The 67,979-nt window shown below is 54.8% G+C and overlaps 4 protein-coding genes and 1 pseudogene across 5 annotated transcripts; 1 reads left to right on the top strand and 4 right to left on the bottom strand.

The window, feature by feature from the left end:
- Nucleotides 1–3,192: 3,192 nt before the first annotated feature.
- On the top strand, nucleotides 3,193–7,814 carry Cib3 (calcium and integrin binding family member 3). The gene is made up of 5 exons (XM_023562633.2): nucleotides 3,193–3,243; nucleotides 3,336–3,370; nucleotides 4,901–5,012; nucleotides 6,197–6,344; nucleotides 7,370–7,814. The coding sequence occupies exons 1-5, from the start codon at nucleotides 3,193–3,195 to the stop codon at nucleotides 7,567–7,569; spliced, it is 546 nt and encodes a 181-aa protein (XP_023418401.1). The 3' UTR covers nucleotides 7,570–7,814.
- Nucleotides 7,815–9,699: 1,885 nt separating this feature from the next.
- On the bottom strand, nucleotides 9,700–16,521 carry Hsh2d (hematopoietic SH2 domain containing). 2 transcript variants are annotated; one of them, XM_003464203.4, is made up of 6 exons: nucleotides 15,912–16,518; nucleotides 14,077–14,222; nucleotides 12,998–13,087; nucleotides 12,577–12,742; nucleotides 11,457–11,576; nucleotides 9,700–10,623 (listed from the first exon to the last, which is right to left on the bottom strand). In XM_003464203.4, exons 2-6 carry the CDS (start codon nucleotides 14,199–14,201, stop codon nucleotides 10,081–10,083), a joined length of 1,044 nt encoding a protein of 347 aa, XP_003464251.1. In that variant the 5' UTR covers nucleotides 14,202–14,222; nucleotides 15,912–16,518; the 3' UTR covers nucleotides 9,700–10,080. The 2 variants fall into 2 exon arrangements, with proteins under 2 accessions (XP_003464251.1, XP_063084125.1); XM_063228055.1 differs by lacking the exon at nucleotides 11,457–11,576 and having other exon boundaries at nucleotides 15,912–16,521.
- A 3,653-nt stretch (nucleotides 16,522–20,174) lies between these two features.
- Nucleotides 20,175–31,363, bottom strand: Rab8a (RAB8A, member RAS oncogene family). Its single transcript, XM_003464257.5, has 8 exons — nucleotides 31,178–31,363; nucleotides 28,084–28,144; nucleotides 26,794–26,854; nucleotides 24,650–24,727; nucleotides 23,965–24,054; nucleotides 23,467–23,532; nucleotides 22,941–22,991; nucleotides 20,175–21,163 (listed from the first exon to the last, which is right to left on the bottom strand). The coding sequence occupies exons 1-8, from the start codon at nucleotides 31,299–31,301 to the stop codon at nucleotides 21,071–21,073; spliced, it is 624 nt and encodes a 207-aa protein (XP_003464305.1). The 5' UTR covers nucleotides 31,302–31,363; the 3' UTR covers nucleotides 20,175–21,070.
- Nucleotides 31,364–34,127: 2,764 nt separating this feature from the next.
- On the bottom strand, nucleotides 34,128–50,958 carry Tpm4 (tropomyosin 4). Its single transcript, XM_003464259.5, has 8 exons — nucleotides 50,761–50,958; nucleotides 47,090–47,223; nucleotides 44,018–44,135; nucleotides 43,433–43,503; nucleotides 42,424–42,499; nucleotides 40,167–40,229; nucleotides 40,010–40,079; nucleotides 34,128–35,497 (listed from the first exon to the last, which is right to left on the bottom strand). Exons 1-8 carry the CDS (start codon nucleotides 50,890–50,892, stop codon nucleotides 35,415–35,417), a joined length of 747 nt encoding a protein of 248 aa, XP_003464307.1. The 5' UTR covers nucleotides 50,893–50,958; the 3' UTR covers nucleotides 34,128–35,414.
- Nucleotides 50,959–60,363: 9,405 nt separating this feature from the next.
- LOC100716335 (olfactory receptor 1F1-like) lies at nucleotides 60,364–61,263 on the bottom strand (annotated as a pseudogene).
- Nucleotides 61,264–67,979: the final 6,716 nt, after the last annotated feature.

Genomic DNA, 67,979 nt, shown 5'->3' with positions numbered 1-67,979 from the left:
AATCACAGGATGCCAAAATTCAGCCAATCACAGAATGCAGGACTTCAACCAATCACACAGCAATTCTGCTGAGTTCAATTTCTCTGAACTCTTTAACACACCTAATACTGCAGTCAAAATGCAGAACTGTTCCATTACCCGCCCCCATTCCCGATTCATTTGTTCCCCCACTCACAAGAAAACAGAAAGCAGGTTCTGGGCATTTCATACAGATATCCCGAACGCTGGGTGGCAGTGTTCTCCAGTCATTCCTGTGCCCGAGGTGCAGTACTGTGCCCCAGAAGTTAAATGCTGCTGCGGGTGGTTGGGGCAGGAGGGCTGAGCTGTGGAAACCGTAGGAATACCTCAGGGTTTTTACCTAAGTAAAAATCGAGTGATGCTGCCTCTTGGTTTATTCATATTGTTGAGTCGTAGGACTTTTTCCCCTGTTATGCCTATTAGTCTTATTGGAATCACGATTTACAAATATCTTTTTCATCCCATAGGCACGAACACTTTTTTTGTGAACACAATTGCATAATCCACGTGTCCTAGTGATCTGTAAGGATGCAAAAACATCTGTCCACAGGCCAGAGACCCAGAGAATCCAGCCCAGGCCCTGGATCCCACCCCAATGTCTTAGAACACACAACAATGTCTAACTCGAGTCCCCATCAAGGATTGCTCTGGGTGGGCTCAAAGGCCAGTGGTCGAACCTGAAAGGTCTGCACCCAGGGCTGGGGCAGGGCTCACAGGTACAGGTCTGGCACCAAAAAAAAAAAAAAAAAAGTACAGCAGCAGGGTGAAGGATCTGTCCCAGGATCCAGGAAGCGATGTGCAAGGTAAGAACTAGAGCTTCCCAAATATAACGGCACTCAACCTCTGCGACAAGGAGGACCCTAGCTCCGCCTCCGATGATAACAGCCCAGGCTGCTCAGGAAAGTCAGCCATGGGCGCAGGCGCTGCTGCAGGAGAAAGCGCACGTCTCCTCCTCTGGTTCTTTTTTTGCCATCAGTCCTCAGTGGTGCCTTCCACACCGGGCACCACGTGGCTCAGGTCAGCTGGGCCTCCCCACCCCTACTTAAACTGGTCATTAGTTAATCCACAGCATCAACTTAAAAATATTCTATCCCAGCCCTCGGGTGGCTGAGGCAAGAGGATCATTGCGAGTTCCAGGCCAGGCTGGGCTACAAAGTGAGCTCAAGGCCAGCCTGAACCGCATAAAGAGACCCTGTCTCAAAAAGACAAAAAAAAAAAATTGTTACAATTTCGTAAAGAAGTAGCTAAATTTATAGCAAAATGGAACTAAAGAGACACACATTTCCTGTGTCCGTGCTGCTCCCACCACCCCAGCAGCTCCACTGTGCAAGAAACTTCTACTAGTGATAGCTGCTGAGCCTATGCTTATGTATAATTACCAAACCCAGGCTAGGGGCCACACAAGGACTCACTCTTGGTTGAATATAGGTATGGTCAGTGCAGGAAACTGAACCCAGGACTTTCACACTGAACTATGTCCCCACTCCTTTCTAAAAATTTGAGACAGGGTCTCATTAAGTTGCCTGCTCAAGTCAGTCTCCAACTTCAGATCCTCCTGCCTCAACCTTCCAAAACGCTGAGATCTCAGATTTGAGCTACCACACCCGGTTTGGACAGAGGTTGCTCCACTCATCAGGTGATTGCCCAGAAATGTGTCTGCTGGGTCAAGTGGAAAGTGTAGGTTTGGCTCTGTTAACTGTAGTCCTCCCGGCCCATCCTATGGGGGGGCTGTAACCCAAGAGTTCTAGCTGGTCTGTGTTGTTGCCTCACCCAGGCTTGGCGTCATCAGCTTTCTGGGTTTTTGGAGACAGGGTCTCACTGTGTAGTTCAAACTGGCCCTGAAACTCATGGTGATCCTCCTGCCTCAGCCTCCCATGATCCCTGAGTGCTGGGATTACAGATGTGCACCATCACACTTAGTGGCTGCTCTTCCTCCTCCTCCCCCTCCACTTCCGACTCCTCCTTCTAGGAATTGTGGGCTTTTAACATTTATCCTTAGGAGGTCTCCAGCTCCCCATCTTCGTGACTGCACAAGACAGCTGCAGACTTGGGCTACCCGGCCTGAAGCTGGCAAAGCTGAGAAGGACCACCTGCTGGGGGGTTGGCAAGGTCTGGACCAGGGCATCGGGACGAGGAAGGAGCAGAAGCAAGGGGGGCCAGGGTTCAGGGCCTTGGGGTGCCCAGGAAGCCCAGGAAACTAAGCTGGAGAGTGAAAGAGTTTTCGGCGCGGTTAGGAGACAGAATATAAAGTGGCTTTTATTTTAAGAATGCAGAGAGAGAATCCCCCCCACCACCACCACTACCACCACGGAGGTCTGGCTTTCTCTCTGCCGGACACGTGGTATGGGGGCATACGTATAGCTTAGGTTTGGGGTGGTGCCTAAGGGGCATTACTGATGCACAGGTAGCCCATTGGAATTCATTTTGTGCCACAGGTAAATTGCCTAGGGGTGGGGACAGTGACCTTCTGTCTCCCAGCCTCCCACTGCTGCAGCATCCCATTTAGGGCAAAATCCTTTCAGACAGGAGAGTAGGGAGATGGGTGGGACACACATCGAGGGGGTCATGAACCCGAGGCCACTCACCAGTACCGATCCCCAGCAGAGCATTCTGGGCCTTAATAGACTTGGAGGATGCTTGGGTGCCCACAAGGACAGCAAAGGCCTGACGAGTCCCACACCAATGACTCCAGCTGGCATTCCTGAACCCAGGGTTCCTCCAATTTTGGCCTTGGCCCATTTTCTCAGGTCAGGATGCAGCAAGACTGTCTCAGGCCAGAGCCTGGGGCCCACTCCTGTGCTGTGCATGACCCCTGACCACCTTAGATTCTTGAGTGACTCTCCAGGGCAGGGGTGCAGGGGATGACACCCCAGCAGCACAGTCCAGAGAGGCTGGGCTATGAGCTATGGTGATGTCAGCTGTCCACATCCTGACAGGGCCACTGACTCCGCCTCGCTGTGGTCCCGCACAGGCGGCCTCCATGTGACCTGTCCTGGCCCCTGTCCTTGCCCCCTGATGCCCTCACTTGGCCACCCAGAGAGCCTGGCTGTAACCTGAGTCTGCCAGGCTGGGGGTGAGGGCTGGGTGGGCGGGTGACAGGCAGGCGGGACATCTGCCCACACACTGGCTAGCAGCTGCCTGGCCCCAGTGCCCCAGCCGACCATTGTCCTCACAATGGGCAACAAGCAGACGGTGTTCACACCCGAGCAACTTGAGGCATACCAGGTGGGCATGGGCCCTGCCAGGCCGCCCGTGTGGGTTGGGGCACAGAAGACATGGGGGCCGGGCTGGGGCTAAGGCCACCCCTCTGTCCCCAGGACTGCACATTCTTCACCCAGAAGGAGATCATGAGGTGAGTCTGGGGGCAGGGGCCCCGAGTGTGGCTGGGGACCTCAGCATAGAGGACTCCCTGTGTCAGAGTATTGTGGCTTGAGAGAGCTGATGGTAAAGGATGCTGAGCAGCCACATGCTAGGTGGTCATCGCAGCACTCAGGAGGCTGAGGCAGGAGGGTCACTGCCAGCCCCAGGCCAGCCTGGGCCATGCAGTGAGTTCGAGACCTGTTTGAACCACACAGCGAGACCCTGTCTCAGAAAAATGACAAAGAGCCACATGCTGTCCTGTTGTTCCTGCGGAGTTGGGGCTCCCTCCCTGGAGTTGCCAGAAGCCTTGGAGGACTGCAGGCAGGGGGCGGCACCTCAGTACCTCTGCAGAGCTCACAGCCAGTGCTAGGCTGCAGGTGACATTGGGGCATCTGCTGGATGTAAGCCCAGTGAGCTGGCCCAGATGAAGGTCCCGTCATCACCCTAGCCCTGGAGCTTTGTCCAGAGGTCCCGACCCATGGCCCAGTGGCCGTGAAACCCAAGCTGGTTGGGCTTCGGTGGCTGAGAGGGCCGGGATCAGGCCCGAGTGTGGGCACGGGGCATCCATTATTGATGGGTGCCCTTCTCACCAGGGAGCCCATTGTCTGAGCTGGTATGGCTGTGGGGTCACCTTGGCCATCTCGATCAGGTTACTGTCTGAGAAACTGAGGCTGGGACAGAGCCAGGTGGACCTTGTGCCCCTGGCAGACATGCAGAGCAGTGAGGAGACCGTGGGTTGGCATGCCGCCTATCCTCATCTTCCTGATCACCGCACTAAGACTCAGAGAGGGTGGAGGACTTGCCAAAGGCCACACGGAGGTCCACATTCCAGGCACCATTCCTTGAGGGGACCCTGATAGGAATGCAGTGGTTGGGACCACCTAGCAGCTTGGAGACCTCAGATTCTGCTCAGACTGTCCCCGCATGGCAGCTGCCCAGCCTGCGCCACTCAAGGTACAGTGTCAGCAGGCAGAGGCATTGAGAGGAAAGCTGGCTCTCTTGTCTAACAGGCATGTGGCATTCCATGCTTTGTCCTTTAAAAACTTGCACGCTGGCAGGTCACCTCTGCCCTGGCTCTTGGGAGAATCTAGTCCTGTTGCAGAGAAGGAAGGTAGGTCTAAGAATGGCAGAGGCAGCGTCTTGGTGACAGTGTGACGATGTCTAGAGCTGCAGAGGATGCCCAGGAGTCCCTGAGTGCTGGCTGTGAAATGATCAGGCCACAAACACATTCCTTTCTCCCAATTCTCTCTCGCCAGTGAGCTCCTACTTGCACTGCTAAGCTGGCATCAACACCCCCTTCCAGAAAGTCCTTCCTTCTCTCCTTGCTTCCCTTCTGCAGGCTTCCCCTCCTTGGAGTGTTCTCCCCACACTGGTCCCATCTGCTGGTGGCTGAGGGTCAGACCCAGGGCCAACAGCTCCTGGAGACCCAGCCCTGTGCAGTGTGGCAGAGCAGCTTCCAGGTGAGGCAGGACAAGCCTCTTCCTTGTCCAGCTCCAACCTCTTCAGCCTCTCTCCCCACCAGACTCTTCTACCGCTACCAGGACCTGGCGCCCCAGCTCGTGCCCCTGGACTACACCAGCTGCCCAGCAGTGAAGGTGCCGTATGAGCTCATCGGCAGCATGCCAGAGCTGAAGGTGTGGTTGGGAAGTGGGGGACAGGGCGGGGGGGGGGGTCCCTAGCTGCATCCTGCACTGGGGCACAGCCCACTAAGACCCTGCTTACAAAAGATGAGAAAGCGGGGGTCAGACGTTGGTGCCCTTGTTCACCTCACAGGGCTACAACTCAGCAGGCAGGATCAAAGTCCAGGGTGCTGGGCGGGGGCAATGTAGTCAGTAAGTGCCGAGGGAAAGGTAGTACTTTTTGATTTGGTCATCTAAAAAAAAAAAAAACTATTCCATGCCAGGGGTTAGCAAGCACAAGGTAGTGTGAGTTCAATCCCTGGTACAAAAACAAACAAACAAACAAACAAACAAAAAAAAACTATTCCAAACTGCACGTGGTGTCACATGATTGTAATTCCAGCACTCTGGAAGGCTACAGCAGGGGGACTGCACCATCAGGGCCTGCCTGGGCAATTCAGTAACTTAGCCAGACCCCATCTAAAAGACAGGGTTTGGTCTTCCGTGGTGCGAGAAAGAAAAGAGAGAGCTAGCGTGAGAGAGTGAGCAGAAAAGGCCTGTTTTGAAGGCACGGGATGGCTGCCAAAGAGAGGCAGGCACCCTCTGGAAGCTTCAGGAGAAAACTGAGGGCGTTATTCGGAATCTGACAGCGGGCAGAGCTACCGGGGCGGGCGGAAGGAGGTATTGCAGCTGATTGAAGGAGCCTTTGTGCATCTGCAAAACGCAAGGTTTGACGTGCCTGCGGGGTTGGAGAGAACTTCAAGGAAGCGCTGTCCAGTACAAAGGGAGCCTGCACATGGGGGAAAAACCTGTCAGGCTGACTTCAATCCCTAGACTTGAAAAAGAAAATAATCTAGGCACAGGGTTAGGGCCAGGTTATGGCCAGGAGTCAGGACATCAGACCACGTGCTCAGAAAACTCCCGCTGGACTCCTCCCACCAGTCTCAGGCAGCGTCTGATTGGCCACATAGAGTCACGTGCATATCTCCGATCCAATCATGCCTGGCATACGTAGGAACGCTGCTTGGCTTCCCTGGGGCGTATGATGTTCTGGAGCGGAAGTGATGTCAGGCCACCAAGCACACCCTATTGAGGCTGGGGTCTCCTAAGTCATGTGGCAGAGGGTCCTGAGCTCCCAGGCGGGCTGGCAGGAGAGATCGCAAGTGGACCCTGGAGACCCTCGCTGTCTCTTGTCCCAGGACAACCCTTTCCGCGAGCGCATCGTCCAGGTCTTCTCGGAGGACGGCGATGGCCACATGACGCTGGACAACTTCCTGGACATGTTCTCGGTGATGAGCGGGATGGCTCCGCGCGACCTCAAGGCCTATTACGCTTTCAGAATTTACGGTGCGTGCAGGGTGGGGGGACAGGGGGCTCTCAGGCCACAGGCCTCCCGCTTCAGCCCTCCCGGCCATGCCCACTCCGCGCCCCGTCTGCTCCCGGAAGTCAAGGGGTGATGGCGCCACTACTTCCTGCCGGGGTCCCCTGCTCTGCAGGCACCGGGCGAGCCACACAATCAGTCCCTTCCTCTCACTTCTGTTGTTTGCGTCTTTAGTTGTGGTGATTGCTTCGTTCTGCGGTGCTGAGGACCGAGCCCAGGCGCAGGCCAGGCGAGCAAGCCCTGACCCCCAACCACGCCCCAACACTCATCTGTGCCCGCCTCACTTTCTCCCCGAGGAGATGAGGGATGGTGGCAGCATCTGTTCTGCTCACATCTGTGTCCCATGAGTGACATACAGCAAACAGTTGCTGACTGAATACAAAACCGAAGAAGAGTAGTTTTGGGTGCTCGCAGTAAATTCTCATGAGTGAAGGATGACAAACATGTATGTGTGACGCATAGGCGGTCACCAGGCACTGATTAGGGCATGAGTGAAAAGGTACCTCAATGCCAGGCATACAGTAAGCCCTTAAGAAAACTCGATCTAGGCGTGGTGGTGCACGTCTGTAATGCCGGCACCCTGGGAGCCTGAGGCAGTATGATCCCAAGCTTGAGCCAGGCCTGGGCAACTTAGTGACTTAGAAAGTGACTTAGAAAGACCCACCCTGTTTCAAAATAAAAAAAAAATTTAAAAGCACTGACAATATAGCTCAGTATAAAGGCCTTAGGTTCAATTCCCAGCACAGGGGTGAAGATAAATGTATACCTTGTCAGTGAATAAGTGAACATTACTGTGACACCAGGCACATGGTAAATTCTCTGTAAATAACTTGGACAGATGAATGAATTCCCAGCTGGCTCCTGCCAAGCCCAAAGGCAGACCCAGAATCTACCCAGTGGTCTTGGGTGCCCCAGTACCTCAGTTTCCTCCTCTGTCACAAGATGTACCTGGCCCAGCAGCCACCTCCTGTCCCCACCGTGTGCCCCACAGATTTTAACGATGACAACTACATCTGCGCCTGGGACCTGGAGCAAACGGTGACCAGGCTGACTCGGGGGGAGCTGAGTGCCGAGGAGATCAGCCTGGTGTGTGAGAAGGTTCTAGATGAGGCTGACAGCGACCACGATGGGAGGCTGTCCCTGGAGGACTTCCAAAGCATGATCCTGCGGGCCCCCGACTTCCTCAGGTGACACTTCCACCTGTCCTGATGAGGATTGTCATGGAAAGTCCTCTGCTGATTCCCGTGTGAGCTTTCCTGGTCACCATCCCTGAGTCTGACTAGTGGGGATGATTAGGATCTCTATGGGTGCCTCTTGTGGGTGAAAGCATTTCTGTGGATCTCAGTCTCATTGCTTGGTCTTGAGTCTCATTGGCTGGACAGTTTCATGTGAATAGCCTGTGCAACTGTACTGGCAGCCTGGGGGCTGAATGAGAGTTGGCACTACAGGCCTGAGATGGAGTTAGGAGACTTAACACAGGGCTGGCCAGAGATGAGCCACGGACCTCAGACTTCCCAGGAGGCAAGATTGGTTTTACCTTTTCACATGAGTGAGAGTAATAGCCCAGTCAGACGTAGTTGCACCCATCTGGCATCCCAGCACTCTGGGAGGCTGTGGCAGGAGGGTCGCAAATTTGAGCCCAGCCTGACAACTAATGAGAGGCTGTCTCAAAGCAAAATGAAACAAGATGAAACAAAATGAAACAGGTGGGGATGGAGTGCAGTGCAAAGGCCCTGGGTTCAATCCCAATACAAAAAAGAAAAAAAACAGCAGCAGCTTCCATGACTTGAGGATGGTGTGAGATCACACTTCCGTGCCCATAAATGGCGTCACTGGGGTAGACCTGGGCTTTGAGGCCAGGAGGTGTGGCCCAGCTGTTGGCCCTGATTTCTCTTCTCTTTCCAGCACCTTCCACATCCGCATCTGAAGATAGTGCTCCCAGCAGGGGCCTGTGGCAGGGTCACCATTGCCCCTCAGGCCTGGGAATAAAGAGTCACTGAGTCCCACCTGCTGTCCCCCACTTCGAGTTTCCATCTTGGATCTGGAGGCTTGGTGTCCTTGGTACCTTGCTGTGTGGCCTTGGGTATGGCTGGGCCCTCCCTGGGCCACATTCTCTGATTCCTGTGACTGCATCGGCTTCTGGATCATGGTCCCGCTCCGTGCGTCTGTGGGGCAGCAGCTAGGTGGACGGTCAGCAGCACCCCACAGCTGGGGCCCAGTCACTGATGGCTTCTCAGGATTCTTCTCCATCCTCAGTCTCTCAAGGGGCCCGGAACTCGCACACTTTGCTGACTCATGGGTGCTGTCCTGGGTCGGTTCTGAGGGGGAGGTGACGGGGATGCCATTTTTAGGGGGACCACATTTCACAGTTACGTGCACTGCCCCTCTGCTGCAGTGGGTCTGTGCAGGTTGACCCAGTAGGATCGGATGAGGGGCGGTCGTGACGTCCTCTGGAGGAAGCCAGGTCACACCTTGAGTCACTGGTGGGGCTGGCTCAGCCGGGAACCCCCACTGCAGACCCCAGCCAAGCAGGGTTGCCAGCATGGGGGCCCCATGGACACCCAGGCACACATCTGTGGCCTCAGAATGGCCCTGCCACCTACACTGATTAAGCACCCACTGCGTGCCAGAGGAGGCAGAGGAGAAGGTCGGCTGCCCTTTCATCATCCAGGTGGGGAGCAGGCCCAGAGAGGTCTGGATTTACCCAGGACCACACAGCACTGCACCCTGGGCTTCTCCCCCGGAGGCCACCTCCAGCCACCACCCTGGGTTCCTGCTGTTTTGATTTTTTTTTAATACTTGGCATTGAACCCAGAGTTTCACCTTGAGCTCTAGCCCCAGCCCCACCCCGCTTTTGAAACAGGGTCTCCCTGTGTAGTTCAGGCTGACCTGGAACACTCGGTAATCCTCCTGCCTCAGCCTCCCAAGTGCTGGGATGTGCTAGCCTGCTCCTTAAAGGAAAGTGGCTCCTATGTGTCCCCCCAAAATGATGCTGACGATGCCATCTTTGTGTTTAGGCCACAACCACCTGGGGAGGTGGCCCTGCTGGCCCAGGCTCTGCAGTGTGATTTGCACAGAGCGTGGACCTTGTGTGTGAGGGCTGTGGTCCCCTGACCCTTGTTCAGTGGCCGTGCCAGCTCCCCTGAGCCTCAGCGGGACCCTCAGTGCTGGGGCAGCCATGTCCCACTGGATTCCTGCAGGCTCCTCAGGCCTACCCCCTGCAGCCTTTCCACCCCTCTGGACTGCTCCAACACTGGCATGATGTCCCCAGTGCTCCCCAGTCCTGTCTAGGAAACCCTGCTGAGGGAACAAGTCTGCACATATCCATACACACACAATTTTTAGTTTGAGTTTTTGGTTTTTGAGACAGTCTGGCCATATAGCTCAGGCTGGCCTGAAACTCTGGGAGATTCTCCAGCCTCGGCCTCCAGAGTGCTGGGATGGCAGGCATACACCACCATGCCCAGCCTGCATACAGCTGTTAAAATCATTTTCCACATATGGTAGGCAAACTCCAGACTGGGAACCATAGGGAGTGAGGGCAAATTGTAGGCAACAAGGGGGACCGGGACTGGCTGGACACAGAGCAAGCCTCACTCACTTCTTTAACGCTGGTCACCAGCGCCTTCTCCCACCCGGGTATCCTGGAGGACATGCGTGGAACATGGCTGCCCAGCACTGAGGTCACGGTTGGGTGGGCCCCTAGCAGTACCCTGGGGCAAAAGGTGGTGGCTGCAGGTACTCCTCAGGGAGCCAGTCCCCCGGCTTCTGCTGGGACGGCTGGGCAGACAGTGCCCTTGTTATCTTCTGGCGCCAACTTCTGCCACTTGGGATCATCCCACTCCAGGAGGCAGGCCTACTGGCCTTCCTGGAGGGTGTGCCCCTGTCCCTCAGGGCCTGGCACTGAGGAGTGTTTTCTGGGGATGTGGGGACCCTGTTTCTCCAGGCAGCACTGCTCCAGTGCCCCCGACTGTCCGTCCTGACCCTGGAGCCAGAAGTCTCCTCTGCCAGCCAGGTGTCCCAGCACGGCGACAGGCTCACAGTGAGGTGGTCTTTCAGCCACTGCTGGACCCTCCTGCTGGTATCAGGCAGCACCCTGAGGTTCTTCCAGAGCTTCTGACCAGCGTCCCCCAGAGGCACCACTGGGGGCTGGGGGGAGGTGACCTGTTCCACGGGCTCCATCCAAGCCTCTGGGGATGCCTCCTTGTTCTTCGGCAGGAAAAGCCGGGTGCGCTCTCGAGGATCCTGAAACGGAGGCAGGGACCACCTGGTTGGTTGCCCTCCGAGCCCTGAGCCTGCCCCTTTCTCAGGTGGTGTCCCATGGGGTAGCTTGCAGCTGGGGACACCTGGCAAGCAGCCTCCTACACCTACACCACCGCCCTGTGTGTTGGTGCCGCCTCCCCGGGTCAGATGGGGTCCCCCCCCCCGCCAAAAAAAAATAGAGAAATGCAAACGACCCAAGCACACGGGGAAGTAGTTAGCTCAGGCAGCCCTGTCTCGGTTATCACAGCCAGGCGGATCATCATTCCGCGTATGTTTGAATCCTAATTAATGTAGCCCTGAGATGGAAGCCAGGCCCTTCTCAGGGAGCTGCACTTCAGTCCCCTTTTTATTGTTTGTTTTAGGGTCTGGCTAATTTGCTCAGTTGCCTAATTGCTGAGGCTGGGGTAGAACTCCCTTGGAACGGGAAAGCCTACAGGAAATAGAGACCATGGGAAAGCGAGAGTCTTCCAGCTGCCAGGGGCTGTCTGCGAGGAGACACAGGGCAGGCGTGGGACTGTTTTAGGTCCAGACACTGCAGAGGGGAAGGTCAACTAGAAACAGAAGTTGGGTGTGGGAACTGGGGGCAGAGACACAATGTGTGCAAGGTCCTGAGGTCGCTGCTGACCTGAACCACAGCAGGGCAAGCAGAGGCATGGGAGTGGCCCTGAGTGTGGCTTTACAGAGATGTGGGGTTGGATGGAGGTCACTGGAAGGCTTTAAGGCCCCGATGGGTTCTAACTCTCCTCTAGGAGCTCCTCTAGCAGCAGTTTCAGCCTTCACCCCCTCGCCCCATGGAAGTGCCAGCCTCCCCATACCTCCTGGCCGGAGCAGGGCCCCTGATGCTCCTCGGGGCCAGGCTCAGGGCCAGCAACATCCTGGGCTAGGGTGGTAGCACAGAGCAGGAGGTCCTCATAGTCCACAGTGGCTGGGTTCGTCTGTGAGGAGACACAGCTCAGGTCCTGGGGCAGGGCTAACGCCACAGCACCCACCCGCGGAATTTTGGGGACCCAAGCTCCGTAGCCGAATAAGGAAGCCCACCATTCACAGCTAGCCCCAGACCCCAGACTCCAGACTCCACCCATCGACCGTATAAGGAAGTAAACCTGCTGCAGATCACAAAGCCATGCCCACTGACTACATAAAGCAGTCAGCCCCCAGGCCATATAAGGAAGTACTTGACCCCAGACTCCTCCAGGCCACACCCACCAGGAGTCAATCCCGGCCACGCTCACCAGCCATAGTAGGAAGCCAGCTCTAGCTAGACCACCCAGGCCATGTCCACGGATGTTATGTGAATGCCAGCCCTCCCCAGAACCACCCCCAGGCCATATCCCCATGACTATAGAAGAGCCAGTGCCATGAGCTATTTCCCGCTAGCCCCAGACCTCGAGGCCATGCCCACCAGCTGAATAAGGAAGCCAGCCTTCCCCAGATGTCTCCAGCTACACCCATGACATAAGGAAGTCAGCCAATTTTAGATCCCTCAGGCCCTCCCACTGACCTTATTAGGAAGCCAGACCCAGACCATGCCCCACCACATCTACCAGCTAAATAAGGAAGTCAGACCGCCTAGGCTATGCCCATTATCTGAATAAGGAAGCCAGCCCACAGAAGTCAGCGGGCCCTAGGCCCCCAGGCCATGCCCACTTATTAGGAAGCCAGCCCCCCAACCCCCTCCCACTAGCCAGCCAAATAAGGAAGACAGTCCATTGCAGGCCACGCCCACAGGCTGGATAAGGAAGCCAGACCACCTTAGACCCCCTAGACCACGCCCATCCGTTGCATGAAGGAACCCGCTTTCCAGACCCCCCAGGCCACACCCACCGGCCGTGTAAGGACAACCCCATCCCTGCAGCTCAGCGGTGGAGACGCCCACTGAGTCCTATGCCCAGCTGGGAGACTCCCAGGATAGGGTGGGCGGTGGACCCAGCTCACCTGCCCACAGCCCTGCGTGAGCAGCTGCCCGTGAGGCCGCAGCGGCCTGCTCTGGTGGAAAGCCACCAGGGCGCACAGCGAGGCATGGGCTGTGTCCTCCCCGTGCAGCAGCAGGCGGCCGTCGTCCCGCAGCAGCACCATGGCGTGGCAGCAGCCGTCCTGAACCCTGCAGCACATGGAAGGAGGAACCCATAGCTTCCTGCCTCAGCGTGCCTGCTACAGCTGGACTCGGAGATCTGGGGAGGGCGCCAGTGCTCAGCCCTGTTCCCGGCTTGGGGATGAGCCAGGAGAGAACGCTGAGGGAGGCTTTCCGGGCGGGGCACGCCTGGGCTGTGTGCCGAGCTCAGTGTGGGCGGGACCTGCAGCTCCGCAGGGGACCCACACCAGGCAACCTTGCCCCGCACCCCTGCCTAGGCCTCACCTGTAGGACAGCGTGTAGCCCACGTGGCTGTGGCTGACCCGGATGAGGAAGGACCCCGGGGGCTGTGGCTCCAGCAAGTTCTCGGCGTCTCTGGAAAGGCAGGAGGGTGAGCACAGGAGGCCCATGGTCACCGCCCCGCTGCCCCGCTCTGGACTCTGGGACAGAGGCTGGGAGACCACACTTTCTAATTCTAAACAGACGCCATCCACAGTCGATTTTTCTTGGTTGTGGGACCTTGGCATATTCAGAGACAGCCATGTCCGTTAGATGTAGCCTTTGGACACCTTGGGTCCCAAACCACAGCTCCTCTGCTGTGTGGCTGCAGGAAGGTATCTGTCCCTGTCCTGTCCTCGGCCTCCTCCAGGGGAAGTCACAGTCTTCCTGGGGGACGTGCTGCTCATGTGTGTGTGCTGGGATGGAACCTAGGGCCTTCACTCTGAGCTGCATCTCAGCCATGTTTTATGTTCTGTTCTGAGACAAGGTGTCACCAAGTTGTTACATGGCTCAGGCTTGCAACCCTCCTGCCTCAGCCTCCAGTGGGGCTGGTCACAGGCTGGCACCCCATGTCTGGGCTTTGTACTTCCTTAGCGTAGCTCCTGGAATGTTTAAAATTGTCGTAGGTGGCTCACGTCCTATTTCTCTTCCACAACGCAGCCCCAGAGCTGTGAAACAGTGCCTGTGCCCCTCTTTCTGGCCTTGGCAGCATTCTTTGAACATGGTAAAAAAAAAAAAAAAAAAAAAAATGATCCTTCTTGCATGGCATGGTGATGCACGCCTGTAATCCCAGTTCTGGAGGCTGAGGCAGGAGGACTTGCAAATTCAGTGCCACCTAAGCATCTTAATAAGACCCTGTCCTGAGACAAAACAACTTCTATGGGTTGGGATGTAGTTTGGTGGTAAATGCCCACGCAGTATGCATGAGGCCTTGGGTTCTGGCCCCAGGCTGCCAGGAAAATAAAAGAAAAAACAGAGGAAGTACGGGCCACACAGCGGCAGGCAGAGGAAAGGGTGGGGTCAATGTGCATCCGCAGTGCTGCCCTGCCCTACGGAGACCTGGAGAGAGCTGGGGGCGCCCTCACCCTCGCGATATGGCGCCGTGGAACCACTCGGGGACGCCGTCCTGGGCCAGCGGGCCCATCTGGGTGTGCACGAACCAGTCCAGGCGAGGGGGCAATGGCGGGGGCAGCCTCTCAGACTGTGCCATGGCTTCCGGGTTCGAAGGCACCTGCGGAGGAAGAGGGGAGCCTGGCCTGTTGAGAGCCGCTTCTTCCTCTTCTGCGCAGTATGGGGCCTGGGGCTGGGTGCACCACAACCCTTTTCTTGTTTATGCTGAGACTGAGTCTCACTGAGTCACTAAACCGCCCGGGCTGGATTGGAGCTGGCATCCTCCTGTCTCAGCCTCTCAGAGTGCTGAGAGGACAGGCGTGGCCACCGCACATCGGGCTCCGTGCCAGCCCTGCCCCTCCGCATTCCTCCAGAGCCTTCTTTCCAGGTGCCCCCGAGCGGGGGACACAGTGACAAACAGCAGTTAGGATGGACTCTGGGGGCGAGGAGCAAGCCCTAGGCCAGGGCTTCGAGGATTCTAGCCTAGCCCGGTAAGCAGACACTGGACCTGTTCCATAAAATGCCAGGCACTGACCCTGCCATGCCCAGGCTGGGGCCCCTGGGGACTGGGCCCTGGGTGCAGATAGGGAACCCAGCCGGAGCCCTGCACCACTGCCCCGTGACCTGGTCCGGTCCCCTGCCTGGACCCCAGCTGCAGGTCCGGGACAGTGAGTGACATCACCATAGGGGTCTGCTTTGGTTCTGGGGGATGGGTGCTGGGGATGAGCCAGGGCCTCCAGGTGGAGTCCAGTGCTCACCGAAGACTTGCACCCTGTGCCCCAGGACTGGACCTATACCCCAGTGCCATTGGGTTTCCATCCCTGTACAGCTGCCACACAGGGGTCTGGCAGCAATGCCCTAGCAGGTTGGCCTGTGTTCACAGGCTGGTCTGCCTCAGTGTGTGCAGTGCCCACTGTCATACTGGCATGGTGAGGATCACCCACTGACATTTCTCAGCGTATCCCTGTCGCTCAGCAACTTGCCTTTCTATTTCCTCCTTGGCCTATGGTTCACAGGAAGCCTACTCGTGGCTGCCCCGGGAACATGTTCGCAAGCTTATTCTTTCTCCCCACACCTTGGAAAACTCCTATGGATCCTTCAAGGCCCAGTACAAATGTCCCTTCCACCAGGCAGCTTCCCTGCCTCTCCCCAGACAAAGCCCTGGCACTTTCTTCTATCCCTGACCGTCCCTTCTGTTGCTCCCTCTAGCCCAGACATGATGCCATCGAGTGCAGTGTCCTGTCTGTTGTCCACTATGGAAGGGGGCATGGTGGGACCCTGGCCAGGGCTGGACTCCCAACCCTGATCCCAGGATCCTTGGGCTGGCTGGGCACAGTTTAGGATGGGTGGGTGCACGACCAGTAACAAGTAGTTAATAACGGGTAACTAGTTGGCTAACTCATGGGGATAACCAGCAATGGATGACTGGCAGTGATAACTAGTGATGGTAACTAGTAGTTCATAGCTAACAATGGTAACCAGCAGTGGGTAATTGATAGCTAGGGGTGAGCAACCAGAGGTGGTAACTAACAATGGGTGACTCGTGAGGGTAACCAGTAGCTGATGACTAGTAGTGGGCAGTCACCACAGGGTCACTAGTGATGGGCATCATGGTGACTCGATGGGTAGCGGGTGAGCATGTGTTGGTCAGATCCGGTCACCTGTCCCCTCCCCCATCGCTGTTTTCTTTCTAAACTTTCTGAGTCGGGGTCTCCGCCTCACCCCCAGCCCCAGCCCCATCCCCACGCCTCGTTCCCCCAGCCCTGTCCCGCCTGCTTCTGGGGGCCAGGGTGGGCTGGGGGACCTGTACCTGGGAAGAGCCGTCTGGGTCCGGTGATGGCTGCACTGCAGGAGCTGGGTTTCAGTTCAGGGTCTGTGCGTCACTGTCAAAGTCACTGTCACCGTCGCCCGCCTGGGGTGGCGCTGCTCCACTGTTCCTGCTTCCTCGAAGGCAAGAGGTACCGGCCCACGCCATGCGGCTAGGAGGGACATAGGGACAGCGGGACACACACCTGCAGTGAGAGGCCCAGGCCCATCCCATCCAGCGACAGGGGACGGAGCAGTCTCGGAAGCTGCCTCCGCCACCTGGGTGGCTCCAGGAGGAGTGGCAGCCGTGGGACACCCATAAATGACAGAGGCCACCTAGGGCCCGAGGGGACCCACAGTCAGGGGATGGCGCAGGCCTGGAGGAGGCACAGGCGGGTGAGGACCCAGGACAGCTGCTTGGTCTGGGTCCTGATTTCTTCCAGTTTTGAAGCAGACGGAGCCATGTGCGGTGACACATGCCTGCCATTGGAGCACTCCGGAGGCTGAGGCAGGAGGGTCACTGAGAATTCGAAGCCAGCCTGGGCTACAAAGTGAGCTCAAGGCCAGCCTGAACTGCACAGCGAGACCCTGTCTCAAAAAGACAAAAAAAAAAAAAAAAAAAAAGGAAAGAAAGAAAACAGCCGGAAGCCTGAGGCGGGGCCTCTCAGGGACTCAGCAGCACCCCCTCTCCCAGGCAGGTGCAGGAGGCTTCCTGTGCAGCTGTGCCACAGAGGGGTGTCTTGCCCTGGGGGAGGGGCAAAGCATGGGACTCCAGCAAGGGACATGCAGACACAGCTTGGTGGCCTTGCTGGATGGAGTGCTCATTGTCTCCGAGCCTCAATTTCCCCACTCCCGGCTCCAGCAGAATAGGCATCATCCTTTGTCACCTGAGCTGATAAGAAGTGGGCACCCCAGGGACCACACTTGTGATCCTGGCACTCTGGGAGGCTGAGGCAGGAGGATCCCAAGTTTCAATTTAGGGATCCAGGGAAGCCGCCTTGAATGATAAACAAGAAGGGAAGGGTGCAGCCCCGAGCGGAGGCTCTGGTGCTGCCGAAGAGGACGAGGCCAGGAGAGGGCCCGCTGCCACCTGACGGGGCTCTCTTGGGCACCATGCAGTAGGCAGGGGCTGAGACAGCTCGACCCTTGTCTCCCTGACAGCTGCCGCAGCAGGGCCCTTCCTGCCAGGGGGCTCAGCATCCTGGGAACGTGGGGGACCCCGCTCCTGGGGAGGGCAGCCTTGGTGGCTCAGTCCCTGCCTTGGGAGGGTGTGACAGTCACGCAGCCTCTCGCCTGGGCAAGCCAACCACGGCCACTGAGGGAGGATGTTGCTTGGTGTGTGCATGGGTTGGCAGCAGAAGGAAGTGGGGTGCGGGGGACATGGCCCTGCTCTGCCAGATGGGGCAGCCGGCTTCCTCTGGAGGATGCCAAGGCCCCATGTGGGCTTTCCTGGGGAGGGGGAGGCGCTGGCCCAAGTGACCCTCGGGCCAGCACCCTAAAGCCGAGAAACCTTGTCTGTGACCTGTGCCCAAGAGCAGCGCTGACCCGTGTGCGACCACCAGGCCGCCTTGCACCAGTGCACAGGAACCAAGCTTTTGCTCAGGAGCCTTTGCAGATAGATACAGCTGCACCTTCCCCAGCTTGGGCACCCTACAGTGGTGTCTGGCTGTGTGGTCCAGACTGGCCTTGAACTTGGGGTGATCCTCCTGCCTCAGCCTCACCTGAGTGACCGGCGTGTACCACCATGCCCACTGCACAGTGGAATATTATTCAGCCACGAAAAGAAGAGGAACGAGGCAGTGACCTGGGCCACAGTGTGGAGGGACCTTGCTACTGCGACACCAAGTGACAGCAACGACACGGAGGCCATGCGCTGTGTGACCACTGCTGTGAAAGCAGGGTGCCCGAGGGTGGGGGCAGGGAGGACAGGCGCTGGGGACCAGCGATAACGCCAGCCCTTAAGTGACTGTTCTGAATCTATGTGCGCATGCGCAGCACGGTGTGGTTCAGCGTTCCCGCAGGGGCCACTGCCATCGCTAGAGCAGATGCCAGGGCATCCATGAGGCTTCAGGACCTGGCCGGGGGTATCTGGGGACGCAGTGGTGGCGAGAACTGGGAGGCCCTCAGCCCAGGAGCATGCCGATTCATGACTGCGCATGCGTGGCCCTTACAGTGTGCCTCTCAGTGTCCAAAACCTCGGTGCATCGCAGGCTCCTTCAGAGTCTGCGCCCAGCCTTGGGCACTGATGCTTAGGGAGAAGTCTGGCAACGCTACTGTGGTTATTTGCACACAGCACAGTGGAATACTACAGTGCCACGAACAAGGATGAACTTAAGTCCTGTGTAGGAAAATAGATGCACCTTTTAGTCCGTGATGTTAAGTGAAATAATATCACACCCATGAATTTAAACATTGCATGGCTTCTCTTATAGAAGGAATCCAAAGTATAAATAAAGAGCGAAATAAAAGGTGACAGGAAGTAGGGAGATGAATCTTGCAAATGGGAAAAAGACCAAGACATGGAGGAAAGGCAGGGAAGGGAGGGGGAAAAATTAAAACGTGTTATGCACCTGTCCCACCCCCCACAAGGAAGGCGGCCATTACTACTGCAAATGTGCTAATAAAAATAAAAACACAAGCAGGGCGTGGTGGTGCATGCTTGTTATTCCAGCACATGGGAGGCTGAGGCAGGAGGATCGCCAGTTCGGCTATGCTAAATTGTGTTTGGTGGTTTAGGTGATTTGTTGAGTGTATTTGTGTTCTGAGACAGGACCTTGCTGTGTTTCCAGGCTGGTCTTGAACTTTTGGAGATCCTCCTGTCTCAGCTGCTCAAGTGCTGACATCACAGCCTTCAGTGTTTTTGATAGGATAGTTTGGATTTATGATGCTTTTCGTGCTACGGGGGAGGTCTCATGGTAGCTTGGATCTGGAAGCCCCCTGGACAGCTCGAGTAGTCGACCAGATGTGTGAGGATGCGTCCTGCTGGCCCTCAAAAGGTGAGCAGTAGGGAGGTGACAAGTGGTGGCGCCTGAGCCCAGGGCAGCTCCCAGGCTGTGGCTACCTCCTGCGCCCTGTAGCTGCCTGGTCCTCAGCCTTCAGCCTGGCACTGCAGGCTGGAGAAAACTACTTTCTTCCTTCCTCCTCTGCTTTTCCTTCTCTTCCCTTTTCCTCCTTTATCCTTTACTATTTTCTGATACTAGGTCTTTCTGTGTAGCCTATAGTGGGCTCAACACAGTGCTCCTCCTGCCTCAGCCTACTGAGTGCTGGGATCCGGGCATTGCAGCACCTTTCCTGATTGGAACCTTTCTTCCTCCTAACTGTCCTGCTGGGGGAGGGAGTGGGAGCCACCCTGGCAGTGAGAATAAGGCCCATGCAGGGTAGCCACATGTTGCTGTGGGACCGGGAAGCCCACTGTCCTGGGCACCCAAGTGGTGACAGCCATGCAATACCCCAGGTGCAGCCAGGGGACTGAGTGTGTGGCTTGGCTGTGCAGGTGGCAGGGACTGAGCAGAGGCCCCTAGGCATGCAGGGATGGGCAGTGCTGAGCTACACGGGGTGGAGGGGGAAAGGGGGTGGCTGGCTCCCCACGAAGGTGTGACAAAAGCAACCTCTCCACTTCCTCCTTTACCAGCGCCAGGGCTGAAGCCACTCTGTGACCCATTCCTGCCTTTATTTTTTGAGACAGTGGCTTGATTGCTCAGGCTGGCCTTGAGATCTTCCTGCCTCAGCTTCCAAGGGTGCTGGGATTATTGGCACATACCACTAGAATATTATTTTTGAGCCAGGGAAGAGCCTCACTGTATTGCCAGGCCAGCCCTGAACAGCTGGCACCTGCAGCCCTCTGGCTCAGCCCCTGCACAATGGATTCCAGGGCTTTTATCATGCCTACCTCTCCTTGATTTCTACTTGGCACAGGGAAGGAACCTGGGGTGCACTAGCCTCACTTCCATGCCCAGACCCTACCTGAAATGTTGCTATAGTCTCACTATGCTGCTCAGTCATTCAGGCTGTGTTCAAACTCATGACTCTCCTGCCTCAGCCTCCAGAACAGCTGGAACTCAACAGATGTATGCACTGCATCTGGCAGGAAAGGCAGGAAGGGTGTCTCTCTGGGTTATTTTTATTTGGAAGGGGACAGGTTTTCCCTAGGTAGCCCAGGCTGGTTTTGACCTTATGGGACCTTCCTGCCTCAGCCTCCCAAGTACTGAGATGCCCACTGCCTCGCACTCAGCTCTGGCCTTGGAGCGGGACATGGACATCAGACCTGTGAGCTTTAAAATGAGCTTTAATCTTTTGCTCTCCGTAGGTGCAGGTCTGGGCGCAGACAGGGCAAGTTAGAGACACAGGATAGCCAGTGGCCAGGTGAGTTTCAGCTGGGAAGCGGGAGTGGGGGCTGTGACACAAGGACTGGCTGATAGTGCCTAGGGCAGGGGCCAAGGTGAGAGCAGGCACCGGGTGACAGCCTGTTCTGAACTGCAGCCTCTCTAGCCAGGCTGGGCCATCACTCCTGGCCCAGGAGAGCCAGCGACAGCTGCACAGACCATGGGTGGCCACTGGTACCCATGTCAGGTGGGGATACGCAGCCCGGCTGGCTGGCTCTGCCTCCAGGTGGGCAGCAGGAGTGGTGTTGCTTGCTGGCAATCGACTCTGGAAAAATAAAATCTCAGCTAGAAAGAAGGTCCCATGCGGTGTCGGGGACAGGGCACCTGTTGCCGGTGTCCCCTCACTGAGGGGCCAGCGGAGCCGCCTAGGGCCTGTCCTGACCGCAGTGAGCGGATGTCTTTACTGTGCTTCCCTTTGGTTTAACAGTTAGGGGGAGGAATGTAATTGTCATTTGTCCAAAACCGAGAGTTGGTGGCGGCCGACACCAGGCTTGCGGTGGCACTTCTGGCCAGGGCTGGGCATCCCATGGACTCTGCCACCTGCCTCGGCCGGTGTTCTCTGCCACGAGATGTCGCCTGTGGGCCCGAGGTCGGAGGTTACAGGAAAATAGCAGATTCTTAATTCTTTCCATCTCCGAGTTGAAAGGATCAGACGGTTACTAAAATAGACAGTTTCTCGTGGAGGTCTGGTGGCATGGGCCTCTGGTGTGGCTCGAAGGTCTGCTGGATGCAGGCCCGGGTCAGGCACAGTCAGCTCAGTGAGCCAGGCTCGTGGGCGCCCTCACAGGAGGATGCAGCGGAAGAAGGAACTCCGCTTCTGTGGGTCTGGCGTGATCTTCACCCCCTGGCTGCTGCCCTGTGGGCTGTTGCCTTCCTGGGGTCACAGGGATTTTCTCAAGTTACCAGGGAGCCAGATGCGCAAGTGACTACCTGGCTGCCCACCCCACCCAGCTGCCCACCCAGTCCCCTGTTCACCCCCAGCCCACATCATCCATCAGCGTACCCCTCACTCACCCACCCAGCAGCTGTCTACCCACCTCCAGCTGCCCCTTCCCACCAGTCATCCGCCCCAGCATCTGCTCCGGGCCTGGGCCCCCTCCTCCCCCCTCCCCCATCCACCCTCTCAGTGCGGCCCTAGAGCCAGCCGAGGAGCAGAATTCCTGGCCAATTCTCCCCCGTCTCTGCATCCTGGCCCTGGCTTGACCTCGCCACTCCCATGTGTGCCCTGCCAAGGTCTGGGCCTCTGTGCCAGCAGTCGGCACCCCTGAGGGGACAGATGCGCCCCAGACACACAGGCCACAGCCCTGGGGGGAAACTGCCAAGGGGAGGCGGCCCTGCACGGCTCTGTACAAAGCAGGTTGTGCACTAGGAGGTCTGGACCCCTGACCGGTGCCGAGAAGATGCCATGCAGCCGAGGGCAGAATAGTGGCCCCAGGGTGCTTCTTCCCTGGTAGAGCTGCCCCCCAGCCCGACCCCACAGCCCTCAGCACCCCCAGCCACAGTCCCTGTGTCTTAGAGTGAGGAAAACATATGCGTTTGGTAGCACCCGGCACTATCTGTGCCTTCTCTGAGTCCAAGGTTAAAATAACCCAGCACCCGGGGCCCGAGAGCATTTGTGTCCCAAGCAGGTGGAGGACAGCCAGGGCCACAGGCAGAGGTGCACAGGACCTTGGGTGTGGTGACGTCCCGAGGGACAGGCCCATGCCTGGCTCTGTCAAGGCTGTAGCACCCTCACCTGGAGCCCAGGATCTGAGACTCGCCAATTTGGTCACGAGAGCTCCCAGAAACCTGGGGCTCGGCCACCACAGACGGAGTTGTGGGCTTCCTGACAGCTGTGCTTATGAGGACAGCAAGGCTGGATGCAGGGGTACACGCTGTCATTGCGGCACTCACGGAGACTGAGGTAGGAGGAGCCCAAGTTTAAGCCCAGCCTGGGCAGCTTAGCAACTGCATTGAGACCATTTCAGAATGAAAGCTGTTTACAAAGAGCTGAGGACGGAGCTCTGGCCAAGGTGCTGGGTTCAGTGCCCACATTAGAGAAAAGAAAATCTGACGACACAGATGGGGCTGGCAGCTGCTGTGAGTCCTGAGGGCGGTGAGGCCACAGGGACGAAGCCATCCTCCCCCACACTTGCATCCTGGGCCCACAGAACTCGTGTGCTGGAAACGCCCTCCCTAAAGCCGTGTGTTAATCCCAAGTGGGTTTGAGTCATTGTCTTACTGTAGCCCAGGCCACCCTGGAACTCAAGGCAATCTCCTGCTTTAGCCCCCGAGTGCTGCCCTATCGATGGTTCTTTGGAGCTGGGCTTTGGGAGGTGACCAGGACAGATGAGGTCAGCACTGCCCCAAGTAGTGGGTTCTCTAAGAGTCCCCACACTATGTCACCATGCGGCAAGAAGCCCCCGAATCCAATGCTGACATAGAGCTGAGCTGATCTATTTCATGCCACTCACGGTCACAGCAGCAGAGTGGCCTCGGGGCCTTGCCCCAAGCATGGAGGCCATGCCTGACTTGCACAGCTGGGTACAGACCTAGACTGCATCCCAAACCCTGCTCCTCCTGGCCAGGTCCCCAGGGCCTGGAAGTGGCCTCTGCCACACCACAGATGCTGGCCCAGTAGTGCTGTGCACAGCAGGGAGGCTCATACTCACCAATTTTTTGTCCATTTTTGCTTTGATATCTCTGGCGAGAGTGAAAAATGCCTGTGGGAAGAGCGTGGTGTCACAGCCCCTGCAGGAGGTGGTGTGGCCCTCAGTGTCAGCGGGTGTGTGTGTGTATGTGGATAGCACCCTGCATGGGCTCCCACTTGGCCCCACCCTTTATGCCTCTGCCTACCTGGTGACCCTGGGAGCTGTGCAGTGGCCACTTGCATGCCAGCGCCCTGGCAGGGGCAGCCCCAGTACCTTGTGCGAAGGCACCATGGCCAATGGGGGCACTGCCCAGCTTGGTCCCCAGAGGAACCTTCACTGGGTGGCACTGAACCACTGACCCTTGGCCCTGCATCCCGGTGGGACACAGAGAGCCGAGCAGGTGTGGGCCTGGCCCGGAGGAGCAGAGTTCAGGGTCCTGGGAGCCAGGGAGCCAGGAGAGGGCATGTTGAAGGCTGCAGCCCAGGGCTGGTACAGCCTCAGGGAGGACAGGGACCCTGGGCACCTAGAATTGGCCAGGCTGACTCACATTCTCCACGTTGATGTTGGCCTTGGCGCTGGTCTCCATGAACTTGATTCCATAGTCAAGGGCCAGCTGTAAGGGACAGGGAAGCACACTGAGCTACTGCGCCCAGGATGTGAGTGCCCTGGGTGCCAGCAGTGGCAGGTGGGGCCAGCTTAGTGCCAGCAACTGGTCAGGGCCCCCTGGGCTGTGGGCCCACTGCTCCCTGGGTTCTTATGGGGAAGGGGACACGGGCAGGGCCTGTGGATGAAGCAGCCGCTGAGGGGGCAGCACAGAGGGGACTGCAGCCAGGCACTGGCTGGGCAGTGTGGCTCAGATCATCAGCCCAGCTCCCTGGGAGGCTGAGGCAGGAAGATCTCCTGGCTAAGCTCAGCCTGAGCAATCAAGTGAGACCCCAAAGGGACAGGGACTTGGCTCAGTGCGGGGCCCAGGGCTTCAACCCCAGTACTGGAAAAATAAAGATCAAGGAGGACCCCAACCTCGGCCTGCACAGCTCGTGCCCACCTTCTCGCCCCGCTCCTTGGACACTTGTCTCTTGTCATTCACGTCGCACTTGTTCCCCAAGACCATCTTCTCCACGTCAGCAGAGGCATGCTACACCGGGAGGGGGAGGGGCTGGGTCACCGCATGGCTGGGCCCAGGCTGAGATCAGAAGCCTGCAGCCTCGCCACCCTAGGAATGAGGTAGTTCTGCAGCTGCCAGGCAGCTGGGGCCCCTCTGCTGTTCCTAGGATGCCCCCACCCCAAGCTCAGTTCTCAGCTTCAATATGGCTCTCTGCCTGCCTGCACCTGGGTCACCAGAACCCTCTCTCAGCCAAGGTGACTCCCAAGTGATCTGGCTAAAGCCCGGGGGTCAGGGAGGTGTGGCTGTCAGTGCTCGGGTTAAAGTCCTGGGGCCCTGCCTGTCTGGCACCAAAGCCCAGTTGCTGCTGCCCAGGAAGCTGAAGCGAGGCCAGCCTTTTGGGGCACAGGACCAAGCTGTGCTGAGGAGGTGGGGCCGGCTGCTCTGTGCCCTCCACAGCCACTCCCAGTCCCCCAACCGGGCTGTAGCTCACAGTTCAGGTCACCCCCTCCCCTCCAGATGGACCGCATTGCTTCCAAAACCTTCTCATCAGAGCTTCTCCTGTCCCCGGGCTCTGGGCCCTGGCATGGCGTCTGAGGACAGGGAGGGGGGCGCAGGGCTGCCTCACCTCCTCGATGTTCCGGATCCAGTTCCGGATGTTGTCGAAGGACTTCTCGTTGGTGATGTCATAGACCAGCATGATACCCTGTGTGAAATAGTGGACTCCGTTCGTGATAGGTCATCTTTCCCAGGTACGGAGGACAATAGCAGCACCTCACCATGGGGACACCTTCCAGCCACCCACCCTTTCCCTCCCTTCCATGTAGGACCAGCAGCAAGCTGGTCATGTCCTGCCTGCCACCCCTGCCCTGCACACCGTGTCCCTGGGCCCTGCTACCATAGGCCCTTCTGTCCCATCCCCAACTCGTCCACCAGCTCCTGCAGCAGCAAGTCACTGCCCTGCACCCCTGGGAGGCTGATGCTATCAGAAGCCCCGGGTGTGAAGCCACCCCAGGGGTGACAGGAGGCTCAGTGCTGATTCCCCCAGCCCAGGACTCCCAGAGCTTTGGGTCCGTGGCTCTGACCTGTGAGGACGAGGGATCCCCTGGGGACCACCAGAAAGACGCTGGTCGCCCTGTCCTGGGTCCTCCTGGGAACACCCCGGGGATCGGGTTTAGCTGGGGACACAAAGCTGGGCTTTCTGCACCCAGGGGCCTGGGCCATGCCATGGTGGCAGTGACCCCGGTGAGGATGGTTGCAGCCTCACTGTCCCACCTGCCTGCTGCCACTGACCACATCAGCTGCAGGGCACCCGACTGTGCCAGCCTGAGGGCTGGCTGGGTTTTCAATTTTTTTTGAGGTACTGGGGTTGGACTCAGGGAGCCCTAAGGTATACCCCAGTTTTTTTTCCTGTCTTTTTGAGACAGGGTTTTGCTATGCAGTTCAGGCTGGCCTTGGGCTCACTTTGTAGCCCAGGAAGGTCTGGAACTTGCAATGATCTTCCTGCCTCAAGTCTCCCAGTGCTGGGATGATAGGCATGTGCTACTATGCCTAGTTCAAACATTTCTTTTTCTCTTTTTGGTACCAGGAATCAAACTTGGGACCTTGCCCTTGCCTGGCAGATGCTACCCCACTGCTACATTCCCCCTCTTTTCATGTTTTGAGATGGGTTTTCAATATATTGCCCTGGTTGGGCTTGAAATTTTGATTTGCCTGCCTCAGCTTCCTGCATAGCTGGGATGACAGTGTGTGTTACCAGACCCAGCTAGAATTTTCATTGATATAAACTGGGAAGGTCTCACGGTAGTGACTGCTGCCCGACCAGCAGTGCCCCACTTTGGCACTGGCTGAGGATGTGGGCATTGGGCCGGAGCCTCAGCTCCCAGCCACAGAGGGACAATGAGGGCATCAAGGTGGATAACACAGCCAGGTTTGAGGAGACAGTGTGGGCTAAGGTTGAGAGGACGGGATGGTATCTACAGAGTACAAGCAGTCTCCCCTGGCATGTCAGGGTATGGGAGCTCAGGATGCAGTCTGTACGGTCGGGCTCCTGAATACTTAATAGTTTCATTTGGCTTCGCCCAGTCGCTGCCATAGGCACCCAGACACCCAGGTCTGGGACTGGGCTTGCAGCTGAGCTGGGCAGGTGAGCTCCAGAGACCGGGTAGTGGAGGTGCTTGGAATGAATGGGTAGAAGTGCCACTCCCAAGGGGGCTGTAGTGGTGCAGCCTGGGATCCCAGGACTCTGGAAGGCTGAGGCAGGAGGACTGCAAGTTTGAACCCAGGTTGGGCAACTCAGTCAGACCCTGCCTCAAAACAGAAAACAAAAAAGGGCTGCAGATGGAGCCAGCTCAGCTCGAGGCCCTAGGTCCCATCACGGGACAGAGCTGGGAGGGCACCAGAGTCCCTGGCTGGTGAGAAGAGGTGTCAGGGGTGCCTGTGCTCTCCCTGGCTGCTTCCTGCACCCTGCTTGGCCCAGCCCAGAACTGCTGGGAAAACAGCCTTGGGGCAATGCATGGTCTCCCAGTGATGTCACTGCCTCAGGCCCCAGTGACAAAGGCTCCCGAGGACTGAGCTCTAGGAGTGGAATCCACAGGCCTTATGTGGCTGGACTGGGTGACCCCCCCCAACCCCACTAGCTCCTGGCCAATTGGACCCACTTTCTATATCCCCAAGCGTCCCGGCAGCCTGGGTGTGGGCAGCCCTGTCCACTGCCTCTAGGACCCTCTGCAGCGATGCCAACACAGCAAGGATGAGGTCAGACGTGCATACCATGGCGCCCCGGTAGTAGGCCGTTGTGATCGTCCGAAACCGCTCCTGCCCGGCTGTGTCCCTGAACATGATCAGGAGGGCGGGGTTAGCGATGCTGGCGGCGAACAGTCACCCCAGGGCTCCCAGGACACACAGAGAAACATGCCCCTGGCAGCAGGGTAACACTGTCTGTGGGGTGCAGCTGCAGGGGTCCACGTGGAAATGGGGGCCCGTGGGTGGTGGATAAGCTGGACATGCCCAGAGCAGTGTGGGGGTGGGGGGTTTTCTGGCTCAGTGTCTGAGTTTGGGACAGGAAGAACCTTCCTTGCCTATCTGATAGGGTTGTGTGAGGGAGACAAATCACACCCAGCCCAGTGCCTAGCAGGGAAGACTCATGATCCACCTGCCTCAGCCTCCCAAGCAGCAGTGAAGAGAGGGAAGTGCCACCATGAAGCCACGTCTATGCCTCAGACTGCCACTGCCCAGTCCAGTCCGGTGCTGACTGGCTTGCTGACCCCTACGACAGGTGACATGTGGGGTCACACAGCCATTTCACTCTCAGCCATGGTCCCAGTCTAAGGACTGTAGACAGCAGAGGAGGGAAGGACGGTGCCACCTTGGGTCACCTGACAAGCACTCAGGCGCACAGACAGGCTGTATCGGGGCCACCATGCTGGAGGTAAACTTACCAGGTGACTCACCTGGTGGGCTTTGGAAGCTGGCTGACTGCCAAATGTTGCAGGACTCGGAAACAATAGCTCTGCAGCACTGGGAGGGGCATGTGCTAGGCAAAGCTTTCCTATTTTATTTTCTGTCTTGAAGCTGGGTCTCCCAACACTGCCCAGGCTGGCTTTGAACCAGTGATTGTCCTACCTCAGCCTCCCAAGTACCTGGGATGACGGGGAGTGCCACTGTGCCCAGCACAGCACTAGAGACTAACTGCCTGGGTATTAGGATGGATGTTGGTTCCAGGGCTGAGGTCAGACTCGGGGATGGGCAGTGGCCTGCACACACTATGGGCGTAAGGGTGCACAGGTCTCACAACACAGGAAGTGTGGCTTCCCAGGGACAAAAGAAGAAGTGACATCAGACAGGCCCGCTAAGAAAGCAACTCCACTCAAGGCATCTTGGGGTCCCCATGGCCTTCAGGGCCACCAGGCAGAGCACTGCCTGAGTCCATACCCGGGGCTGCTCTGCATCCGGATACATGTGGCCAATGCTGGCCCATGGCTGGGCACCCAGACACAGGAGCTGCTGTCCCAGGAAGGGGCGGCTGGGCCGACACACTGGCCAGTAGAGGGCAAAACTCACCAAATCTGCAGTTTGATCCTCTTGCCATCGAGCTCGATGGTCCTAATTTTAAAGTCAATTCCTTAAAGAAAAAGCAAAACATATAGTGTCCACCGATGTCCTACACTGCATGTGCACAGGTCCAGCCACCTCGATGTCCAGCACACCTGGCCCGGCTGAAGCACCTGGAGGACCCTGTGTCGGGGCAAGGCAGCCCGCCAGAGCCCCAGTGGTGCCCTGGCTTCGCTCTGCACCCAGTCACCACCAGGGGGCCTCACTGCCCAGGGCAGGCTGGTAGCCCACCCCAAAAGGCCTGTGCAGGACAGGCCTGCACTTCCCACCACCATGAGCACAGCTGCACATGGGTCACATCCTCTCCTGTCCCTTTTTGCACCCCGTCATGGGACCCTGACCCACAATACACTAGGCACACAGGCCATACTCCCCCCACCCCCAGTACAGGGCCGTGACCCACAATGCACTGTGCACACATGCCACCCTCTCCTGCTACACCCCAGCACACCCATCCTTCACTGCAGTTGGCCTCCGCCCTACTTGCCCTTGAACTGCTGGCTCAAAGGTCACCTCCTAAAAGGCCTTCCTGACTCATCAGCATCTCTCCTATCTCTAACCCTCCTCTCCCAGGTGACCTTGAAGCTCTCCCCCATCCCACGGCTCCCCCACATCCCCCTCCAAGTACCTATAAATACAACTAAACTGTGTGGCCAGCTAACAGACCCAGGCCGTACTGTAAACACCCAGCTTGGGAGGCCCACAGGCAGGAGGAACCTGGGGCAGAGAGGGCCCCGTGGTTCTCATCCACACATGTGAAATGTTCCCTGCTGGGGGTGGATGCTGAGTGAATCTGTGACTCTACTGAAAGTTGCTGGACAGTATATTTAAGTGGTGACTTGCAAGTTATCTGACTTGCAAGTGCACCTATGTCCAGGCAGTTAAAGCCCACGCTCTCCCTGCAGCGGCCTCCCCAGGACATTGGTGGGAGCTGCCTGTGTGCCCCTGGTCCTGCACAAACACTGGGGCTGTACACAGTGGTCTACATGGAAAAGGGATGGTTCTGGGGCCTCCCAAGGACTCCCAAGTGTAGATGTGAAGTTCCTTCCAGAAAGTGGTAAGGTGGGGGACTTTGGGTACCTCACGGCAGCTCTGAACACTCAAAGAAACAAACATGCCCTGTTGGTATCATCACAGGGACTTAGGAGGGAACAACAGTTAAGTCTGTGCTTGGCATTAAAGAAACTGTTTAAAACAGTAATGGCTGAGCTTATAGATGCAGCCCCGCAAACAGCCTCGGAGACAGAGGGGACACAGAAGCCACTACTGTTCTGTGGACCTGGGGTAACAGGCACCTCAGGGGAGACAGTCACACCCAGTCCCCACCCTGAGCCCGGCCCAAGCCCTCTGGACCCAGGCTGGTGGCGATAATTTGATCTGTGGCCACCGGCAGGCTGTGAACCGACTGGTCTCCAGGACAGCTCTGCAGAGCTGAACTGTGACTTCAAGGTCAAGGTGAATTAAACTTTCCAAGGACTGAGATATAGCTCAGCCACACAGTGCCTGCCTGGCAAATGAGAGGTCCTGAGTTCGATTCCAGGTACTACAAAAACAACAAAACAACTTTCCTAGAAAACAGAGGGCTGCAGGAGTAAGAGAAGAATGCTGGGTTGGAGAAAGGATGCCTGGGTTCAACTGTTGCCTCCACCTGCCCAGCAGGCCTCGGCCAAGTTACAGGAGGGGGACTGGCCTGCCTGGTGCCTGGAAATGCTGGGGTGGGTTTCTGGCCAAGAATCGCAAACCAAACCAAGGTCAACCCCTGAACTGATCCCACTGGTATCTGGTGGAGAGATGCATCAAAGGATGAGGAACTCAGGTCTGGGTTGACAGCAAGTCACAGCCTGCCAGGAGCTGACACCACTTCCTGGTTGGTGAGGACTCCAGGACCATCCCAAAGTGTGACCTTTGGGATGCTGTGTCCAGCCCAGGCAGATAGCGCTGCTCCTGCCTCTGAAGACACAGGACTCAGAGAGGGGCAGCCTAGGTGCAAGGGTGAACAGCAATGCTCACCCTTCCCTCTCTCCGGAACCAGTCACAACGACTTCCATCCTGACCCCCCTACTGTACGCAGGACATGAGATTGTTTCACTAAGTACAGGTCCCAAAAGGGGACAAGGAGGAATTGACACATGGGCCTCCACTGAGAGTGACGGATGACATGGACATCACACAGGGGCAGTGAAGCCCCCTTCCCTGGGTTTTCTTGAGGCCCCCTGCCTCACTTCTAGACCGTTCTTCTCCAACCTTTTTCTTGCAGGCAGCGACTGTTTCTGTGGCCAGAGAAGTTGGCTGAGCTTCTGTGGACATAAGATGGGAGACTAAATACACCACTCTGTCCAACTGCAACGCAGACAGCTCCTGGGCTGGTTCTGCGGGAAGAAGCTGTCTGCAAAGGGAGGGAGGATGTCCTGGGCCCTGAGATAGGGAAGTCGAGGCTGCCTGTGGCAGGAGCTGATTTAGTTTCTCCCCGAGGCTTTTATCTCGCTTCTGCTCGGAATGACATGTCCTGGGGCGGGTAACTGTCACTCATCCTTGCTGTCACTATTCTTCTAGAGGAAAAGCTACTCGTGGGGGAAGGCGACAGGGCCAGGGAAGGAGAGGGGCTCAGTCCCCAGCACTCCAGAGTTAGGCGCAGCAGAGGCGGGGCCGGGTACAAGGCAGGGTTTCTCTGGGATGGCCGAGCTCCCAAGTTTTGGGGTCAGACACACCTGAGTTCCCCTGTTATCCTTGCCACTGCAGGCTGTGACCTTGGGGAGGTCCCCCCATCCCTGGGTCTCAGATCCCACCCTGGGAACTGGGCTCCTACCCCGCCCCAGCACGAAACCTCAGAAGGCACACAGGAGGTGCTCGCTGAGGTTCCCCCACTCCCTGGCCTCGGTTTCCGCTCCTGAACACCAGGGACTCCGGAAGCAAGGTTTCGCGGGCGGCTGGACCCCGGCGGGGCCACGCGCTCCCCGGCACCCGGGTCTGGCCTCGGTGTCCCCACGGCGAGGCCGCCCCGCTTCCTACAGCCCCTCCGCCCTCTCCAACCCCAGCCCGCTACCTATGGTGGAGATAAAAGTGGAGTTGAAGGCGTCCTCGGAGAAGCGGAACAGGACACAGGTCTTCCCCACCCCCGAGTCCCCGATGAGCAGCAGCTTGAACAGGTAATCGTAGGTCTTCGCCATATTACACTCTCTCCCAGACGGGAAGTGCGGCCGCTGCCTCGCCACTGGCCGCCCACCCCGTCCATCAGCGCCGAACCCGCCCCCCATTGGCCCGCGGCCCGTGACGCGTCACTGAGATGACGCCCGTTCCTGGGTCCCGCCCGCCGCTCAGAGGTTTGGGGAAAGGGCGATCTGGGCGCCAAGCCGGAAGCAGCCAGAGCACACTACCTATTGGCCGGCGCTCGGGATGGGGCGGGCTGCGATTGGCCAGTGTTGAAGAGTCGGGGGCTTAAAATGGGGACGAAGGGGGGCGTGGTACCGTCCTCCCCGCCTTCTTTTCCCCAACTCTGGGGCGACCCCGCCCCACCTCCAGAGGGGAGCGTGAGGGCGGGGATTGCCGCCAACTGCCCCGCCCACCGGCTTTCTGAGGGGCTGGCTTGTCGGCGCATGCGCGCTGGCAAAATGGTTGGTTTCGGCAGAGGGCGCACACGCGTAGAGGGCGGGTCTCTGGGCGCGGCCCCGCTGTCGGAGCAGTCGCAGACGGTGTTGAAGCGAGAGCGGGAAGGGCGAGCGCGGGAAGGACGGCCGCGCCCTTGTGTGTGGGCTTCCGCGTCGGGCCGCGGAGGACTAGGGAGAAGGGGCAGTCGTTTGCGCCAAAAGCAGCCCGCAGGGTCCCGGTGCTTGCACCTGGCCTCGTCAGGGGAGTGAGCTCGCCGCCGGCGCCGACCGCGTCCTGAGGGGCTGCCCGGCCGTCCGCGCCCCTTGAGCGGTGTCGGTGCCTCCTCGACCCCGGAGGTGCTAGGTTCTTAATGTTCGGGGCGCCCCCTCGGTGTCCGAAGGTGCCCCCCCCCGACTCCCTCACAAAACAGAGTGCTTACACTCCTCTGAGGAGGTTCTCAAGTTCAAGCTTAGCCTGAGCGACTTTGCAAGTGCCTGCCTCAAAAAATAACCGAAGGGCCGGGGACGTGGCTCAGCGCGACGCCCCCGCCCGCGCACACAGGCACTAGGCCCTCCACGGCCAGCCAGGTAGGTTACTTTCTTGTTTGGTGGAGAGAAGACCGAGTCTGTAGGTTAAGTGACTCAGGTCCTGGAGTGGGAAGTTGGTTTTTTTTTTCAACTCAGATCGCCAGGCTTCACCGGCCAAGGGGTGATGGCCTCAGTTCCGGCCTCACAGACGTGCCCGTTCAGGCTCCTCAGGTGCTTTGGGCTGCCAGCAAAGGTGGGCTGAAAGCCGGCCAGCCTCTTCCCCTCCTGCCTTCAGCCAGAGCTTTCGACGACTTCCTGCCTCAGCCTTTGTAGGGTGTGGTACTCTTGGCTGCCTTCTCTGGAAATTTACTTTTCCATAGTATTCCGCCCGTTTTAGACGCCTGTTTCTTCTCCCACCTCATTTTACCCTGGCAGAGTGGCTTGTTAGAACCCTCTGCCACCTTTTGGGGATTTCTGTTCCTTCTGTAAATGTGCCCCTCCTCATGGTTCCCCTTCTCTGTTCTCACTTCCCGGGTGGCCTCACGCCTGTGGCTTCCAGCATCTCTGTGCCCAGATGCTGTTTGCTATGCATTTTTCCATGTTTCCCTGCTTTGTGGACATTTGCCTTTGGATTTGGCAAAGATAGTTCAAGCTCATCATGTCTACCGCTCAGCTCATCTGTCCAGGCTTACTAACTCCTTTCATGGTGAAGCCTGAGGTAGTAATGTTGGACACCTCTCCGTGATCTCTCTGATCCTTTTTCTTACAGAGCTCCTAAGTAGCTTTTGATTCTTGCTTTTCCATCTTCACATTTCTCCACTGGTCTCCCTGACCACTTACTTCCTCTAACCTAAATGCTGCCCTGCATGGTGCTCACTGTAGTTTATTTGTCACCTCTCAGCAGGATAAAAAAATCTTTAGTGTACAATGCCCCTCACACTTTCTTATAGTAAGTGTTGAGGCACAGGGATGACTAACACTTTATCCTGAGATTAGATATAACCCAAGGAGAGAAGGCAGGAGAAAAGAGGTACATAAAGGAGGAACTTCATTCTAGAAGTGGTAGGGGAGTTAGAGGAGAGGAGTTATACTTTGATTTGATATTCCCTGCACCTGCTATCTGAATAAACTCCACACTGTTGGCTCCACACTGAATTAACAGGAAGTCTAACAATAGTTGATTACAGGAAATTGTTTGCACACTGCATTAACATTTTAAAGGGTTTCATTTCTCTTTCTGGTTCTTTACTTCCTCTTCGCAAGGTAAGATCTTGAAGCCAAGTATCAGCAATTCCAGTAGTGAAACTGCAACTCCCAATCACCCAGCCAGCTCATATTTAAGATCATTTCTTTTAGAGCAGTGCTTCCCTCGTGTTCATTACTGAAACATTTTCAGCTTACCTTCCTGCGGTTGTCTAGCCCTACCCTCCACATTTTCCACTTCTGCTTATTTTTTAGGTCAGGATTCAACCCAGGGCTTCATACATGTGAGGCAAGCACTTTACCCCTGAGCCTCATTCACCACTCTGTTTTGTATGTACAGCACACACCCTTATCCAGGCAGGCCTGGCATTTCCCAAACTCAGGCAGTAAAGACCATCTTCCTTGTTCTTACCATCAAAATATCCTATTTATTCTTCACAGCTTGGCTCGGGCAGGACTGGGGAAGACAAGGGACAGGGGCTTTTGAGTTATTGAGGCCAAGTGCTCTTGTCTGCAATATGGAGATCATAATCTTTTCATCATGAAGTCATGGGACAAAGCAAACACGTAACGTTTAGCAAGTTCTTGGCACAATTATTTTCTCATTGCATCCCATAAACATTTGTTGAAACAAAATGCATTGGATATCCCTACATATTTTAAAATTCACACAAGTGGTAGTTTCTGTAAAAATTTATTTGACCAAAATGTAGAAAAAGTGATACTATTACATATGATACAGTCGCAAGAATCTAAAGAGTGGATTTTATTCAGTTGCACAATTCGCTAGTGTATCTCCTGGTAGTGTGATGCTTAATAAATAGGAGTGAAGGGCAGGGGACTCATAAGCTAGAAGCAGGGTGATTTAGTCAGATTTGTAAACTGGAGTTGGCCCCCACACTGCCAGACAATATGGAATGTTTCAGCTCTGAGATGTTAACTGAGAAAGTGAAACTACAGCAAAACCAAGATGTGCAGCCCCTGCCTACAAAATTCTCCATATCCAGTTTAATCAGGAGTCTCTTAACTTTTATTAACTTGGTCCCAAAGAAGGTATTCAAGTCCTAGATAAGAAAATCTTCCATTTGCCAGTCCCTGAAGTTCGGAGATGAAGCTACACCAATTACTTTTTGATCTCTACTTTGTTGCCCAGATTTTTAATAGAAAGCAGTTCTTTTGCTCAGTTTATTGATGGCCAGCAGTCCTGAATATGGCTGGGCTGGACACAACTCAATACCTTTCCTGCAGAATGTGTGGACTTACATCCGAAAAGACAAGCATGGGCCACCGTTAAAGAGGACCACTCACCAGAGAACCACACGAGGATAAAGTATGTGGAAGAGCATAGCATTGAGGATGTGTTCAGAAAAGACTTGAGTACTATGACCACTTCCCGGGCATTCTTGTGCTGATGGCTGAGAGGATATTTGTTCTGCAGTTGAGTATGGAAAATGGCCAGGATACTAGGTTAATCTAGCTGTGGTTTATGACTTCCCACAATAGCCCTTTTTATTTTTTTTGCTCTGGATGGAAAATCATCATTTTAATGTGATGGTCCCTAACCTGTTGCTCGGCCAGTGGCGACTCACAGGGTTTACATTCTGTAGCATTTTAAACCCATTACAAGAGATCAGAGTCTGTGTCTTAAAAGTGTGGGTTTGACTATTCTAGTAAGCAGACCTCAGTCTCAAGAGAATACGCTCAATATGAAATACCCTGCCTACCTTAGGAATAAAATGCAACTTAAGGGTAAAAATAGAGCTGAAAAAGCCATTCAGAAAAAGGGGGGGGGGGGAGATTAGATTTAACTGGTGCCCAAAGCATGTCTGATATAAAATATTTGGTCATGTATTCATAATCGGCTTGACATTTCCAGCAAAGCAATAACAAAAGAAACTTCTTACAAGGCAAAAAGAGACACGGAGCGCTGGAGTTTCTGTTCAAACAGGACTCCTCCTTTTCTGGTTATATACAGTTAAGTTCATTTAGTGTCTGATCCAGTGTCTGATGTAAGCCCACGTTCTCTTCTTTGGCCTGGGCAAGTTTTTCTGGTAGGGATTAAGAGAGACAGGAAAAGTGAATAAGCATCTTTGCCAAACAGAAGAAAAAAGAAGTCTGTAAGATAAACTTCCATACTGACATAGTGAAAGTCATAACAGAAAGTATTTCAATTTCAGCAGAATAAGACAGGATAATAGGGGCCAAGAACCAAAACATAAAGTCAGCACTGTGAGATAAAACAAGAGTACCTTGCTAAACTGAATTTCAGATAAACCACAAATAATATTGCCACCCTAGAGTTTAAACCCTAGTTGTGCCACTTAATTGTGCCATTTAACTTTTCTAGGTCGTGATTTTTCCTATTCCATCAGTGTATAACATGGATGCTATCAAGAACAAGTGAAATATTTTAGGAGATGCAAAGTGCTACACACTGTACAAATTTAAGAATGTAGTAGCAGTATGGGTGACCATAAAATTTCTCCCTAATGTCAGTTATTAGTCCCTGACTTTTTGATAGGAAAATGTGATCCCATAACCCATCTTTTCCAGGCGTAATTGTGTCATCATGTTTGTGTATCAACAGCAGTCAGGTCAGTGTCTGGTAAAAGTAACATGGCTGAAATTCAGCCTGACTATATTTTCAGGCATGTATTTCAGTGATTGAGCTGATAAACTAAAAACAAACACAAACACACAAAAACCCCATGACGAGGCATGAGAGAGGACTGGTTTGCAGTAAGGGATGGCAGATAAGGGACTAGGCCAAGAGTCATCAAAATACTGAAGCAAAGCAAAATGCCTCATAAAATGTTACAGTCAGCCTGGAAGTTTTCAGAAAGATGCAAAAACAGGAGAAGTTGGCTGCCTTTCCGCTATAATTGTGGAACCTTTCATTAAGAAGGCATTTATGTAAAGTCACTGTGCATATAATCCCAGCATTTGAGAGGCTGAGTCAGGGGGATCAGCACAAATTCGAGGCCAGCTTGGGCTACATAGTGAGTTCAAAGCATGAAGTGCACAGTAAGACCCTGTCTCAAAAAGCAAACAAAACCAAGTGACCTGTAGCTATGGAGTCTGAAGAGCTGTTCAGGAATGCTGTGAGCTGTATCACCTCATCATCACATCCTCAATTTTGAGGCTCACACTTTTATTTCTGCGAAAAGCTAAGTGACTTGTTTAGGGTTGCTAGGATTCCAGTACAGGTGTCTCACTGTAAATCCTAGACTCACTTTTGCTTGTCATCTGGATTCTCTGGCACAGATTTTGTTACTATACCTGAGACGAAGTTACTCCAGCTCAGAGTGTTAACTGACCTTAAGAATTGTGTCAGGCTCATAGACTATCAACTCCACAGTACTAATCTCTCTAAATCAAGTTCCATCTGGGTGCCTAGGTAGAATGACTGGAAAGGCAGGCTGGATAGTTATTTGAAAGGGTGGAGGCTACAGATTTCTGGAAAAAGACCCAGGAACAACCAGAACAGAAACCAACTCCTAGATAGGCAGCAGTCATTCCAAGGGCAACTGTGAAGCAGTGTGGGCAGTGCTTTATGCAACAGCTTACAGCAAATATGGTCGTCAGGGATAGAGAGGCTGGGCATGGAAAGGTATGGGTTGATTAGGGGAAATGTATTTTGGGGGGATGAATAAAAAATTGGGACAGAGTTTCCCATCTGAATTAAAAAACAATCACCACAGGATGATGAAAAACAAGGTGCTGGGTGTGGTGGCACACACTTATTCCCAGCACTCGGGAGGCTGAGGCATGATTTTGAGGTTAGCATTGACTACATAGTGAGTTTAAGGTCACTCTAAACTATGTTGCAAGATCCTGTCTCAATAAAACAAAATAAAGTAAGAAAATAAAATACATAGTGACCAAAAAAAATTTTTTTTTGGTCTTTTTTTTGAAATGAGGTCTCGCTATGCAGTTCAGGCTGGCCTTGAGCTCACTTTGTAGCCCAAGCTGGTCTCGAACTTGCAATGATCTTCCCACCATGCATTAATGCTGTGCCTGGTTTTAATACACTATGACACACAGGAAAAGTGTGTCTCCATGGGTTCAGGGATCAAGGAAGTCTAAGATATTCTGGTAATAACCTCCATTGTGTGGGAGTGGGGCCAACAGACACTATTGTCCTTGGCTTCCAACATAGGACTGACTCATCTCGGACCATGGTCTGACCAGTCTGCATGAGAACTGCATGTCTACTGCTAGGGGAGCTGTGTTCCAGGGCCAGGTCAGAACATTTCAGAACTTTAGTACCTTGTGGGATACAGAGGAGGGATGGAAATGGGACAAATGTCCATCACAGGGCTTAGGAAGTGATCAGCAAGGCACAGGCATACCGAGTGCTGGGATTACAGGCATGAGCCACCATGCCCGGCTCACATAGTGACCAAAATTTGATCTAATTGGAGATTTCATACCATTTCCAAGTTTGGTGGGTAGTCTGGGAGATGAGACTTGTACATCAAAATGTCAGTGTTCTGGGGATAAATGTGAAGTGGTGCTGGGTGGGCTGCAGGACAAACTCAGTATTTTGAATTTTAAATTTTAAATATCAACTATGTTGGACAAATCCATGAGTCTTGGGTCACTTTACATACGAATTTTGAACACCCACCAGACAACTTTATGCTTTCTTACTAAACCAAAGACAGTCTCAGTGAATGTGAAGAGCTAAATGGTAAATGTCTCTAGCTACTTTTTTGTGTCCGGAATTTAGGGGGAGAAAAAAATCACCTTACTGCTTTGACATCATAACAGTTTTGACTCCCTTCCTTTGCTATGTTCTCTCAAATTCCTGTGCAGTTTTCTAAGGGCAGGGTATGTGGATGAATCTCCCTAGTAACTTCTTCCCAGGACTAGGAGCTGGATGAACGTCCCAGAAGCAATGACGATATTAGGAGCTCCTGGCCCCTTCTGGGGTATAACAGAGAGGACAACTGAGAAAGGAATGAGGGGAGAATACTCTCGCCCTTATTTGATTGAATTCATAGCCTGAAACTTCATTCAAGGGCAGCCTCACTGGAGACACAGGCCTGCTGGTCTCTACAGGTTCTGCCAAGTTCACGAAGCTGCCCAAGAGATCCGGAGGATGAATCTCCACTGAAAGCAATGTCTATTTAAGGAAAAGCTACTGGCACGGAGAAGCAGCTCATGCCACACTGGCTCTGTCTTCACGTCTTCAGACAAGGAGCAGCCCTTTTGTAACGAGTGCCTCCTTGAGAGAAAGCTAGTCATCCACTTCTGGTACCAGTCACAGTCAGAGGCAGCAAGCAGAACAGAGGAGAGAGGGTATGCCGATGGGGGCTGCTTGTCTTAATTTCAGCCAGTCACGGACACAGCAGAAGAAGGCTTGATAGATCAAACCAAAGGGCAGGAAACAAATTCCCAGAAACCCCCAGGAGTGCAGGCACCGTAGGGAGAAGGCACCTAGGGAAGCACCCCATGGCCTCTCGGGGAGGTCATGTTGCTGCGTGTCGTTGAGAGCATGGCTTCTGGATGACAGCTTTGTACCTGAGTTTCAGAGTGTACAGCTTGCATCTAGAGGGTGGAGGTCCCCAGGGAGAGAGTTGAGAAGGACAGGTACAGGGAGCACTGAATGGAGAGTCACAGATGAGCAACCAGAGGAAGAAATCGGAGTGAGACCCAGGTGTGGTGGCACACGCCTATCATATCAGCACGTGGGAGGCTGAGGCAGGAGGATCGCTGTGAGTTCAAGGCCAGCCTGCACTACATAGCCAGACCCTGTCTCAAAAAAAAAAAAAAAAAAAAAAAAAAGAAAAGAAAAGAAAAGAAAAGAAAAGAAAAAAGAAACCAAAGCATGAACTAGGAGAAAGTGTGTTATATGTACAACAAATGAAAACAAAAAAAAATCCATGGAATGAATTCTAAATTCTGAGTGGTTTGTGACACTGCCAGGCATTAGCTGCCATGAACCTTTAAATGCATAGTGACCAGAAATGGCCAGAGCTTCCCTCCACCCCCTCCTGGCCCCGATCATTTGTGACTTCCCATGTTGTCACTTGATTCAAAGGCTGCAGTTAGGAATTAGGGCACCTTCCCTTATATGGAAGCTTTACTTCCCAATGCAAACAGAGCGTAGGGTCTAAGGAATGAGTTTTGCACCCTTTCTGGGTGAGACAGGCAGGCTGGGAGATTTCATCCTAACCTCAAGTTTCTGGAATTTCCGGACTATATCAAGAAAAACACAGGGCAGAATGTTTATAATTGGAACACTTCAGGAAATGCTGGCTTGTATGGGGCACCAACCAGACTCGTCTTAAATTCCTCGTCTCTACATTGCCTCTGTCCATTTTATCACCCTGTGATAAGCTCCCAGCTCCCGGGGAGAGAGCCCGTAACAGTGCAGGGCATCTCTGAAATAAGCAAGCTGAGGGGAATTCTGCAGACTTCCTTGCTCTGCATTCTACTTTCCTCGGGTGGACAAAGCCCAACTCTGCCCCTGCACAGGGCCCCAACCCCACCCCACCCCGCGACTACCATACCAGGGGAGGTGACAGACAGACACACAGACACACTTTCCGTACCTTCCAGGTCGTCAATGGACTTTTCCAGCTTTGAAACCGTTCTCTCTGCGAATTCGGCACGGGTCTCCGCCTGGAGAGAGAGGCAGTGCCTGGGTCTGGGGTCCCTGCTGCCACTACCCGGCCCAAGTGACTCACCCGCTGGGTGTGACCCACTCACCTCTTTCAGTTTGTCGGACAGAAGTTTGATTTCTTCTTCATACTTATCTTCCTTCTCAGAATACTGTGGGAGAAACCAGAACATGCCTTTAGAACAGGGAAGAGGGTGGGGACGTAGCTCGGTGGCATACCGCCAGCCCAGCGAGCCTGGGATCTGAGTTCAATTCCCAGTGCCACAAAAATGAAAATGAAACAAAAATCAAGGAATAAAAAGCACACGAGGCAGCAGAGCGCTGGTTCCTAGAGATGCACATTCCAAGCACTGACTCGGGGCTCTGTGGCTAAGTGTTGCCAAGTGCCTCGGATTTCCAGGCTGTGCCATCCCTTCCCAAGGTGCCTGCCACTTGTGGTGCCCTCCCACCTTCCAGCCCTTGTCCGTGATCATGCTCCTCAGCACAGCCTGTCCCTGTTCCCGTGACCACCTGTCAGATAGTGCATTGGTCTCTGAAGCCTCATCCCAGGTCACCCTCACAGACATCTGCAAGCTGCCTGCCATGGGCACCATGCCTGCTGCTGGACGGCAAAGGGACAGTGGAAGGCTCAGTTCTTTGTCTCGGTTCACATGGCTCTTATGTGACAAAGCTCTAATGACAACATGGAGCCAGACCCTGGTATTTGGATTTTGTGCTTCCACGTATCATCACATAGGTGGCTGTTTTCTTAAAAAAAAAAAAACAAAACAAAAACCCTGCTTCTGAGCCACTCTGCCAGCCCTTTTCAAAAAAGTCACCTTGATGACATACTTCCTGGTTTTGCAAGCCCTCTGTGTTGTATTCTAAAGCACATTATTATTGTCAGTCTCGGCCACTAGACAAGACTGTGGCTGTAATTAGGGGTAGAAGCAGTGTGAGCATCACGGTGCCTCATCCTGGGGCTACTTCTGACATGTACTCCTGGACAGTGTCTGTTTATTCCTTATCCTTGGACCCAAAGAGCATCAGGCTCCGTGCTGCTGGCAATAAGGCACGACATCAGTCATGATAAATGCCTCAGGGATGGGGCAGAGTGCGCTTGCTCAGCCTACATGAGCACTAGGTTCTGCTTCCAGTACCCAAAATAAATACGATCATAACAGGAAGGGCAGATGAGTCTGTCCCAGAGAGCCTTTGGAAGGTCCTTTCCTGCAGGAGGAATCAGGGAATGCTCTCTGAAAGAGGGAAGGGTCATCAGAGGCATGAAGAATGGACATGGTTCTTCAGCAACGGGACATGGGATGGACACACCGAGCTGAGGGAATGGTAGGTGCAAAGAATGAGGTGATAGAAGGCTGGGCACACCAGCACTTGGGAGACTGAAGCAGGAGGATCTCCAAAAGCTGGAGGCCTGCCTGGGATACACAATGCAACTCTGCCTTAAAAAAAAAAAAACCCAACAAACAAACAGCCAAAGAAACAAAAAATTAAAGACTGAGGTGATGAAAAATGCGGGCTGCCTCAAGTTCCAGTGCCCCTGGTGATGGTGAGGGAGAAAGAAGAGGGTGTGAAGCTGGAGAATTCGCGAGGCCACGGAAGAGTGGATGTGGTTCCTGAGGTGGTTCTTTCCTGGAGTAACTGCTTCACCTTGGCAAGCCAGCTCTGGCCCTGTGAAGGCATTTCTGGAAGAACCGAGGGCTATAGGTGAGGTTCTGCGCCCTAAGAGGAGCCCGGCCGTGTGCTCAGAGTGTGTCTCCATCCTTATGAAGTAGCAATGAGACGGTGCTAAAAGGACTGGTGGATCACACCGGTAAACTCAGGAGGTTGAGGCAAGACAGCCACAAGTTTGAGACTAGTCTGGGGAACTTAGAACCAGTCTCTTAAAAGGGGTGGGGCTGGGCATGGTGGTGCACGCCTGTAATGCCAGGGAGGCTGAGGCAGGAAGATAGCTATGAGTTCAAGACCAGCCTGAACTGCATAGTGAAACCCTGTCTGGGACAAAAACACAAACACAAAAAAACAAAACAAAAAGAAAAAAGAAAATTCCAAAGTGCAAAAAATGGGTGGAGGCTATAGCTCAGTGGTGGAGCACATGCTAGCATGGGTAAGGTCCTAGGTTCAGTCACACATTTGAAAAGAAAGGTCCTAAGATGCCATGGAAAAGGTTGCCTGAGCCTTTGTAAGAAATTCAGCAACTGGACATAGGGGAAGCCCTGGCTGCTGGGCACCAGCACTACTGTTAACAAACAGGGTCAGATTCCTGATACTCTGGGAGTTCTGAGTAACCTGGCCGAAGGAAAGAACAAAGTTCAGCAGGTCTCCCAGCCACTGGAGCTAACAACCAACCTTCTCAGATGCAGCCTCCAGCGACTTCAAATTGTTGGTGACATTCTTCAGTTCTTCCTCCAGGTCACCACATTTTCTGCACAAAGACAGAGGATCCGTGTCTCTTATCTCCCCTTACAGCAGGCAGTTCCCTTAAAGGAAAAAGTCTGCAAAAGGAGCTGCTGCTGCCCGGGGCCTCCAAGAAGAATGTGGGAAAAATGTTAATGGGTTTTTCTGAGATGTCATGTTGTGTACTTAGCAAATCCCTCTCATACCAGGCCGAGGCAAGGCAGGCCCAGAGCACTTGGAAGGTCCGTGAGTGCTCCTGGGCTCTTGCCAAGGGAGAGGCGGCAGGGACCTGGGGAATTTGTGATGGATGAGGCCGAGTCCGGAAGGGGTAGGAGTGAGATCGAGTACAGGAGGCCAGCAGACAGCAAGCAGAGTTCACACCGGACACTCCAGGAAGCAGTCCTGGCACAGATCTGTGAAACCAGATCGCTTTTGGCACTGTGGGGTGCTCTGTGGAGCTGCATTCCTCATCCCAGACCAAGGAAAGAGGTGTTTTGTTTGTCGGAGCTTGTAGGATTCTGGTCCAGCTCGCCCCATGCCCCCAGGAATGTCACGGCCCAGCACTGCACGGGGCAGGGCATTGCAACACCAAAAGGGCAGCCTGCCTCAAGCTGACCGCTGGGTGGTTAAGCAGGCCTGGCCTGGCGGGCATGAGGGGGCTTGCCAGTAATCCTGGCTGCTCCAGTGTCAGAAGCAGGAGAATCACAAGTTTGAGCCCAGCTTGGGCAACTTGGACTTTCTTTCTTTTGAGACAGGGTCTCACCATGTAGTTCTCACTAGAATTCCCGGCAAACCTCCTGTCTCAGCCTCCTGAGAGCTGGGAACAGGGCACACGTTACCACGCCCAACCCATCTGCCCTGCTGACCAGAGGTACTGGCCAGTCAGTTCCTGACACAACCCTCACTCTCCTCTGCCCTGGGAGTGAGCTGGGGCCCCACTCAGTCCTGTTCTGCCACTCACAGTTCAGACACTTCCGCACGCTCCTCTGCCCGCTCCAGCTCGCCCTCCAAGATGACCAATTTACGCGCCACCTGCAGAGACAGGGAAGGCCCAGCCAAAGTGACCCCCACCACCCAGCATCATGCTGGCCGGACGCCATCCCTGTGCAGTTGGCAATGCCACCTCCACACCATGGGCACTAGGGCGCCTCCTGTGGGTCCCTCAGCTCAGAGCCAGGGGCCTGGGGGAATCAAGACCAGAAGTCTTCTTTTCAGGCCCCAGCAGTGAGGCAGAAGAGGGACACAGGTGGCACTACGGACCAAGTGCCCATGGACCAGCGCTTGCCAAGCTGGGCCTCAGCACCCAGCGGAAGGATACTGTGGGTGCTGCTCAGCTGGCTTCCCCCAGGTCAGACAAGCAGCAGGGCCTTTCAGCACCAAGCAAGCCAGCTTCTTGGTCCAGTAGGTGTCTCTGGAAAAACAGCCATGCCCGATGGACAGCTGACCCAGCAGGGATCCCCCCAGGCCACCTCAGGGGCCCTCCCTATCAGTGGCTGCGTTCCCTGTACATCCCACTGCTGGCCTCCGCCCACCCCACCCCACTCACCTCCTCGTATTTGCGGTCAGCCTCCTCTGCGATGTGCTTGGCCTCCTTGAGCTGCAGCTCCTGGATCTCCATCTTCTCCTCGTCCTTCATGGCCCGGTTCTCTATCACCTTCATCCCCCTATGGAAAGCACCCCCATCACTACCCCGTGTGTCCACAGACAGCCTTCCAGCTCTGCCAAGAGCTGTCACCCTTCCAGGCTGTACCCATGCAGTGGCTACCACTACATGGATGGAGAAACCGAGGCAGGAAAGGGTAACCTAGTGGCCAAACCCCAGTGGTCTGGAATGGTGGTTTCAAAGGCAGTGGAGCCTGTATATGGTCACAAAGGTGTCTTACAAGAGGTGATGGTCAGGCTGGGGATTTAGCTCAGTAGCATAAGCACCTGCCTTAAAAGCAGGTGGTCGTGAGTTCAATCCCCGGTACCGATAAAAATGAAAAAGACAAAAAAAAAAAAAAAAAAAAAAAATTAAAAAGAAGTGATGGTCACCGGGGGCTTATCCAAGGGCAAGGAGACACCCAGCTGGCCACAGAGCAATGCCCCCGGGAAGGGCATCGTGGTCAGGCTGCCGGGCCATGGCACGGAGGCAGGCGCTTGTGACGAGGGGAGGGGACACTGGAGGGTGGGATGGGATGGACTTGAATGGGAAAAGCAGGCCAGGGTCAGGAGAGGCCTGTGCCTCCCTAATTGGAGAGCCGAAGTCCTCAGAAGTCCCAAGTCAGGAGTGTCTGTGTGTGTGTGGGGGGGGCACTGGAGACGGAGCCCAGGGCCTCACCCATGCTCAGTGTATTGTACCACTTGGCTACACCCCTAGCCCAAGCCTTCTGAGCAACAAGGTGCCACACTCTGCATTATGGGTCACCATCGAAACACACAGACAGCGAAAATACCCTATGTCACTACCTTCAAGGTGATACATATTTGTAAGGTGTATATGTAACAAACAAATTCATTGTTTATACTCAGGTCCCATCCCAAAGGACAGCTCATTATAGAATATGTAAATATCCAAAATCTGAAGAAAAAACCCAAACACTTCTGGTCCTGAGCACTTTGGATAAGCGATATTCAGCTACGTGAGGGATGCAGGGGTCTGGACTAAAACGGATCTACCCAACTTGGAAGGGACAATGTCCTGGAGACAGCTAAGAGCTGGAGCTCTTACCTTACAACTGGCTGACCATGCAGCTAGCTTGCTTTGGCTTCTTGAAGTACTAGAATAGACAAGATCACAGAGCTCCAGCAAAGAGGCCAGCTCAGAATAATGTCTCATCAACATGTATCATTCTCTTTTTTCTGTTTTTTTTTTTTTTAAGGGAGGGTCTCACTTTGTAGTCCAGGCTGGCCTCAAACTCACGATGCTACTCCTGCCTCAGCCTCCTAAGTGCTGAGATTACAGGAGTGCACCACTATGTGTATGTATCTTTTTTTTTTTTTCCCTTTTGGAGGTCCTGCTTATGTATCATTGCTGCTGTTTTCCATTTGACAAATACTTCCATCCGGATGTCACAGTCACCCTCGGCCAGCCATCAAAATGCCCTCTATGTCTGCACAAGGCCTTCGCATCAGCACATGAGCAAGCTTGCTGCATGGTTATCGCACCCGCCTTGCGACACTCAAGAAAACAAAGCGTAGGGGCTGGGGATTTAGCTCAACAGCATGAGCGCCTGACTTGTAAGCAGGCAGTCGTGAGTTCAATCCCCAGTACTGATAAAAAAAAAAAAAAAAAGAAAACGAAGTGTAGATGTGCCTTGGTGCACATCTGCAGATCCAGTTACTGAGGAGGCTGAGGCAGGAGGGTCACTTGGGCCTGGGAGTTTGAGACTAGCCTAGGTAATAAACACATGGAGACCCTATCTCAAACACAAACTGACCTGCTCCAGTGGCAGTTGTGGGGTTTGGCTCTCGACACCCCCCAGCTGCAAGCGAAGAATTCTTTCTACTGAGACACAGCAGTCTCTGGCAAGGGCCTCCAGCGTTATGATGCAATCAGGTGAGTGGCCTGCCAGGGCTGCCTCAGCGTGTCACTGGGGAGGTCCCCAAAGTGAGACATCCAGCCAGGCTGGTCTGACTGCAATCTCAAGCAGCAGTTGACCCAGGCCCCAGGCCAATGGGATCCTCCGAGCACTCCAGTGGCTTCCTGAGCCGCCATCTCGTGCCTCTGAGAAGGGATCAGGACACTGAAGTGGGCGCTGTTTCCTCCACCCCACTTGAGAAACTCAATCTTGGGAGCCTGCTCTTTTGCCTGACACAGTGTCTGCTCTATGGGCACAGCCCCATAGCCAGGACCCAATCCTCTGGGGGGTTCACTCGGGGAACCTCCTGTGAATGGGTCAAGCCAGAGCTCTAGGGCTTGCGAGTGACCCCTGGCCCAGCCCACACCATCGCCACACAAGGAGCCTATTTACCACCAGAGGCCGCCGCTTCTGTGCGACACAATCTCCCCTCAGTCCTCCAGAGCCACAGTGGCCAGAGGACAATCTGGCCCCTGGGGACAGGGCACCTGGTGGAGGCCCGAATCCAGTGTAAATGCCATGTGGGTTACAAGTACGCAGACAGTGCTGCCTGTCCAATGTCCCCATATGCAGCTGTTACCACCTTCAAGCCTGCAGCATGCTTGGTGGCACTGATGGCTTCTCAGCAGATGGCCCACTTCAGCTTCTGCTCCCTTCCCCTTTTACTTCCTGTGCTGGGAAACGGATCCCGGGGCCTTTGCAATGATCCCTATACATCCCAGACCTCTTTTTAGTTTTCCTTTTGAGACAGGTTCCCACTGAGTCACTACGTTGCCCAGGTTGGGTTCAATCCTCCTGCCTCAGCCTCCCAGAATGCTAGGGATTACAAATGTGAGCCACCACACCCGGCTTATTTCCCCTTTTACAAGTTTCCCCGAGAACTGTGAAGGATACAGTGAGAAGCACCTCCCAGAAGGCAGCACTTGCCAAATCAACCACTGTAGGCACCACACTTGTGATTTTTCTGTCCATTTTTTGCCCTTCCCTGCAGTCTGGACCCCAGTCTGACACCCAGCTTTCCAGGCACCAGCAGTGACCTCCTGGGCTCAGGCCCTTACCTCTCGCTCTCATCTGCGGCCTTTTCTGCCTCCTCCAGCTTCTGCAGGGCTGTGGCCAGTCGCTCCTGAGCCCGGTCCAGCTCCTCGTCCACAAGCTGGATGCGTCGGTTGAGAGCAGCCACATCTCCTTCAGCCTGCAGGGGTGGGAGACTTGGGCAGGTTAAGGGGGAACAGGTGGGGCTGCACCAAGAGCCCCCGCCGCCACGTTAAGGCCCCCCAAGCCCCCCAGGTGGGAAGAATTCGCACAATCCTCTCTGCAGTGCATATCAAATTCAGGGCAATCTTCGAGGCCTGCAAACCTTGGGGACACCTGCCATTCCATGACAGGCTGGCATGTCAACACCGCAGCTGCAAATATGCATGCCTGTCATGCATCATGGAGAGTGATAGAACTGGCAGGAATCAAAAGGCGAGCTGCCACATGCTGTGACATGAAGGTGGGGCCTTTCTAGCAACTTACTTTAGGTGTGCTGCTGGGATGAGGTCCACGGCTGTACTCCGAGCTCCCCCAGGGGCACCTGGCTTTAGCCCTCACGTGGGCTTACGGGGGAGCGAGCCCTGGGTGCCTCAGCTCCCTGCAGCCCTCACATCTGCACCCCCACATCTGAGTGGCCACATGATGCTCACAATGGATGCCTAGACACTGGTCATCTGCCCCCATGGCTGGGCAGAACAGCGGGGGTGGGGGGGACCAGTCCCCAACACTGACTGAGAAGCAATGACATAAAAATGGGGCCAGAAAGGAAAGGACTTGGCCACAGGCCAGCAAGATGCCCAAATCCTGTTGGTTGGTGTTTTAGTTTTGGAGGAAGAAGCCAAGGCCTTCTCCATGCTAGGCCAACACCCTAGACAGGCTCTTTATAAGTTGGTCAGATTGCTTGAACTTGTAACCCTCCTGCCTCAGCCTCCCAAGCAGCTGGGATTCCAGGGTGTAGTGCACCCGACTCTCACTGGCTTTTCAAGGTGTTTTTACCTATAAGGGAGGAAATGTGGTTGAGCATGTGCAAAGTCACACAGTGCCTCAGTCAGACAGCAATGGGTCAGCTTCCTGGCTTAGCCACTGGGGCAGCAGCATGGCTGCCCAGAGCCTTCCTCCCACAGCCTGATAGCATCCACCACTGCCTCCCCACCCCACCCCACCGTGCACTGTTCACCCCAGCATGTGGGGAGGACCATGCAAGGGAAACCTCACATAACACCACTTTACATGCGTCCTCAGGCAACTCAGATGAGGATGAGTGCTATTGTTACAAAGCGGTTTGTTGAGTGACTTACAGCTGGAAAGTCCCAATGTGTGTGCCCCACCCAACCTGAGGCTCTTCCTCAAACCCTGCAGAGATCTAAAAGTCCAGGACTCAGAGCAGCCACCTCTAGAAAGGAAGACAAGGGATTAAGGGGAAAGTACAGAGGCAAGAGAGGCTGTGCTGCCTCTTCCCACCAGGACAGATGAGGACCCTGGACCCCGAAAGTGGATGGCTGTAATCAGTGGGAAGCAGATCTGCTGCTGCGAGTTTACACAGCAGAAACAAAGTACGTACTTGAATGAGTAGATATTGGTGGCTCAGAGACAAAATCAGTAAGATTCATTAGCCCCAGGTCCTAGAACTCGCCCTCAAACAGGCGAGGCTTAGTGAGCACTGCTGATAGGATTTCCTAGGAAATGTCACTCCACTGGGTGTGGTGGGCGGTTGGGCATGCCTGTGATAACAGCACTCAGAGGGCTGAGGCTGAGGCGGGAGGATCCTAGTGAATTTGAGGCCAGCCTGGGCCAGATGGTAAGACCCTGCCTCAAAAAAATAAAAATAAAAAAATTGTCAATTCTTCCAAATAACCAGATGCCGTTTTTCTTTGAGGCACTGGGGACTTGGTGTGTGCTGGGTGAGTGCTGACCACTGAGCTGCAACCCCTCAAACCCAGGGCACCTCTTTTTAATGGCAGGAACCTCAACTTTTCAAATCTTCAGTGCCTGGGACAGGAGGCTGCTGTTTTCTTCCATATATTTTTTTTAAGCAGAGTCACAAAATTGTGCAATGAACACCATCATCTAATTCCAGAACAGTTTCATCACCCCGAAAATCCAGTACCCTTCAGCAGGCAAGTATCTGCTTTAGAAAAATCATACAGAGATGCTTGATTGATGAGTTGTCTCAAAAAGAAAAAGAATAATAATAATAAAAAAAAAACAGCAAGCAGCCCCTGATGTGGCAATGGTGACTCCTAGCAACCACGTTTATTTGGCAGGTTTTCAGTGGTCTGGGCTCCAAAGGGCTCTGGGCTGTTCACGTAAATGTGGAAACTGCATCCACACAGACATATAAGTATTTCTGAAAAACTGCCAGTCACTCTAAGAGTCATTCAGGGCTCCACCCCTTCCTGCAATCAAAGCCTTCCACAGGCTACAAAGGATTTTCCTTATAAGGTAAAAGAGGCTTGCTAGATACATGTGGCAAAGGAACAGGAAGACGTCGGTTAATCACACAAAAATCTAAACGAAACCAGCTGTTGGGAGGCAGGCCCAGAAGTCTGCCACACGCCCAGCGCTCTCCGCGAGACGCTCCAATCCGAGAGGGATTTCTTTTCCTTTCCTCGCCCTCGAATCACCTTAAGCCCCGCTGTCCCCCAACCAAGAGTTGCGTGCGCTGTACAGGGAACTTTTCGAGCAACCCCAAACTTTGCAAAAGACATCCTCCTTTTCACGGGACAGGCCCCCGAGTCCTGGCTGGCGACCGAGGGCCATCTGGGATCTGGCTGTCCTGCGAGCTGCCTTGTGGTGAGGTCGGAGGGTTAGGCAGTCTGAGTGCCAAAGAGGCCAGACAGCTACTGTCCGGGCTGACAGGGCTTTGAACCTTGTCTGCGAGACGCAGCGGTCTGGGCAGGACCAAGCTCGCTAGGCAGGCCAGCTCCAGGGCTGTCCGGCGAAGACAGACCCCAGACGTGTCCCTGTGTGCACCGTCGGCGGCTGCAGCCTGGCAGCAAGCCTCTCGGTCCCCGCCTGGATCCCAGCGCTACCGCTTCGCGTTCTCGGCGCGCACTGCCTGGTCTCACTCTTGAGTCCCTGCGCTCCCCCTCGGTCCCGCACCCCATCACAGAGCACCGGAGCCCCGCAGTGCTAACCACGCTGCACCCCTCTATTAGTGCGTCTCTGGCTTCCACGAGACTGCAAATTTCCCGGCTGGGGGAAGGGAGAGGAGCGCGAGCTGAACGCCCACAGCCACGGTCACCGGCAGCCGGGACGCGCGCGATACGCGACGGGGTTAGAATCGCTCACCAACCCCAGGCCGCCGCCCCGGGCCGGCGGGGATGCGGGGAGCGCGGGGAGCGGATGGCGAGGCCCTTACTGGGGCCGGGCCGCACTTCCGCCTCCCGCCCGGCGCGGACACGTCGCCGCCGCCGCGCCCCGGACCGGCCGGCCGAGAAAGTTCAGGCGACAAAGCGCGACACGACGCGACGCGACGCCCCCGCCCCGCGCCCAAGCGGAGCCGGCCGGTCCCCGGACAATGGGCGCCCTGGGCCGGGCCCCGACGCCCCCCGCCGTCCTTCCGGGCCCCGAGGTCCCGCCAGGCCGGGCTGGCGCGGGGACGACTGCGGGGAGCAGGCGCGGGAGGAGGAGGCCGAGTCCCGGGTCCCAAGGCGCGGGGCAGCGGGGACAGCGGGGGCAGCGGGAACCTCACTTTCTCGCGGCGCTCGCGCTCGCCGTCAAGCTCGCGCTGCAGGCCCTGCGCACGGTCCTCCGCGTCGTCCGCCTGCTGCTGCAGCGCCTGGATCTTGCGCTTCACCGCCTCCAGCGAGTTGAGCCCGGCCATGGCGCGCGGGCGCTCGGTCTGCAGCTCGATCCAGGCTGCGCGGGGTCCCGCTCGCCGTCCGGCCCGCTCCGCCCCGCCCCGCCCAGCCCGGGCCGTGAGGTCACTGCCCGCGACGTCACCGCCCGCCGGGGTGGGCGGGACCCGGCCGGCCGTGACTGGTTCGGAGCCCGCCGCCCGCGCTCATGGCCGCTGCAGCTTTCTCCTCCGGGAGCTCCGACTCGGCGTGCGCCTCCGCGTGCCCGGCCAGCTGGCCTCGGCGTCTCCGCGCTGCCACTGCAGGTGTGTCAGCTCCGCCTCCACCTGGGACGGCCTCAGTTTACCCCTCTGTGCAACAGGGGCGACCCCAGCGCCGCCACCCCTCATCCTGTCCCCGGGGTTGGGACTTGCTGTGCCTCCGCGCAGTGGGGTGCCCGATAGTTTTGAGGAGCCCACGACAGCTTTTGGGGAACGGGAGTCCCGCGAGTCTGCTAGGAGCACTGCACACTGGAGGATTCTGAGCTCGGGTCAGGATGGCGCCCTTTCCCGGCCCTGCCCAGCGTCTGCCTGGAGCCTGCCATGGCTGAGCTCTGTGGGGGCGCAGGCCCTGCACCCCGGGCTTCCTGCCTTGTCGACTGACACCCTGTGCACACATTTGCTACATGTTCCTTGTCATTAAAATGTCCCTGAGTTTTCAGTCCTTGTTTCTGCCGCGAGCCTCCCACCCCGCTAGAGTGGCTTGGGGCCGTGGGGCGCAGACTGCAGACGCTTAGCCCACCAGAAACAAGCCCCACAGGAAACCAGCCCTACCCCGGCGCCCCTAGATCACCTTCTGCGCCCTTGGGACTTGGGCTCCCCACTTAGTCCTACCTCGGTGTCCCACCACCCTCCCCTCACAGTTGGGACCCTGGAGCCAAAGCGCAGTGCCCTGGGCCTCCAGACCATGATGTCTCACTGCCCCGCTCTGTGTGTGTGTGTGTGTGTACGTGCGTGCATGCAAGTATACAGGTGGTGGTGCAGCCTAGTCTCCCTGAGGTGCCCAGAATGGACCCCCAGGCAAGCGCTCACCCCGGAGCGATGCCCTCTGTCCTCTTCTGCTTGTGTAACATTTTACTTTGAGACTACGTCTCACCGTGTTGCCCAGCCTGGGCTTGGATTGCAGTCTCCTGCCTCAGCCTCCTGAGCAGCAGGGATGACAAGTGTAGCTGGAATGACAAGCGTGTGCCACCAAGCCTGGCCCAGAGCAGGTTCCTGCAGGGGCCCTGCCCCAAAGGCTTGCCGTCCTGACTGTTTCCTCTGGAGCCTGCCGTGTCCCGAAGGGTCCCTAGCTGGGGACATCAGGGCTGGTGGCTCTTAGGGCCTCCGGGGTGTTACTGGGAGGCAGAAAGTCTAAAGCCTGACTGCAAATCCCCACTGTGCGAGCCTTGCCTCTGTCCTCAGTTTCCCCACCTGGAGAATAGCCCACAGCTCCCTGAGTGGGCCAGCAACTGCTTTTGAGCTTCTCTCTGACCAATTCTTAAAGATGTGCAAACTTGTAATCCCAGCGAGTGAGGATGGAAAGTTCAACCCCAGTCTGGGCAACTTAGTGACTTCTTGAGACCCTGTTTCAAAATTTAAGAAAATAAAAATAAAGGGCTTGGAATGCAGCTCAGTGGAAAGACCTCGGGTTCGATCCTCAGTATAGCAAAAGAAAAAGAAAAAAGTAAAATATGCCAGACATGGTTCAGTGACTGTCTGAAGCCTTGTTCCAGAAGGGTAAGCTGAGTCCCCAGAAGGGGAAAGAACTGGCCTAGAGACAGATAGGGTCTGAATCCTTGTGTCCTGAAGCAATTCCTGAGCTTCAGGGTGGGGCCCTGTGGCACTGGGCGGAGCCCCCCCCCCCCCAGGGTCTCCAGGCCCTTGCCCGTCTAACCCTGAGGTCCTGTCCCCACCTGGCCTGGGAGGAAGAATTGTAGGAAGTTTGTTGAGTGAATCAGTGACAGCAGCCTTAGTGGTATGAGTAACAGGACGGACTTGAGACCAAGCTCTTTTTTCCATTCATCCCACACACGAAGCCTGCTTGGCATTCAGGCCTCAGTTTCCCTGCCCGTGGGATGCCAGGAGGGTCGTGGCACACACGCTGTTTCATTCCCCGTGCGTGGGTCCTCTGGGCAGGCCAAGGCAGGACGCAGAGTTCAGAGGAGGCCAGGGCAGCGGATGCCGCTGTCTGGGGGAGGGTAGGGCAGGAAGTGGCCTGGCCCCTCCCAGGACTGGCTGGGAGCAGGGACTCTGCCTCTGGTCTCTGCGAGTCACTTTCTGTAGCAGCGGAGGCACTATAGGTAAATCGAGTCCCGGGGGAGCGACCATCAGCTCCTTGGGGCTCTGGGGCTCTGGGACCTCGGGCTTCATGCTTGGCCACCAGGGAGCCTGAATCTCAGCCCACATCTCCTGTGGCAGCAACTTAGTTAAAAAAAAAAAAGAAAGAAAGAAAGAAAGAAAGAAAGAAAGAAAGAAAGAAAGAAAGAAAGAAAAACCCAGCTAGAGGCTGGGTTGGGGGGCGAACGGGGTGGTGGGGGTGGGGGACGGGGCTGGAGGGTTCCTTCCCTTTGGAGGATGAAGTCCTATGAGTCACTCACATCTTAGTGAGAATTAGAGCTGTAAACTTGCGCATCTCTGCTCCCTGGCTAGGCCCTTCACCATGAGGGAGTATGACAGAAAGGAGCGGGCAGTCCAGGGCGTGGCTCGGGCAGGAGGAGGGGTGCGGGTGGCAGCAAACAACAGGGCGAGCTGGCTGACATCACAGGACACTGGGGGCGGGAGGGCTGTTCGGGAAGGGGAGCTGGGCAGGAAATGACCCGGCACTTGATGAGCACCGTGCGTTCCCACACTCTGGTGCAGGGAGGTGACCAGGCTGCGACAGCATGGAGCTGCACTCCTGTCGCCCTCCGGGATACTGGGCTCACCTGAGGCCTGGGCGCCCTTCCCCCTAGCCTCCTGGCCCAGCTGGGGTGTCTGTGCCTGACCCCACCATCTGTTGGGCTTGGGGCGGGGCCCGCATGCGCTGTACAGGACACGGGCATAAGAACCCGGGGTCCTGGCTCCTTGTCCCAGTGACACCGGGAGGCCACTAGAGTCTGGGCCTGCGTGCACACGCGCGTATGCATGCACATGCACATGCAGGGGGAAGAAGCTGCCCTGCGGGTACGGGGCCCCGCTCAACACAGCCCCGGATATGTGCACGCACACGCACGTGCATGCGCAGTTCCCGTAATGCGCACACTGAGCTACTGTCCAACCAACTGCTGTCTGGACACTCGGCCTTCGCGTCCACACCGCGGAGTCACACGCACGGCTTTCCACGAGCCCCACAGCTCCTGTACACTCACCACTGGCTGTCCCCAGTGGAATCCGCTCACGAGGCCCACGCACAGACACGCTCCCCCCGAGGTTCACCCACTAAAATGCACCAACACTCGGGCACACGGGAAGACATAGATAGGCAGACACAGGCGTCCACGTGCCCATGCGGACTCCACAGACAGGGTGGCCCGCCCGTCTCACCTGTGGGCCCCTGCCCTCCACATCCTCCTGATGCCCGAGGAGAAGGGGTGGCTCCGGGACGAGGGGTGCTGCGACCAGGGCCAGGCCGTCGCCGCCCAACCTCACATCGGGCCTGCTCGTAGTCCCTGGAGCCAGCTCCTCTGTGGCCTTTTCTCTAATGTCTCTGATGTCCCAGTCTCTGTGTCCCTCTCTCACCATCTCTCTCTGTCTCTCCCCGACATCCAGAGCTGTCCTGGGGGATACCCTGCTGTGGCCCTTCCCAGCTGGGGGGAAAGATGCTTGTGAGATAAAATGAGCTATTCTACCCCCCACTCACCGCACACACAGATCCACACTCATGCCTCTCCTGGGAGACTTCTGTTCACCCTTCAAAGCCCAGAGCAGATGACCCCTCCTCATCAAGCCCTCCTGGATTCCTAGATGCAGCAAGGACCCCTATGCCTTCTCCATGGGGTGGGGGCCAGGCAGGGAGATCATGAGGGAGCAGGATTTGGGGACGTGGGATGTGGCCATGCCCTGGAGGAGCACAGGAGCCAGGGCAGATGTGGCATCCTGCTCCCCTGGCCATGCCTGGCTAGCTGTGTCCTTCACATAGCTCCCCCTCTGATGGCCAGCATGTGGAAGGTTCTGGAACCTCCTGCATAAGAGGGATGATGTCCTGTCACCCCTCTGCCTTCTTGGGCTGAGTCACAGTGGCCAGTGTGCCACTGTTCTATCCCCCGAAGCCCTCAGAGAACTTGACCCCACCTTGTGGGCAGCAGCTGACCCAGGGCTGACATCACCCTGATGCGGACCTGTCCCGAAGGGTGCAGGTGGCCTGGCCCTGTAGGGCAATGGACCTGGCCTGGAGCTGGTGCTGCTTGGAGACTCAGGAAGCCTGACCCAGATGCCGTGTCCTTAGGGCCCCAGCGGGGACAGAGCCCACATCCCTGGCCAGGAACCCAGAGTCACCTGCAGTTCCAGCTCCGGGGGACCCTGCAGGCTGTGGGAGCTGAGTGGGGGACAAGAGGCTGCCAGAAGCTGTGTTGTGTCTCCAGCCTACTCCTGGAGACAGAGGGGTGCACACAGGATGCAGACTGGGGCATTGACAGAGGACCGACCCACTCAGGAATTGAAGTTCAGGGGACCCACGGCTGTCTCAAGATGAGCTCCCCAAAAGTGGGCCCTGAGGCAGGAAGTGAAGGATGAGTGGGCATAGGGTGCACACCTGTGATCCCCGCACTCTGGGAGGCTTCGACAGGAAGGTTGCCAGGAACTCAGGAGAGCTTATGACTTCGTGGGATTTCATCTCGAAACAAGAAATAAAATGGGCCGAGATGCAGTTCTGTGCAAAGGTCCTGAGTTCCCAGGGCTGAAGCAAGAGAGACATGAAGGGCGAATCCTTGGCTTGGGAAACTGTGGCTCAGGCGGGAAGTGGGGGTGGGATGCTTTGCAATGGGGCTCCAGGGCAGCAGTGCAGTGCCACTGCTGGCCTCTGGGGACAGCAGACCTCCCACCCTGCCCCTCCTGTTGCTCCTTGGTTGGTCCTGGGCACACAGGGGCCTGGAAGGGGCCCAGGAAGGCGACCCAAGGTATGGGGGACCCGCGGGGCTCATCTCAGCACCAATGGAGGCTGAGACAGGAGGGTCACAAGCTTGAGGCTAGCCTGGGCAATTTAGCAACTTAGTGAGGTCCTGTTTCAAGACATAAAAACCGGGTTGGGATTGTGGCTGGGTTCAATCCCCAGGATCCAGAACAAACAAACAAACAAAATTGACAAGAAAAGCAGCTGAATGGTGCCCCAAGGGTGGCCCCTAGGGGTGGGATCCCACAGGTAGAGGTTGCAGGGGGTGGGGTGCAAGGGCTGATGGTGCACCCTGGGGGGATGCAGGGTGTGGTGCAGACCAGCAGAGGGCGGGACACACCCCACACAGACTCCTGGGTTTGAAGTGCTTAGAGGCAGGAACCACAGTGCTCCAAGGGACTGAGGGAGGGGACTCCACAGCACCTGTGCCTACACCACTCAGGCTCCAACAAGGACAGTGGCTCCTGGGTTCGCTCAGCCGGCCTGTAGCAGGGGCAGGATTCGAACCCAAGTCTATCTGCTTCTAAGGAATTAAGAAACCATTCGCAGCTTCTTTGCTGCTCTGACTTACTTATTTTGATTTTTTGAGTCTTGCTATGCAGTTGGGGCTGGCCTTGCACTCATAGCAATCTTCCTGCCTCAGCCTCCTAAACGTAGTGATCTCAGGTGTGCGCCACCATGCCTGGCTTTGGCCTTATTTATTAAGAATGACCTGGTGGCCAAGTGTGGTGAACACCTGTGATCCCAGCGCTTAGGAGGCTGATGCAGGAGAATCGAAAATTCTGGCCCTAGCTGGGCACCTTAGTGACTTCTCGAGACCCTGTCTCAAAATGAGAAATGAAGAAAGACCCGGGTGCCGCACAGTTCCAAGGGCCTGGGCTCCAACCTGGTCTAGCCAAAGAAAGTGAAAACCTTGCTTCACCCTCCTCAGCCTTGTTCCTTGGACATGAGGTAACACAGGGTCTGTGTAGAGGCAGTGAGGGCCACAGCAGCGCCAGGCAGCATCAAGGGCTTGCGCATGTGGCAGGCTGTGCTCTGCAACCCCAAAGCCATGGGCAGCCCTGGGGCTCCTGAGGGACTCCTGAGGGACTGAGGCACAGGCAGTGCAGACAGCTTGGCTGCCGGGGCGGAGGAGGGCTCCGGCCCTGGGCAAGAGGGGCTGGCTGGCGGGAGGTTTCCTTGTGCATCTGAGAATAACCACATGGCCCGAGACTTGTGAATTATTGCTTCTGGAACTTTCCATGTAATATTTCAGACCCTGGTTGATGTAACTATAAGAAGCCAAACCTGGGGTGAGGGAGGAGTGCGTGGGACCATCTTACAGACACCACAGTGTTGTCATAGGACTGGTGGAAAAAAGAGCTAGGGGGAAGCAGGCTCCCCGTTATGGTCTGATGATGCCCCTCCAAAAGCACTGATGGAAACTGGACCCCCTGTGTGACTGCACTGGGAGTCAGGATCCTGCATGCCCAGCACCGAGGGGGCCTAGGGCAGTAGAGCAGGTTGCTGAGAGGCCGGAGATGACATCCAGAGGTGTCCTGGGGGAAGAGATACTAACAGGAAGGGACAGGGCCAACTGAGACTTTCCAGCATGAGTGGGAAGAGTTCTCTAGTGGACATGATGGTCAGCAGGGGATGCTCAGAATGTCCAGTGGCCAGCTGGACTAGTTAGTGCCCTCTGAGGGTGGCAGGCTGCACAGGACTTTGGCAGAAGGTCTGGGCAGCGGGTCACAGAAGTCATCAGAGAGAACCTAGGTGTCTGGGCGTGGCATCTGGGCCACGGCTCTCCATAGGGCTCTGCTGTGTGCCCACTTATGCAAGAAGAAGGTTCTGTTAGACTCTTGAAGCCATGTTCCATTGTGTGGTGAAGGCCAGCAGACAGGAAGGCAGCTGTCCCAGTGATGAGAAAAGTGACCAAGCACTGTAGGGGTCTCCCCACAGCCTGCCCTGGGGCTGGACCCAGAGCTTTGGGATTTAATGTTTGCCCTGCTGGGTCTCTATCTTCTTTGACCACCCCCCTTCCTCCCTTTTGCAGTGTAAATGTTTCCCTTTGCCATTGTATGTTGGCAATGTTTAACTTTCTCTTGATTTTCACAGGAGCTCCCAGCTGCCAGTTGGCCTTGAGCCTCAGTGGAGACTCTGGACCTGGACTTTTCAGCAGTGCTGGACCTGTGAAAACTGCGCTGACTCTTAGACATGGATTACATGCATTTGACTGGATTTTGCATGAAGAGATACATAGGAGTCTTTCAGGGGCTGGGAGTGGAATGTTACGGGTTAGATCAAGAGCAGTAACTCCCAAAGCCTCATCTGTTTAAAAGGTAATTGGATTATAGGGCGGGAAAGCCGGCTTATTGTGGGAGCTTTCCCTCTGCCATGTCACCCTGCCTTAGAGGCAGCTGACCATGGACTACACCATGAACCCTCTCCTCCTTTACACCATGGGTATCAGAGGGCTCAGCAGTGGAGAAAGTGACTAAGACAGCCACTCCTACAGGTAACACTAGTTCTCCTGGTTCCCAGCATCCTGCAGCTAACATTTATCCAGACATTCTGGCCCTCCTCTGCCTGAAGTGTCCCTTTGACTTGGTGAGAATCTTGGGAACACCTGAGAGGTGTCTGACGGACACAGCACTAAATGCCCCAGCTTTCCTCAGAGGCCATACAGTGCTAACAAGAGGCACGAAGCTGGAAGGTTAGAATGAACCGATTACCGAGGAAGTGGATTTGCTCTTGTGAGAGTGGGCTCATCGCAAAAGTAGGGGGGCCAGCCCCCTTTCTCCCCTCCCTCTTTGACCCTTGCTTCTTCCACTATGGGGTAATGCAGCAAAAATCCCCTATGATGATGCAGATGTCAGCCCCTCCACCCCGGACCTCCAGAACCTCTAGCAGATCCATCTCTGTTAGGCCTCCCAGAGTGTGGTGTTTTGATACAGTCACTTTCCCAAAGTAACATAGCAGGCTGGACATTCACTGCAATGGACACAGAAATGGTATCAGGAATGGGATTCTGCCATTGTGAACATGGACAAAAAATTGATAGCATCAGTGTAGTGGTCTGAAGCAAGGACACCAATATTATAGGATGGATTCTGGTGACATTGGCTACACCAAAAAACATTTGGTGAGATCATGATGCATGACAGGCTAAAGGAATGACCTTTTGTCTAGCAAGCCTGGGTCTCTAGAAAGGTGAATGTCACCCTACTATGCTTTTAGTAGGGTTTTGAAAAATACATTATCTTGGGCAGGAATTGGCCATTTTGTAGAGTCAAATATCACAAGAGCAGAGGCACTAATAGCTTTCTTTTTTATTTTTTAATTTTTATTTTTTTATTTATTTTAACCAATAGCTTTCTGTCCCCAAGCCATGGAGACAGGGCTCTTGGCTGCTTCCCGAGGCTGCCATCCCTGACAGCCTTGAGCCTCTGTTAACTGAGAGATGGAGATGTGAATAGCTCAAGGGTCCAATGCTGAAAATTGAATAGATGTCAGAATTCAGGGAGGAAAAAAAAAACCCTTGGTGGTCTTTTCTAGTAATGGGACACAGTCAAAGCACCCAGACCAGCTGCCTGCCAAGATTTTTTAAAAAATGATGTTGTTCAAGAAACATAATTGTGTCTGAAAAGCTTATGACTTTTTTTCCTGTGTGACAGTATTGGGATTTGAACCCATAACCTTTACATTGAGCTCCATCCACAGCCCCCTCTCTTATAATTCTGAGATAGGGTCTTGCTAATTTGCTAAATTGCCCAGCTGGGTTGAACTTGTGATCCTCTCACCTCAGCTTTCCAGGGTGCCAGGATCAAAATGTGTACCACCATGCCTGGCCAAAGGCTTGTGACTTTTGAGCTGTTTCATTTTGAGTCTTTTATTATAGCAGCTGACCTTGAACCTCCACCCAAAGCAGGACTTGAATCCTGGTGGGTTCCCAGCTCTTTCTCCTCCTTGCATGGTCTTCAGGCTAGAGCATCAGCTTTACTAGGTCAGGGTGTTTGTGTGTCCCTTCTGTATCCCCAGCCCTTAGAAGAGGTTAGAATCAGCAGCCCCCAACATTTTGGAGTCAGTTTTGTGGAAGACAGCTTTCCCATGCACCAGAGATTGGGGTGCTGGTGGTTTGGGGATGATTGAAAGGCATGTGCACACCAGGTTTCCCCCATGCCCAGGTCCCTTGGCATCTGAGGCCCTAATGCTGCTGGCCTGCCGGGACATGGTGGTCAGACAGGAATGTGGGCCAATGGAGTCGCAGAGCAAGCTTCGTCCTTGCTCGTTGCTCAGCTCCTGCCATGTGGCCCTGTTCTTGGGGGACCTGCAGCCTGTGGTGTGATGAACGCTTCTGAAACCACAGTTGGAAGAACAAAGCCCAAGCGACACATTTGAGACTGGGAACTTCACAATAGGCGGACATCTGTGGGGCCCCTGGGCCCTGGGCTTCGGTCATTGCATGAGAGCTGGTTTCTTGCAGACCAGGCCCCTAGGGTGCCCTTCATGTCATCATTGGGCAGGTTGTAGATCAAGGGGTTCATCATGGGGGTGACCACGGTGTATACACTGCTGCCACCACCATGTCCTGTTGGGCTGTTTGGGGAGAAGTGGGGCTGAAATATCCCCCATGAGAGTCCTGTAGGACAGTGACACCATGGACAGGTGGGAGCTGCAGGTGGAGGCCAAGATGCCTGTGAAGGGCATGGTGATGGGCAGGGCGCCCACGGAGTGGACCAGCGCATTGCTGAGGTCAGTGTCCGAGCCGGCCAGCTTCAGTGGGACCTGAGGTCACAGAAGAAGTGGGACACCGCATTGGTGCGGAAGCATAGGCCGGTCAGCAGCACCCTGTGGGTCAGGGTGTTCCTGAAGGTAGTGGCCCAGGCTGCAGCCACCAGCAGGCCACACAGCTGGGGTGTGGCAGCCACTGTGTAGCGCAGGGGATGGCAGATGGTAGATGACTGTATGGGGGTTGCAGACCATGGTGGACAGCAGGGAGCTGTCAACGCCCCCGAACCCAATGGAGAAGAGCAGTGCCTAGGGCTCTGTCCATGAAGGCCAGCCTGGCCAGGAAGAGGTAAATGGGGATACAGCTTGGCGTTGGGGGCGGTGGCTAGGATGGTGAGCGAGTTCCCCAGCCCTGTGAACACATGTGCACTCGGGAAGAGGAGGAACAGGAGTTGAGGCTGCCAGGGGTCCTGGGAGAGGACGAAGAGCAGGGACTCGGAGACCTGGGGCAGGTTGGCCCCTTCCAAGGCACCCAGGGGAACAGGAAGGAGGTGGGTGCTGTCCGCGGTGCTGACCGTCATCCTCAGGGGCGTAGGGTGACCGACACCCTCATGACAGCACCCTGGCAGTGCGTTCCTCCGGCGGCACCTGCGTCTCTCCACGCCGTGAAGGTGAGGGCCGCAGGAGCATCCCTCGACTGGAGAGGGACACAGCTTTTAGGCAACTCCCCAGCTTCCCCGATCCTGGGGGTGTCCTGCAGCCCCTGGGGATTCCTAGAGGGTCACTCCTTGGTTGCCTGTAGAGCTGCTCACCCACACCCCTCTCCCATCACTGTCACAGAATCGCCAGGTCTGGGCAAGGCAGAGGAAGGGGTTTGTTTGGCTCACGGTCTGGAGGTTGAAGGGCGTGGTGCCAGCACTGGCTGGGGACCTGGGGGAAGGTGGCTCACAGTGGGGTACAGGGACTTCCGGGAGAACATGGCGGACAGATAACAGCAACTACCGGAGGCTCTCTGAAAGACTCGGCTCAGAAGCCAGGAATGGTGCGGACTAAGGAGACATAAGCAGGTGGAGATATGCTCTGCTGACTCAGGAATGAACTGGGCTGAGAGAAACCAACTTGGAATGCAGTCCTGGCGCTAAAACAGGAACAGAAAAGCCTCGGTGTGGAGGCTGGACCCCGCGCCATTGGAAGCCGCGATCTGGGTTTCCCGCCGCGCGGCGGCTGGCTGCCTCTACTGTGGCTCGGCAAGGAGAGACGTGCAGAAGCTCTGAGAACGGCAATCTGCGAACAGCAGGGAGGCGTGCACTGACTTGTGGTGAGGTGAGAGAGAGAAACTGACACTCTACCACAGTTTGACTCCAGCAGAGGACTTTCTGGGCCCGAGCAGTCCTGCGGGAGCAGGGCGCAGTGGCGACTCCAGCCACACATCCCCCTCTCGGGCGGGATTGGTGAAAAGTGCCTGGCCTGCGTGACACTGCCAGCGGACCTGGTAGGCTGTCCCAACCCAGATCCCAGAGCCTGATGGTGGCCGGGAGGGGAGACTCGTAGGCTGCCTGGTCCGTAACTCCCTGGTGCGCAGCGGTGAGCGGGAACACCTAACTGGCTCAATTCGATCAGGCTGTGGCTGACTGGGAGAGAAGCTGGGGCTCTTATATAAGCTTGCATATATAAGGAACAGAGAAGAAGAGGCAGCATGGGAAGAGGCAGCAACAAGAAAGGCTCCTCGGCCCCCAATTCTGAGAAACAGGCAATAGCAGACACCGCACCAATACACATAAGGCACCATATAGAGAGCCTCATAGACCAATTCAGGAATGAAGTTATCAACGACCTGAAGCTAGAAGTATGCAGAATAGTTAGAGAAATGCTAAGTACCACACAAGAAAAAACAGGTGGTGGAATGGAAGAACAGAAAAAAAGGGGAGAATTGTTTGATGGAGAAAACAGAGAAAGCATAGAATACGTGAAGCAGGTTCAAAGGGACTACCAAGATACTAAGAAGTCTATAGAAGACTGGCATAACAGCTTGAAAGAAACTAAGGACAGACTATCTGAACTGGAGGGCAGACTTGTAATATGGGAGAATGAAATGAAAAACTTCTTAAAAATAACAAAGAAACAAACAGCAATAATACAAAGACAAGAAGATGATAAGAGGATCCATAACTTAAGGATTAAGAACATAAAAGAAGAAGTAGGGACACAAACAAGTGAACTACAAAAGCTACTCACAGAAATAATCCAGGAGAATTTTCCTAATTTAGCAAAAGGTAAAGGTACTCAGATGTATGAGGCATACAGGACCCCAGCTACCTACAACCCTAACAGAGAAACACCCAGGCATATAATAATAAAAATTCCAGAAATTCAATACAAGAACAGAATATTAAAAGCTGTCAGAGACAAGAAACAGACCACTTACAAGGGAACACCCATCAGAATTACAGCAGATTTCTCTGCACAAACCATCAAATCACGAAGAGCGTGGGGGGAAATAATTCAAGCTTTGAAAGATAATAATCTCCAGCCAAGATTGAGATATCCTGCACAACTGTCCTGGAAATTGATGGAAAAACAAGGTGCTTCCAGGATAAAGAGGAACTGGGGGAATTTGCAACCACCAATTCAACTCTACAGAGAGTATTGCAGGATATTCTAAAAAAAGAAAAATACGAAGAATCCAGAAATAATGGCAGAGAGGCTACAACGAATGGAGCAGAGAACAAAATGAAGAAGACAAACTGACAGCTACTGACAGAAAAAGAGCTCAACAGAAATGAGGCAGAGAAGATTGGATGATAGGAACAGTTATTTTGGAGAAAATGACATCTTAATAGGTAATACTGATTTAGTATCATCTTGTTTTGAAGTCTCATGTAGCTTTTGTCCTTCTGTCTCCAATGGTCTAAATAGGCTGTATCTTATTGGATTTTATTATGTACGATAGTATAAGCAAAAACCTTTTAAAGACAAGGAGATTATACAGAAACCATTGTTCATTTTCTGTTAGTCGATTCTAAATACTCTGTAATGCTGTCATTCTCTTGAATGGTTTTACATTGTTTTGATATACTTAATGCTACAGTATACGAAGTTGTACTCAAGGACTTCAAAGAAAGAGACAATATGGTAACTACTTTTAGGTTAGGATTATCTGGTGGTGAAACACTATTCTGCTTAAATGGTTATGTTTTGATCTGCGCTGTTTCGTTGTTATGCCCTCTTTTATCTCAATCTCCACTCCATTATTTACTTTTTTATCTTTATCCTTTTAATTAAAGGAAAAAAATAGCAGGATATATTATAGTAACCCACTTTGACTTTTCATTACCTTGATTTAAAGCCCTGTATTACTCTCACCATCTGGTTTTTAACTGATGTTCCCCTATTCTGTTTTGCTGGATAGTATCAGGTTCAAAAGTTTAGGCATCAGCTGTGAAGATAATGAGATTCATTATGACGCCCATTCTTGTTGACTTTTATCTACTTTTGAAGACCTACAATGTCTCCAATGTTTTGGTTTTGTCGGTTTTATTCTTTACTGTTTTGTTCAATTGTATTATAACTAATGATATAGGCAATTCTATTAGAGATAGCGGGAGACATTATGGTAACCATTGTTGATCACCTGTATTATGTTTTTACATTATCTATTATGTCCACCCTTTTGACTTGACCGATTCTGTTCTGTTATGTCACATTTGGTTTTACTCTCTTCCAAAAAACTAATAAGAACCGTGGGAGCAATGAAACCCAAAATGTGTAATAGTCATGGTACAAAAGAGAGGAAAAGAAAGTGCTCCAAACTATATAACTGCATGTATATTTAAGTGTATAAGATAGAAAATGATATCACAGAGTTTTATTGGATCAATGAACAGAACTGTTTGCAGTATTGATGGAATGTCCACTTTACAAGCTTTAATTTTGTGACTTGGACAATTATTTCTAAGATGACAATATGTAATCCATTAACTAGTGATTTCCTACTGTTCATTTTTTTCTGTAAATCTGTATAACTTGTACCCTTTCCCTGCTTTTTTTTTCTTTTCTCCTTAAATAAAATTAAAAAAAAAAAAAAAAGGAAAACACAGTGGGGTACAGGGATGGGGGCAGAGGTCACAGGGCGGGACAGGAAGGCCTGGGGGTGACAATGTCAGCTTCCCTTCTTCATTAGTTTTCTTAGAGCTAAGCAGACTCGGGAGAGGGTGGTGCCCCCAACATCACCTGCATGGTGCCCCAGTGGGGGGCTCCCTTCTTTGTCTTTTTCCCCATAACCCTGGAGATTGAACCCAGGGACCTCACTGAGTTACATCCCCAGGTTTTTCTAGTTTTCCTTTTCAGACAGGGTTTTGCTAAATCCCCAAATTTCCCTGGCTGGGCTGGTGTTTGCGATCCTGCCTCAGCCTCCCAGAGTGCTGGGATGACAGGTGTGAGCCACCACATCCAGCTGTCCCCTCCTCTGAGCCCCACCATCTAAAAACAGAACACGTCAGGGCCCAAGTTTCCAGCTTGTGCCCCCATGGGGTCCAGTGCTCAGCACTTGGAAACCCAGCACCTTCTGCCCTGCAGTAGGCTGGTGACTAGTGGTTAACGTAACACCAGCCATACTGAGTCAGCATCGTGCTGAGTGTGGAAAGCTGCCAGCGTGAAAGGAGACCTGGGGAGGAGGAGGAACACTGTGGGTCCTCCTCAGTGTTGTTTGGAGCTGTTGGTTCTCCTGGAGGAGCTCATCAAGCAGGCTCCCCTGATAGGAACTCGGCTGTTATCAGAGGAGCTTGGGGCCTTGTCCCTGAAAGTGGCTGCGGTTCAATTAGGGGGTCTGATCCTTACACTGAGCATCGCTTCCTGGCTCCTGAGGGGAAGATGTGTGCTGTTCAATCTTCAGGACAAGCTTGGCACACTGGCTTCCTGGCATGTGCTCTACTGTTCTCATTGTTGGAGGAGCTCAGGACTTCATTGTTGCTGAGGAAGGCTGTGGTACCTTTCAGGGCAGCCCTGATCCTTATTTTGAGTGTGACTTCTTGGCTCTAGTGTAGAATCCTCAAACTACTGGCGCAGACCCTTCATCCTGCTGGTGTAGACTATCTAGCTTCCACTACTGACCTTTAGGCCTTTCCAGCATAGATCTGGTAAAACAGACTGGTATGAGCCCTTGTCATGGGCTCTAGACCTCCAGTTGGACTCCTAGGAGGCATTGTCATGGGCTCTAGGTCTTCATCTGGACTCATGCAGAACATTGCTGTGGGATCCAGGCTCTTGGCTGAATATTCTGGGTCTTAAGTTTTGTGGACATATTTCTTGCACTTTTATTTAACTCTCGGTGATCATCATAAAATGTAAATCCTGTGTCCTGTGTGTACATGTTCTCCTTGCAACCCCTGACTACAACACGTCAGTGCCAACTACATGGGAACCCTTGGCTCAGAGAAGAACGCCAATTGCGATGCTGCTTCCCTTGATGACAGAATTCCTTCTTCCATCCAGCCCCCTGCAGCCTTGACCCCTCTCTGTCCAGGTGGGTGACACCGTCTTCCATGGTTTCTGCTGCAGGCCAGGACTGGCGTCTTCTCAGTGTACACTGGGGTGAAGCCCAGGAATGTTCCACACAGGCTGGAAAGGATCCTCCACAGAAGCATGGCGTTAAGTTAATCACTGATCAAAAGCAAGGTGTGACTCAGCCTTGAGCTGCTGGGAACCTGGGTGATGGTGGCAGGAACATCCGTGGGGCTTCCTGTGGTCCTGCCAAGTCATGGTGCGTGCAGCCACTACACCCCTGGCACAGCGCCGGGACCTCACCCTCCTATCCCCAGGCTGCTGCTGGTTCCCTCACTCGGGGTGGCACGTGTGGTGGCTTCCATGTTGGTGATCAGTGTGCGAGGGACCTCAGGGGCACCCCAGGCTGGGACGCTGTGCACTGGCAGGAGGATGCGAGGGAGGGGTCCGCAGTGGGTTGCGCAGGACTGACCAGGGAAGCCTGCAACAGATCTGCTGCTTACCGTGAGGTGGACCATGTTTGCATTTTTGGAATGAAAAAACAAAAATTATAAGACAAAAATATAGGTAGCTTAAGGTAAAAGGTGCTGTAAATATTGGATGCAAATCCTGCCAAAAGCTGTCCATTGATGACCAGGCATGGTGGCACACACCAGTGATCCCAGCACTAGGGAAGCTGAGGCAGGAGGATGGCCTGGGAAGTTTGGGAACTTAGCAAGACCCTGTTTCAAAAAACTAAAAAAAAAAACCCCAAAAGCCCCCTCCAAAGCCCCCAGGAACTTTCCAGGGCCCACGACGTGGGTGGTGTTTATGGAGCCTGGTGTGAGGTTCAATCCAGGAGCAGGTGAGTAGCTCTGGGACCCAGGAGATCCAGGATTGCAGGCACCATGACTCAGCTCAGGCAGTGCCTGAGTGGCTCTGCTCTCCTGAGGCTCACACCCGAGCCCTGGAGTCACAGCTGCTCCCCAGGCCTCCTCCACCTCCCAGGCTGCGTCATCCAGGTGTGTCTGGACCTGTCTGGCTGCAACCCAACTGGTTTGCTGTCACCCTTCATTGACTGCTCACTGGGAACCTCAGGGTGGCCCAGTTGGGACAGGACTGTGAGAAGGCCATGAAGGCCAGCTCACAGTGGAGGGACACTGCTGGCCCCTCTGGACCTCTGAGGACAAATGAAAAGGTGCGCACATGCCAGTCATCCCTGCTGCTCAGGAGGCTGAGGCAGGAGCAGCTCAGGCTTAAATCCAGCCTGAGCCCCTTAGCAAGACACTGTCTCAAAATTAAAAGACAAAATACAAAGGAGGGCTGGAGATGTAGCTCAGTGGTGGCGGTGGGTTAATTCCCAGCACCAAGAACTAGCCCTCCCTGAGCAGCACGGGAAAACCCAGAGGAACAGGATTCTAGGCAGGCGGAACTTCGCTGTGGAAAGCTGTGCGCACAAGCATCCCGAGTGGAGCATAAAAGCACAAATTCCATCACTGTCCCTGGCATCCGGGGGGACAGGTTGCCCCTCCCAGATGCTGACTTTGGCTAGTTTGGGGCTTTCTCTGTGGGGTGCCCTCCCCTCCCCCAGCTGTGCCCACCTGAGGTGATGCGGGCGCCCAGCATCTGTGCTTGGGAAGGAGGTTGCAGAGAGGAGGTCAGCGCCAGAGATGAGAGGGCTAGGCCCCTGCCTGGGACCCCTGGGTGGGGACAGACAAGCACTGTTGAGGCTGGACACTGCGGGCGGTGGGTGGCAGGGAGCAAGGGGGTGCAGACAGACCCTGGTAGGGGGACAGCTGAGCAGGACACAAGTGATAGG

The sequence above is a fragment of the Cavia porcellus genome, unplaced genomic scaffold, assembly GCF_034190915.1.
Source record: "Cavia porcellus strain 051 isolate PalLab524CR breed Dunkin Hartley unplaced genomic scaffold, mCavPor4.1 scaffold_17, whole genome shotgun sequence".
In the NCBI taxonomy this organism is placed as follows: Eukaryota; Metazoa; Chordata; class Mammalia; order Rodentia; family Caviidae; genus Cavia; species Cavia porcellus.
This window is presented reverse-complemented; position numbering and strand designations above follow the sequence as displayed.

Bases quoted from the DNA above. Each gene is read 5' to 3' on its own strand.
- Cib3 (XM_023562633.2), top strand. From the start codon at position 3,193: ATGGGCAACAAGCAGACGGTGTTCACACCCGAGCAACTTGAGGCATAC. The intron at 3,244-3,335 runs GTGGGCATGGGC...CTCTGTCCCCAG, and splicing joins AGCAACTTGAGGCATACCAG to GACTGCACATTCTTCACCCA. The intron at 5,013-6,196 runs GTGTGGTTGGGA...CTCTTGTCCCAG, and splicing joins GCAGCATGCCAGAGCTGAAG to GACAACCCTTTCCGCGAGCG.
- Tpm4 (XM_003464259.5), bottom strand. From the start codon at position 50,892: ATGGCCGGGCTCAACTCGCTGGAGGCGGTGAAGCGCAAGATCCAGGCG. The intron at 44,136-47,089 runs GTAAGGGCCTGA...TGCTTTCCATAG, and splicing joins GCCGCAGATGAGAGCGAGAG to GGGGATGAAGGTGATAGAGA. The intron at 35,498-40,009 runs GTACGGAAAGTG...AATCCCTACCAG, and splicing joins GTCCATTGACGACCTGGAAG to AAAAACTTGCCCAGGCCAAA.
- Rab8a (XM_003464257.5), bottom strand. From the start codon at position 31,301: ATGGCGAAGACCTACGATTACCTGTTCAAGCTGCTGCTCATCGGGGAC. The intron at 26,855-28,083 runs GTGAGTTTTGCC...GATCATGTTCAG, and splicing joins AGGATCAAACTGCAGATTTG to GGACACAGCCGGGCAGGAGC. The intron at 23,533-23,964 runs GTGGGCACGAGC...TGTCCCTTACAG, and splicing joins CCAAGGAGCGGGGCGAGAAG to CTGGCCCTTGACTATGGAAT.
- Hsh2d (XM_003464203.4), bottom strand. From the start codon at position 14,201: ATGGCACAGTCTGAGAGGCTGCCCCCGCCATTGCCCCCTCGCCTGGAC. The intron at 12,743-12,997 runs GTGAGGCCTAGG...CATGTGCTGCAG, and splicing joins GGCTACACGCTGTCCTACAG to GGTTCAGGACGGCTGCTGCC. The intron at 11,577-12,576 runs GTGAGCTGGGTC...GTCTCCTCACAG, and splicing joins TCACGCAGGGCTGTGGGCAG to ACGAACCCAGCCACTGTGGA.